Source organism: Sorex fumeus, unplaced genomic scaffold (genome assembly GCF_029834395.1).
Source record: "Sorex fumeus unplaced genomic scaffold, SorFum_2.1 ptg000081l, whole genome shotgun sequence".
NCBI lineage: Eukaryota > Metazoa > Chordata > Mammalia > Eulipotyphla > Soricidae > Sorex > Sorex fumeus.
In genome coordinates, this window is record NW_026606138.1 from 5998608 (window position 1) to 6070696 (window position 72089).

General features: G+C 40.5%; 1 protein-coding gene across 2 annotated transcripts; it reads left to right on the forward strand.

The window, feature by feature from the left end:
• The first annotated feature begins 12890 nt into the window (after positions 1-12890).
• MDM1 (Mdm1 nuclear protein) lies at positions 12891-55352 on the forward strand. Of its 2 annotated transcripts, XM_056130753.1 has the most exons (16): positions 12891-13012; positions 14027-14141; positions 18439-18812; positions 19923-20057; positions 25579-25746; positions 26698-26801; positions 27065-27164; positions 30836-30865; positions 31201-31376; positions 33146-33448; positions 34328-34440; positions 34531-34637; positions 43605-43854; positions 45935-45994; positions 47916-48017; positions 55000-55352. In XM_056130753.1, the coding sequence occupies exons 1-16, from the start codon at positions 12995-12997 to the stop codon at positions 55005-55007; spliced, it is 2163 nt and encodes a 720-aa protein (XP_055986728.1). In that variant the 5' UTR covers positions 12891-12994; the 3' UTR covers positions 55008-55352. The 2 variants fall into 2 exon arrangements, with proteins under 2 accessions (XP_055986728.1, XP_055986727.1); XM_056130752.1 differs by lacking the exon at positions 55000-55352 and having other exon boundaries at positions 47916-48080.
• Positions 55353-72089: the final 16737 nt, after the last annotated feature.

Sequence of the window (72089 nt, forward strand, 5' to 3'; positions counted from 1 at the left end):
CTCTCTGGCATGAGATTTAAAAGCATCCTCAGAATTCCAGGGCACTCACATTTAGTATCTTCCTCGATTCCTTCATTCACTGTGGTCTATCTTTGTGGAATCAGATAGATTACACATTATTCTGTTCTTCTATAATCAGATTTGAAGGCAGGGAACTGTGTCTTACACATCGTCGTATTTTCGTTTTTCAACTCTTGCTGTCTGACAATGTTTTTCTTTATTAGGACATGTTTTTGTATGTTTGTAAACAAACACATTTTGTTTATACATTTTATAACATGTTCTTGTTTAAAAATGCAGTTAGAGGCGAATTCTGCATTGTTTTAATTATAACCAAGAAAATGATTGTTAAATTTGTGAAGTGACTGAATTTCTGTTTTAAATAAAATGAATAGTATATATTTATATTTAAAATGTAAATAAAATTTCTTTACAGAATTTTATTATTATTAATAGTGAATCACCATGAGGTACAGTTACAGGCTTACAAACTTTCATGCTTGCGTTTCAGTCATACAATGATCGAGTACCCATCCCTCCACCAGCACTCATTTTCCACCATCAGTGGTCCCAGCATCCCTCCCACCACCCCCACCCCATCCACTCCACCCTACCCCGCGTCTGTGGCAGGGCATTCCCTTTCTCTCTCTCTCTCTCTCTCTCTCTCTCTCTCTCTCTCTCTCTCTCTCTCTCTCTGTTGTGGTTTGCAATAGAGATATTAAGTGGCCATCATGTTTGGTCTATAGTCTACTTTCAGCACGCATCTCCCATCCCGAGTGGGTCCTCCTAGCACCCTTTACTTGATGGTCCCTTCTCTATCTGAGCTGCCTTTCCCTCTGATATGAGGTTAGCTTCTAAGCTGTGGAGTGATCGTTCTGGTACTTATCTCTTCTATTCTTGGGTGTTAGTCTCCCATTAGAATTTTGATGCTTTATCTCTAAAAATAGAAGCCACAGACTTTTTGAAAACTAGGTAAGGTAAGGTAAAGGCCCTCCCGTTGATCGTTGATTTGCTCGAGCGGGCCCAGTAACGTCTCCATTGGAGACTTTGTTGTTACTGTGTCTGGCATATCGAATACTCTCGGTAGCTTGCCGGGCTCTCTGAGAGGGGCGGAGGAATCGAACTCGGGTCGGCCATGTTGGCCGCTTGTAAGGCGAACGCCCTACCCGCTGTGCTATTGCTGAAAACTAGACAAATTAAAATGAATCTGGAAGGGTAAATGGAAGAAGTAATTTGACTTTAGTGATAATTATTAATAGCTTAACGTTTCCATAATTCATAAATTAGTTGACTATAATGTTCTTCATTTTTAATTTTTTTATTTTATAAGTTAGTTCACAATATTTGACTACATTTAATATTCAATCACCAATCCCACCACCATTACACCTTCCCACCACCAAACTTGGGATGTTTACATCCTGAACACCAATTCCTGTCCCAAAACACAAGTGAAAGAATATATTTTGTATCGTCTGTTATGAAAAATTGCTGAACATGCTTACAAAAGGTGTTCATATAGAAAATAGTGTGAAGATTGTTCTATTTTGGAGGAGCCATTAAGACATTCTATAGGATATCACTAATATGTTGTTAAAGTTTGGGTGGTGTGAACTTTGGTATATATATCTGAAAATATGTATATATGCATACCTATATTTTCCTCTATGATTTGTTGCCTACTTCTGAACCCCATCAAATATGGTGTGGTAATTATGGAGAATGGTTAGGAAGTGTTTTATGATGTGTCCAGAAATACGTCCACTCATATGTGAGGCCCAAGCGAGTGGGGAGCGACCTGGAGTGTGGTGGCAGTTGGGTGGTGGAGGTCGGCAGCTGGGGCTGGGTCCCTTGGGGTGGGGAGGGCTTTCACCCCCCCCCCCCCAGGGCACCCGGAGTGAAAACAGCCCGGCACGGAGTCTGGTGGCATGGCTATGGGAGCCTCATTTTATGCTCCCTTCCAGGAGAAGCAGCCGTGTGATCTGGAGAGTGGCTGATGTTGAGATTGTCTGGCACCCATAAGAGGTGGCTTATAGGAGTGACTCCTGGGTCGCCAAAGACTGGGGTTAACAGGCAGAGGATCTCCGCTTCTGGGTCCCATTGTAATGCTCTTCATTTCATGGCTGCTGCAAATGGGGTTAGACTCATATTTTAAAAGAAAAGTATCAGTAAATAAAGCCATATTTTCTGCCCCCCCTTTTTCTTCTTCTTTTTTTAATTTTTATTAGTGAAACACGATGAGGTACAGTTGTAGACTTACAAATTTTTGTGCTTGGGTTTCAGTTATACAATGATCAAGTACCCATCTCTCCACCAATGCCCATTCTCTACCACCATTGATCCCAGTATCCCTCCCACCCCCCACTCCCCTCATCCCACCCTGCCTCTGTGGCAGGGCATTCCCTTTTGTTCCCTCTCTCCTTTTGGGTGCTGTGGTTTGCAAAAGATTCTGCCCACTTTTTTGTGTCCCAACTCCTGGTATACTTACACATATTTCTGTCTTTTTTTTTTAGATCTTTCCACATGATCCCATAATAGAGCTTATAATAAGATGCTTTTAAAAAGGAGGGCAAAAACACTACTTTGAAAAGATAATTCGCTCTCCTATGTTCATTGTAGCACTATTCACAATAGCCAAGGTCTGGAAACAACCCACTGTTCCAGAACAAATAATTGGATAAAGAAATCATGTTCTATATACACAATAGAATACTACTTGGTTAGAAGAAATGATGAAATCACACAATTTACCACTACAGGAACTAGAAGAGTATTACACTGAGTGAAGTCATGCTAGTCAGAAGGAAAGGGACAGATAAAGAATGATCTTTCTAGTGGAATATCCCAAAAGATAGTAAGGGACAAACAAGTGGCCCAAGGCAACAAAACTTGAGAACTAGTCTATAGAATTAACTTAGTGGGTATGGACAAATGGGGATGTTGGTGGAGGAAGCCATATATGCATGAAACTAATAGTCACACAGTATTGTGAATCATAGTACCTCAAAACAAATGAGGGAAGTTGTTTATACCAATGGGGTATGGGGACAATTATATATAATAGAAAGATAGTGCATGGGTTAAAATGCTTGCCTTGTGCCAGGCAATTCCAGTTTGACGCCATCCCAGTTCAATTCCAGACACCATACAGGGTCCCTTGAGTCCCACCAGAAGTGATACCTGAGACCCCGGAGTAGTTCCTGAGCACTGATGAGTGTGGTCCCACCCGTCCACCCCCCAACTCCAAATAATGGGTTATGTGTATGTGTGCAAATTAAGAGCTATTGTTTCTCCTGTCTAGTATTATCCTTTGTGTTCTGCAGAGCCTTTAGAAACTGCCAGCTCTCTGTTAGGTCTACTAAGATAAGACAGTGGAGTGTTTGGGTTGTTTCCCTTTGCTCCTTTTACATCTTTTTTTTTTTCTTTTTGGGTCACACCTTGGGCTGGAGCGATAGCACAGAGGCGTTTGCCTTGCAAGCGGCCAATATGGCCGACCCGAGTTCGATTCCTCCGCCCCTCTCGAAGAGCCTGGCAAGCTCCCCGTGACGTATTCGATATGCCAAACACAGTAACAAGTCTCACGATGGAGATGTTACTGGGTCCGCTCGAGCAAATCAATGAATAACGGGAGGACTGTGACTGGACCGTGGGTCACACCTGGCAATGCACATGGGTTACCTCCTGGTTTTGCACTCAGGATTTACTCGTGGTGGTGCTTGGGGACCATATGGGATGCTGGGAATCGAACACGGGTCAGCTGCATGCAAGGCAAACACTCTACCCGCTGTATTATGGCTCCAGTCCCACTCCTTATACTTCTTTTTTTTTTTTAATTTTTATTAGTGAAACACCATGAGGTACAGTTGTAGATTTACAATTTCCTTATACTTCTTAAAGCAGTCCTTTAAGAGTGACTTTTTAATCCTGGTGGCATGCAGTTGATGGTTTCCCCTCTTTTCCCTCCTCTTGCCCTCTTGCCTTTCTTTCCCCTCTTTTTTTCCTCTATCATTTGAGAGGTAGCCTCATTTTTGTCCCTTGCAGAAGTTCCCAGACTTATTTGGCCTACTGTTCCCTTTTCAGAATTACAAAATCTTGCAGTGCCCCACCTCCTGGAAATTTGCCTCTTTTAAGGCAAACAGAAAGAGCCCCCTCCCCCCCCCCCCCCCATTGCTACTGCTCCCTCCAGCTTAGTACCCACAGAGAATAGTAAGGGTGGGAAGGAGTGGGGACACCAGCATCACCTAGGCAGGGACCTGCTTGCTGGGTCTGACTGGGTTAGGCCTCTCCTGAAAACACCATATACGGCAACCTCAGCATTTTCCTTTTGTTCTCCCAGCTTGAATCGCATGGACTGATTCCTGGAAATGACATCCATTCACCCTTCAAAATGTTTTTAGCTTTTCTGTGTTTTATTATTATAAATATTTTCTGTTTTGTTTTATTGGGGGGGCCATAAGGGCACGAGTCACATGAGTCTGCCATATCCCACCCACAGGCATGTCCACAGATGGTGCAGCATGGAGGGACCATGTGACACATAGGTACACTGCTTCAGACCACACTGCTCCCCTCACCCTCCTCCATCCCTCCTTCCTTGGCCCCCTCCAAGAGAAAGCACACCCTGTGCCCCATAGGGAGCATGACAAGGAGCCTCTGTTCTGTGAGACTGGGGCTGTGCAGGAGGCCAAGAAGTGTCTGGGACCAGGCTGGGGAGCGTGAACCCCTCTGAGTGGGGTCCTGAGCAGCGCCAGAGTCTTTGGTGTCTGTGGGGCAGGCAATGGGAGCTCTAAAGATGTTTAGGGGGAGTGAGGCAGCTATGGGACATATTTAAGGGAGTAGCAAAGCTCCTCCTCTTGCCCCTTGCTAGGGTCCCCACAGAGCCCACCTTTCACTCTCCATTATCTTATGAGCCCCTCCCTTTCTTGCCAACAGGTCAGCCCTTGGCAAATCCAAAGCATGTGACCCATAGGCACACCTGCCCGAGGACACAAGTTACATGATTCTGCCATAGATCTGCCCCCAGGCAAGACCACTGATGGTGAGACATTGGGGGAGCAGGTGACACAGAGGTACACCTGCCTGAAGGCATAAATCACCTACCTGCAATGGCCTGCCCACAGATAAGCTCACAGATGCCTGAGGGGGTGCCTGAGGCAGGGCTGTGGCAGATTCATGTACCATATCTCTTTAGCACCTCTACTGTTTAATTTTCATTAAATAAATTTAATTTTCACTTACTTTAGGGAAGGGGGTTTAGGTCACAGCTGACTGTGCCTGGGAGCTATTCTTAGCTCTGTGTTTAGGAGTGACCCCTGGAGACACTCCAGGGAACCCGTATATGGTGCTGGGAATTTGAACAGGGGTTGGCTGCATGCATGGCAAGTGCCTTATTGCCTATACTGTCTCTCTGATCCACCACACTGATTTTTAACTGAAAGTGTTAAAACAGCACAACTACTCATACTTTATTATAAATTTTGTTTATACTTTGGGGCCATACCTTGCTTACTGATGACTCTATGCGTAGGGATCACTCCTGATGGGCTCTGGGCATTCTGTGGGAAACCAGGGATTGAATTTAGGTTGGCTGTGTACAAGGAAAATATCCTACCCACCATAGTATTGTTCTAACCCCTTTGTTACTAAAATTTGATATTTAAATTTATTATTATTGATCACATTTATTCATAACTTTTGTGGATCAGAAAGGAATTTTGCATACTGTTTTTCTATTCTCTATTTCAGGTGAAGATGATGATAGGTCTAAACTTTGTATAAATCAAAACCTAACTGAGTTACACATGAAAGAGAAAGAACAAAACTTACATACAGTTGTGATATAAGCATAGATGTGATTTTTAGGTCACAACTTTGGTACCAAAACAGTTTCTTTCATCTCGAATGAAGAAAAAGCAGATAAAATAGAAAAGCTGAAAACATTAGTTTATTGATTTTGGGATACCTTGACCCTTCTTCTGGCTTCTTACCTTCTGTGCTGGCATCTGAACCCTTGAGGACTGATTAATGGGCCATGAGACAGTGTCAGTAAACATGAAAATGTCAATTTGTCCATAACTAGTTATCAGGTCACATTAATGGTTCAGTCACATACCCAAAGATAAATTTGGCTATCATAGAAAGAAGAATGATCCTCTGTAATGTCTGCTCAGCTAGCTTCTGCCCTTGTGATGGAGAACATGCTCAGTTGTGCCAACACCAGAGACTGAGAAAGCAAGAAGTGGGATCAAGGATCTTGCCACCCAGAAACCAGAGGGGTAGAGCCTCCATTCAGCTCTGTAGTTTCTCCAGTTTACTGTAGCTAGTACTGAATTTTCTTTCTTTTTTTAAGGCCATACTCAGAGATGCTCAGGGGTTTCTCCTGAATCTGCCCTCAGGAATCACCCTTGGCAGACTTGGGGGTCCATATGGTATGCTGGGGATCGAGTGTGGGCTGGCTGCATGCAAGGCAAGCACTTTATCTGCTATACTGTTTCTCTGACCCAAGTTTCTAGTGTTGCGATGTCTCCAGTAGTATCTGGTTTCCTGTCTAGACCTGATGGATACAGTGCACACGCATGACTTCCCCTGCATCTGTAGGAACAGAAGGTTCCCAGGAGAGCAGTGGCCTGCACTGCTGTCTGGACCTGTTGTATAACCTGCTTTTGCTCTGCATTTTCAGGATTACTACTTTATATAGTCTTCTGTAAATGAACTTTTATGTTGTTTTCAACTTCTGTTCCAAAATACAAGTAAACAGCCTTAAATTATTTAAGCAAACACCAAAAAGACAAATTTACAGAAGTGGAATTGCTATCTCAAATCACCCTTCTAGGTGTTGCACCAATCAATTATTTTCAGGTACTAAACAGAAAACTATCTGATGGGAATCAGAAACATCAACATAGGGAAGAGGAAGTCAAATATGTCACGCTTATCTCAGTAGGAATTTGTGGAAGCCAAAAGCTATCAAAGCACAGAATGAGACCTATCTTGTGAGGAATTACTTTTTGGCTTAGACTTTTTGGACTTTACTACTTTTTATTTTAACCATTGAATTACCATAACTTGATCATCATTATCATTATTACTACTGGTCATGGGGAGCACACCTGGTGTGTGTAAGTGGCCGCAGTGCCAGGGGTTGATGGAACACTGAACGTGCAAGGCATGTTCTCTACCACGTGAGCCACATGCGTGGCCCCAACATTATTTTGATTTTATTAATCCTGAGGAAATTTTATTGTGAATGTTAAATTTGAGGAATGCTTTAACTTATTATGTCTATATTAATTGTACCCCCAGTAATACATTTTATTTTGGGGGGAGGGGCAGGAAAGAACTAAACCTGGTAGTGCTTAGGACTTACTCCTGACTCAGTGCTCAGGAATCACTCCTGGAAGTAAACTTAACAAAAGAAGTACAGTACCTATGTGATGAAAACTGACACTGTTCAAATACATAAGACACAAATAAAAAGACATCCTGCTTTCATGGATTGGGAGAATAAACACTTTTAAAAGGCCATATAATGTTAACCAATCTGCAGGTTCCATACATGCCCTATCAAAACCAACTGGTACTTTTCAAGGAAATAGAAAAAAAATTATGACACTTGTGTAGAATTACACAAATAACCAAAGCAATAGAGAAAAAAGATATATTTCCTCCCTGACTTTTATGCTATGCTATAAAATGATAATGAAAACAGAATGCTACTGGAACAAAAACAGTCACTTAAGTAAAAGGATAGAACTGAAAGTACAGAGGTAAATTCACAGTTGGTTTTAGATAAAGAATTCAAGATCAAGCAAGAATAAAGAGAAGCCTTGTCAACAAATGGTATTGGGAAACAGGGAGCCATAATGCAAAACCAAAGCCAAAAGTAAATTGGGTTTCTGAACTGCATACACAAAAATTAACTCAAAATGAAATTAGATACAAGACCTGAAAGCATAAAATACACAGAATTAAAACTTAGGTGATACATTAATGAACACAAATTGCAGATTTGTTATTTGAAGACAAAATTCCAAAGGCAAAGGAAACCAAAGCAAAAACTAAGGGGACTAAATGAAATGAAAAGGTTTTTGTACAGAAAAACAAAACCACAAAAGTAATGAAATAAAAGGAAAACTATGAATCCGAGGAAGATATTTGTACATCATCTATAGATAAGAGATAGCTATCCAAAATATATAGAGTTCTCATATGATAAAAAAAATAAACGAAAAATAACCTACAAACCAACAAAATTGAACTGAAGATTTGAGTTGACACTTCAAGAGAATATAGATGACAAACAGGCATAAACAAAAAAAATTCTCAACTTTATGTATTACTAGGGAAATGCAGAAAAAAACCACAAGGAGATAAAATCTCACACCCATGAGAATGGCCTACTTCAGAAAGACTGTAAACAACATATGTTGACCAGGATGTGGAGAAAAAAAAAATCTCTTGTACATCGTTGGTAAGAACACAAATTGGTGTAGTCTTTATGAAAATATTAAGGAAATGCTTTGAAAACTAAAAAGCGGAGACTAGGGACATGGCTCAAAGGTCTAGTGCATATACTTTGCATGTAGGAAGTTTCATCCCTTGCACTCTGTTTCTGTGAATACTGTTGGACGTGACCCACTGGGCAGAAATTAGTTGGAAAACACTACCAAATAAAACAAACAAACAGGTCCCCCTGAAAGATACAAAATAAAAATAGAAACCCCATAGGGGCCGGAGCGATAGCACAGCGGGTAGGGCGTTTGCCTTGCACGCGGCCAACCCAGGTTCGATTCCCGGCATTCCATATGGTCCCCCAAGCACCGCCAGGAATAATTCCTGAGTGCAAAGCCAGGAATGACCCCTGAGCATTGCTGGGTGTGACCCAAAAAGGCAAAAAAAAAAAACCCAAAACAAAACAAAAATAGAAACCCTATACAAACCAGTAATCCCACTATTAGTTGCAGTATCTGAAGAACGTAGAACACTAGTTCAAAACTATATAAGCACCCTTCTGTTGCTACTGTCAGCAGTAGTAGTAGCAGGGCTAGAGCAATAGCACAGTGGTAGGGCGTTTGCCTTGTGCACAGCCAGCCCGGCCAAGCTGGGTTCGATTCCTCCTCTGCCCCTTCTTGGAGAGCCTGGCAAGCTACCGAGAGTATCTCGCCCACATGGCAAAGCCTGGAAAACTACCCGTGACATATTCGATATGCCAAACACAGTAGCAATAAATCTCAAAGTGGAGATGTTACTGGGCCTGCTAGAGCAAATCGATGAACAATGGAAGGATAGTGGATATATGTATGTATGTATTCAATGGAATACTACCCAGCTATTTAGGAAGATGAACTCTTGTCTTTTGCAACAATATGTTTGAGACAATTAGTATTTTTTCTCATGTGAGGAATGTAAATAACCAAAGCAAATGTACAAACAAAACATAACAAGAATAATTTTTTTTGGGGGGGGGGCGGTGTAGGAGGATTGGACTATACCAACAAGGCAATACCGAAGACTTACTCCTGACTTGTACTCAAGGATCACTCCTGGCACTGCTCAGGGGACTGTACGTTGTGTCAGGGATTAAATTGGGGTCATCTGCATGCAAAGCATACAAATATCTGCATACTCACGGTCCAATCTCCCTGGCTCACAAAATAAATGGCATAAGATATATGATTACTAGAGAGGAAGGGAGGAGGGAAGAAAGCATGGAGAAGGCAATCTGATCTTGAGAATAGCACAACTATACCAGCAACTGTAGCACTGTCCTCCCTTTGTTCACAGATTTGCTAGAGCAGGCACCAGTAATGTTTCCATTGTGAGACTTGTTACTGATTTTGGCATGCCGAATACGCCACGGGGAGCTTGCCAGGCTCTGCCGTGCAGGCGGGATACTCTCGGTAGCTTGCCAGGCTCTCCAAGAGAGACGGAGGAATCGAACCCTGGTCGGCCCCGTGCAAGGCAAATGCCCTACCCTCTGTGCTATAGCTCCCACCCTATACCAGTAAATGTTTTATAATGTTTGAGTACCCTCATCTCTATCTAAAACTCAAGTTAACAGTAGATGGAGATAAAACATGATCAGCTGGTGTGGATCCTGAAATTGCCAGCCTAAATTAGGTTCCCATAGTAGCAAGTCTCCTGGGGGGGGGGGGGGGGGGGGGGGAAAGCACAGGTTCTGGATGTCAAGCTTGTGCTTAAGCAAGCAGCACTTTTTTTTTTGTCAAGAATAGCTACTTTGTCAGTGGAAATGCTCTCTAACACATACTGGTGTCCCCTTAATGAAAAAGTGACATAAAAAAAAGAGGTGTGATTATGCCACAGGGATGGGCAGTCTCATGCTGTGCCCAGTGGAGACTCAGTACTCTAATAAAGTTGTAGTGCCAATAGTAAGAATGACACTCTAGGGACAAAGGAAATAGAACACTGTTTAGGTTGTGGGTTTTGCATGTTCCAGACTCATTCATTTCATGGTACCACATCCCATCCCCGCCACACAACCCTCTTCGGCAGCATGACCCTGGTGGTCTCTGGTACCCAGAGCATAAGCAGGCAGCATTGTACCCTGTGACCCTCATACTAAATCACCAGTTTACTGGCAGAGAATTGTTGGGAGTCCCCTTGAGCGTTGGTTGGCGGTAAAAAAAAAATACATGACAGATGTGTGTGTATTGGAATAAGTGGCAATGTTAAAATGTTTATTATGTGTGGTAGCTGTAAACATTGCTAAGACACTTTTTAGGGATTCCCCAGAATAGTCCTGTAAATGTAGAGTCCTGAGTCTGCTCCCTGAAGTAGCAGAATTTAAGAGTTGGTAAAACACAGGCTACAAACTCCAATTTTCCAAGGTGCTCCTTTTTCTTTTCTGCATCTCTGCCTCACAAACTGAAGTGATAGGCTTTTGATTAAAGATTAAAAAATTAAAAATTAAAAATTAAAAAATGAAATATTCTTCTTTGAGTCCTTAAAACTGATCTCAGCAAAACAGATTATCTCTTGGGTTTAAACCCAGATTATATTACTAAATTTTTACCATCTGATCTTGGAATTTTTCATTATTTGTTCCTTGCTTTGCAATAATAACTGCTCTTGTTTAGTAAATAGGCTAAATCTCACAGGCTTGCTATTGCTGTTTTTACCTTACATTATTGGTAACAAAGCTGTAGGTATAAATAGAACCATGTCCTTCCTACCTTGTAAAATCCAGCTGCCTTCCAGCAGAGGACTTTTGTTTTATGTTCCACTGTGTCTTGTTTGTGCCATTCTTAATTTACACGAAAGAGATGCTGCCATCACCAATTAACATTTATCAAGGGACCCCTGGAAGCCTGGCCGCATAGGGGTTAATTTAATATTCTCTTTGTTTCAGATTATTAGGTGGCTCCTTCAAATGAATTTTTAAGTATCTCAGCCATGATAAAGAAGAAAAGAAACATCAATTAGAATTCAGGAAGACAAGCCTTCTGAGAAAATGTTTAAAGGAGAACATCAAGGACTGGCATTAGTATTTGAAAGGTTAAAAGAGGTGTCTTTTTATGCAGTCAACAAATAACTAAAGTAAAAGGCATTGCATTCATTATTCCTGAAAGAAAGCTGGCAGCATGCGGTTAGACATCTGCCCTTTGATCTTGCCATTTCCCCTTTTATTTATTTCAGTCTTTGTAATCTGCCAGAGGCTTTTTCTAGTCAGCTCTGCCCTGACTAGATAACTCCTTCCTCGAACTTCCATAGCCCTTGTCGTTTACATCTCTTATTTGGAAATTTAGCACATGATATATATTATACCATGGGATAAAAATGTGTTCATTCTCCCCAAGTATTATCAGAGAACTGACTGGACAATTCATTTATTTCTTGCCCCTCAGGGTCAGGATAGCGTTCAAGCAACTGTGGAACCTCAAGAAAAACTTATTCATGACGTTGGCAAACCTATTAAAATGAGATGAAATTTTATTTTACCTTTCTAAAAGGTGACAGCAAATGCAATGCGTTGCAAGTTGACACAAACATCATTGATGTTTTCTGACTTTCAGAGCTTTATGCGCATTTGTTTGGAGGGGTGGGGAAATTGAGATAGGAAGTCAGCTGCGGTTTGAAAGCACGGTTCTTGAAGGCAAATTTCGATAAAAGATATTTTTAGGGGCTGGAGCAATAGCACAGCGGGTAGGGCGTTTGCCTTGCACGGGGCTGACGGGGTTCGATTCCCAGCATCCCATATGGTCCCCGAGCACCGCCAGGAGTGATTGCTGAGTGCAAAGCCAGGAGTAACCCCTGAGCATCGCCGGGTGTGACTCAAAAAGAAAAAAAAATATATATATATATATGTTTTTAGCCTGCCTGAGCTATACTTATTTTGGGGTCTACTCCTTTGTCCTGGCACTACGTAATAAAACATAAATGCAGGTTAGAAGAAGTGATATTCAGGAGAACAGACATGGGCATTTTCGAGTTAGAGAAAGAAACAGTGCATTCCACCATGCATTTTGGAATTGTGAACACCTGCATGTTCTATACATTTTGGAATTGTGAACACCTATACGTTCTGTGCCTTTAAGAGCCGGTGACTCGGAACTCCCAACTGCACGCTGACCCGCAGCAGCCCAGCGAGGCGCTTGAGGCGGTTCTAGAACGAAGCTCCCGCGGGGCCCCGCCCACTCGCCGTTCCCGGACTCTCATTGGCCGGCCTTCCTCCCGCCTCTCGCCTACCGGCTTTGCATCGGCAGGCACTTATTGGTCGACTCCTACCGACGGCGAGCGAGTCTCCGCGTCTCTATTGGTTGTTCGTCTTCAGAAGAGGCGGGGGAAAGGGCGGTACGACGGGGCTCCAGGAGGGAAGCGCGCTGTGCGCCGGCGCGTCGTCGGGGACGCCGGGCCGCGTGTTTTTTTTTTTTTTTTTTGCTAGGGAACCGACTGTTGTCGCCCCGCCCCCCCGGGGCTGGGGGGGGTGTTTGTCCCGTTAACTGTCGGAGTGGCGGGGGCGCCAGCGCCAGGCGACATGCCGGTGCGTTTCAAGGTGAGAGCGAGGTGGGATGCGGGTCGCAGGGGGGCGGGGTGCGGGCCCAGGCTGGCGGGCGGGCTCCGCGGGGTGGTGGCCCCTTGGCCCGCGGGTCCAGCCGGCGCAGTTCAGGAGGAGGCTGCGCTGCTCGGACCGGGCACGCAGTCTCTGTCCACCGTCACCTAGTGGAAGGGTTCGATGCTTTCGAGACAACTTCTAGCATTGCTGCCGGAGGGGGAGTGTCGGGTGGGCTCGGAGGAGTGGAGATGGAGGAGGGCACTTGATTCGGGGCGCTAAGGTGGCGCTTCAGGGCGGTCCCATGCTGTGTGACCCTTTTAGAGTCCAGCATTTGAGCCTCTCCTTTTTAAAAGCTTGTGTCTTTTAAAGGCGTGAGCAAGGAGACCAGCGCCAAGACGGGGTTTCCTAAGGAAGGCGCTTGGCTTTTTCGGTTTGAGATTTTTGACCCAGAGTCCCACCCAGACTTTTGTGCCTTTTGGCTGTTCCTGTGTTCAGCATTTTGACCCAAATGTTGCAGATCGCTGGTAGCAGTCGCTTGTCCAGCATGCTGCAGGGTGACGATTGAACGTCAGGATCGTTCTACCAAACCCGCCTGCTCTGTCCTACCTTAAGGGCTTGTGTCCAAAAACGGGAGGGGAGTTTGTCTTTGGTTGCCCGCACAATTTTGAAAGATGCTAGGCAGGAGACATAATCCTGTGTACCTGGTGAGAACATAGCATGATAATAGTCATCTGTTACCGGAGGGGCACTCAGGTGTTGGGACTGGCAAGAGGCTAGCCAGCCTGAACCCCGGATTTCCTGCCTCAAGTGGCCCTGAAGATTAAAGGATCTAATATGTGAACTGCTTATGGCTGGGTGAATGTTATCTGTTCATAAGAAGCTTATTTGTGTTTAATTATAAGTCTTCAGGCTCTCCCCTCCTTTTAAAGGGTCACGAATTATTTCTTACGACGTCTGATTTAAAAAATTTTGATCACCAGCTGCTTTGGACTCAAGTTGTGCTTTGTATTGCAGGGGCTGAGTGAATACCAGAGAAACTTCCTTTGGAAAAAGTCCTATTTGTCAGAATGTTACAATCCCTCAGTGGCTCAAAGGCACCCATGGGCTGGACTTAGATCAGATCAGTTTGGTAAGTTGAGCAAACCAATAGTCATGATAAACTTAATAAAATCCTTGCACCGAGTTTGCAAAATAAAGGTAAAGGTAAAGGTAAAGGCCCTCCCGTTGATCGTCGATTTGCTCGAGCGGGCCCAGTAACGTCTCCATTGGAGACTTTGTTGTTACTGTGTCTGGCATATCGAATACTCTCGGTAGCTTGCCGGGCTCTCCGAGAGGGGCGGAGGAATCGAACTCGGGTCGGCCATGTTGGCCGCGTGTAAGGCGAATGCCCTACCCGCAGTGCTATCGCTCCAGCCCTGCAAAATAAAAAGAATGATTTATTAAATTATTGTAAAACATCGGTCAGTGGAGTCATTTGCTTATTCAAGAGTATTTCTCGGGGTTGGGGAGGGGGTAGGATGGGGTGGGAGATGGGGTCACTGTAGACCAGGACTCGCCCCACCTTTAAGGGAGATAGCCTTGAATGAGACAAAGACCTTTAACTGTGGGAAAAATAGTAAATTGAAAAGTCCTGTTTTAAAGTCCTTCAGGTTGTTAAAGAAAACAGATAACTGGGGGGAGGGAAGGGTGGGCTGGAGGGGCTGCACTGTAGCTTGAGAATCACCTTTATGAAGCTCTGTGAGGTGCATTTGAGCTGAGATTTGAGAACTGAGGGTAGACGAGCATGGGGAGCATTTCTCCTGATACTTTGAGGAATGGAAGCTTAGATTTAGTGCTTTGTTCCAGATTTCACAGCCAAGTGGCAGAACTGTGATTGGATAGCAAGTCAGTTTTTCTTAACACCCATGACTTCAGAGACTGGACATGTCATCATGCTTCTGTTCTTCCTTTTCTCAGACGTCTGGAGCAAGGTTTCCCAGTACAAGGTAGAAGGAGAAAAGAGAGGCTGAGCATAAAGCATCTGCTTGTATAATTCTTCCTCATTAGACACACACACACACACACACACTCTCTCTCTCTCTCTCTCTCTCTCTCATACTCTCTCTCTCTCACTCATTCACTCGCTCACTCGCTCACCCACCCCCCCACCGCCCCCAGTAGCCCTTTGATTCACCACATTATTCCCAACAAGTACCTGCATGGCTAATTCCGTTTTGTTTGGAGGCACACCTGGCAGTGCCTAGTGGCTGCTTCTGACTCAGTGCTTGGGAGTTGCACCTGGAGTGTTCCGGAGGCCATGTTCAGTGCCCGGGATCAGACTTGGGCCTCCTTCCAGTGAAGCCTGTGCTCCAGCCCCCAAACTGATTTTTGAATGGATGGGGGGAACCTACATTTATATGCCATATTAGTTTTGTCATTTTGGACAGATTTGACTTGCTGCTCTTGTTTCTCTCTGTTGGGAGGGATTAACAGACTTCCTGTGAAGGGCGCACAGAGGAGTGTGTGCGTGGGGCCCGCTTGCCCACTGTGCCATGGGTGTAGCCCCTGCGGGATGCTGTTGCAGCTCCACTGTTAAGTGATTTAAAAAGCCAGGAAATGTTTTGAGTGTTGGTTGTTCAGAGCATGAGGAGATGTTCTCAGGATTTGGTTTGAAGAGCAGAGGGAAAAGTAGGACAGCAGTAATCGCCCTGTTAGGTTCCTTTGAGTCATCAGGAACCTTTATTCAAAGGCTTGGGTGCCCCCGAGCCCCATACTGGGTGCTGCTGGTAGTCCTCTTCAAGTGACCCAAAAGAGATGAGAATAATCCAAAATAAATTTCTTAAATTCAAGCTATATCCAACTGAGGGCCAAGAAGGACTAGAAACCTGTTCCCGTAATGTTTGAGCCTAGAGATAAGCGACATTGGAGGGTAGGGGTTTTGCATTGAGACTGGGAGCAAAACCATCCTAACGTTTGGTGCATGAGAAAGGATAGTCGGGGCAGACGTGCCACAGGGGAGATGCCGTGAGGGCTTGGTGCCCAGCAGGACTCCAGGATGTTCTGGAAGGGAGGTGTCGACTAAGAAGTTTCTGCATAGCTACCTGGGACAGGTCTGCTGTTTGTTTAATGAAGTGTCTGCAGGGGCTTTGCAGCTGCTCTGAGACATGACAGGGCACTGGAGATCTTCCCCTTACATTTGCTCTTTTTTCTGAAGTTCTGTTTATTGATCAGGAGAAGTCTGGGGGCCATGTTCTTCAACTGTTTCGCTTTTGTACCCCTTAAAAGAATTTATAATGTTTTTGTATCCTTTCACATTTGTAAATCTTAATAGTTTTTGAAGGATATGATTTGTGACACACTGGATATTGTGTATCTATGTGTTTTTTTTTTATCTTGAAGCTGTCAGTGTAGTTCATTCAATTTGCAGTACATTGTATAATTGGGAATGTCAGCTTTCACTGGGAAATGAATCAGGCAAATTGGAATGATGATTAGAATGATTTTCTGTGAGGAAGAAGAGAGCCTCTTTATTTTTTTGCTCAGAGAAATGTGTTACAATGCCTGAAGGCAAGTCATATGATAACTTTAATAATTAATCAATTAGTTACTTAAAAATTTTTCTTTGGTTGTTGAGGGGTGGCTCGACCCAACTGTGCTCAGCTCTCACTCCTGGCATTGTAGTCAGGGATCGCTCCTGGTATACACCGTGTGGGGTGCTGGGGACTGAACCTGGGTTGACTGTGCCAGGTAAGCACCCTACCTGCTGTACCCTCTTTCCAGCCCACAACACAACTGAATTTTAATTCCCAGATAGGTAGAAAAGTTGTGGAGTTGAATAAAATAAAGTGCCATTTCTTTGTTACTTCTGATCTCTGCCTTCTGTGCTTTGTGGTCAAAAGCTTTCCCTCAGGAGTTGTGTTTTCTTGAATTGTCCCTTGTCTTCTCCACCTGTAAACCACTCCCCCCCCCCCCAACTCCCTTGGGGCTGGTTGTGAGGTGTGCCTTTTGTAAGTGGGAAAAGCGTGATTATGAAGGTGTGCTGGGAAGTGGAGCCACAGAGGGCAGCTGCAGCTCTTAGGCAGATCAGTGTCAGAAGCGTACACGGGGGCCCTCTGGGTGAGAAAAGAATTCTGTATACCTGCTTATTCCCTTCAGCACCCTGCAGTGCTGTTTATGGGCCCCCAAGACATGTGCCCGCCTGGTTTGAAAGACCACTGGGCAGGGAAGGGGCGGGAGACCTGGGGCTCGATGGTTGGAACCTCCATGATCACAAGGACTTAACAACCCCATGGTGAGCTATAACGATTTTCACAAATTTTCTTTTACTGAAGTATTTTTATTAATTCCACTCGTCATTTAGTTGGAACAAGAGGTATAAAATAAACTGTCAAATGCCTGCTAAGGGGTGTGGTTGGGGAAACAGGGACAGTGGTAGAGGGAAGGTCACGCTGGTGGTGGGATTGGTGTTGGAACATCAAAAGCCCCTAACAACTATATTATGAATAACTTTGTAAGTCACATGTAAGTCACATTAAATAAAGCATTTTATTTAAAAAACTCCATGATTGCTGCTGAAGAGCTGGGGATGCTCCTCCTGCTTGAATTTGTCTCTTTTCTCTCTTTTTTCCCCCTTTCCCTCGTAGTCCTCATTTTTCTTTCCCGCCTGCACAGTCTTCTGTGTATTTAAAGACTGGCCTCAATCTAGGACAGTGGTCCCGTGGTGGCCGTTCCACAGAGCTCTCTTACCTGGGAGAAGGCTGAATTTTGGACATTTGCTTGCCAGACAGAAACATTGAGAAGTGGTATCTTCGCTCCTGTTAAAAGGGTCCATTCTGTTTAATTCTCAGGAAATCAAGGCAAATGTAGAACCAAGTTCCTGCCTAACGGCATCTCATCTCATCTTGGCTCCTCTGCACAAGAGAAGCTTTGTGATGGGTTCCAGATTTTGACAGAACGAGGCTCCGTTGTTCTGTTAAGTAGCACAGGAAAGTAATTAGAAACGGAGGCAACATGTCCTGCCTGGCTGGCCAGGCCCGTCACTTGGCTGTTCTAGTGAGTGGTGTGAGGATACCTCAAACATCGTGACCCCGATTTCAGATTTTAAGAGGCCAGGGAGATAGCTCACAGTGCTCGGGCATGTGCTGGCGTATAGACCCTCCCCAGTCTGATCCCCAGCACCCTGAGCATCAGGATAGAAATAGCCAGTCCCCAAGCCCCTCGGGATGTGACCCCAAAGCCAAATAGACTGATAATAGAAGCTATTCAAAGCAAAAGTAAAGGTTTTATGTTGGAAAAACACACACTTTTTAATCTTGTAAACAAAAGTCAAGGGTGCTGTGTGAGGACCTCACTGTATTTTAAATTCTTTCTCCTACTAGATATTATTGAAAAATTGCTTTTGTAACTCTGCTTTGGTAACTGCTGTTGTTTTATATGGATTTTTGTAGGAATCACAAGAGAGCCAGGTTTTCTCTCCAAAAGAAAAGTCCCTTACCATGACCCACAGATTTCAAAATCTTTTGAGTGGCATGGACCTGTCACACAAAGCGATGTGGTTCTGTCACCCAAGCCCAGAGCACCAGAAACAGCAAAATTACAAGAAACAAACCAAGAAGATGGTGGTAATGAAGAAAAAGTTCCTGTGTTAGAAGCTTGCAGGGTTCCCAAGAGAACTAGATCTCACTCTGCAGACTCCAGAACAGAAGGGGCTTCAGATATTGTGGAAAATAATGAGGATGAACTAGTGGACCATGCACCAGTTACTGAAAATGTACAATCGGAACAGACTACGGGGCTTCTTTCAGAAAATGTAGATGATGGGGTAGGTGTGGTCACTGTTTTTTTTTCAAAAGTATAAACTTCCTTGTAGACTTTACCATAACTTCAGCCATGCTACACATCATGCCTAACAAATTTTCATTACTTTTTGGTCTACTGTCTTCTAGAATTATTGGTAAGAGGCCGTTGACTCAGTTATTGTGAACTAGTTCTAGTCTTAATAGTTACCATTTTGTACTGTTTATCCTAAGATATCCCTTCGCTGGTAGGACACTTTGCCTCTGGATTGTATTCATCATATCTCAGCACCTGAATCCTAAGGGAGAGATCAAGTGAAAATAGAAAAGCGGGGACTTGGCTATTACTTCTGGCTGGGTCCTTTTCAGTTTCTTCTTGTGTGCCAGTGAGGAAACAAACAGAATCTCAGTTGACAAAATGAAGAAAGAAGGAGAGTTCTGGCTGGATCTCAGAGATCTGGCAGTTCTGCTCTCGTATGTCTTGGCTGGCCTGCGGGACAGTCCTTGCAAGCACATAAACTGAGGCTGCAGAGGCCGGGCAGGCAGCTGACCGCCTCCCACACATTCCCTGCTTCCCTGCGTCTGCCTGTTTCATGCCACTTCTCACTGCAACCTCGGAGAGGCATTTAGAAGTGCTGGAGAAGAATCTGTGGCTTGCCTGGATCTTTAGGGTACAGGCAGGGTGTCAGAGGAAACAAGGAAGGTACTAATATAAGTGGTGGGCAGAGGTAGGGATATCTCAGCCACAGTGTGTGGAAGACAGATTGCTCTCGTTTTTCACTATTAGATTCAACAATGGTAATTGGTAGGAAAGAAATGAGAAATGTTATCTTTTTTTCTGGCATGCATGGTAAGAATTAGGAAAGGATCTGTGAGTAGATTGACAAAAGGGAGATTATCAGTTGAAATACGTTTGCTGTACAACAATACACATATAGTTAACAGTATTGCACTGTACATGTAATTTTAAGGGAATATATTTTAGTTCATATTTTTGCCCCAGTTTAAAAAAATGACTGAATAGAAATTTTAAAGGATTTTAAGAGTTTTAAGTGGAATTCTTTCTTCTCTCTCTCTCCTCTCTCTCTCTCCCCCCCACTCTCTCCTCCTCTCCTCCCCCGCCCCCCATCTCACAGGTGGATAGAGTTCTTCGGAAGAAAGCTGGATTGACTGTGGTTCCTTCAAAGAGTGCCTTGAGAAATTCTGAATATCAAAGGCAGTTTGTTTGGAAGACCCCGAAAGAAATTACTCCAGGTTTTACAGCCAATCAGGTAGTTTTAATGAATGTATATTAAATTCTTGAGTTCTATGAGTTTTTTGAGTTTTATATCTGATGTGGTGTTGCAGATTTGCATAGAGCTAAAATTTGAAAGAAACTAGATATGTAGGCCTGCAGGTAAGTTCTTGAAAAAGTTAAAAATGAAAAACTTGCTAAAGTTATACTATTATGTATTATTTATAATAATAATACACTATCTTAGGTGACTGGTGATCATTGTTGCCAGATTCATCACATATATTAAAAACAAAACAGTGTAATGAAAACTGGGACTAGTAAGTTTTTATATGCTAGTGAGGTGTTTATATTAAAAAAAGATTAACATTCTTTTTATCCTAAAATGTTATTTTTAGTTGACTTATATTGCATGTTTTCTGAGAAAAGCATAACAGCTTTGGGTGTTTATTTATTTTGTCACTGTCACTGTCCTCCCATTGTTCGTTGATTTGCTCGAGCGGGTCCAGTAACATTGTGAGACTCGTTACTTTGTTTTGGCATATCAAATACATCACAGGTAGCTTGCTAGGCTTTGCTGTGCAGGCGAGATATTCTCAGTAGGTTGCCAGGCTCTCTAAGAGGGGTAAAGGAATCGAAGGTGGAGGAATCGGACTTGAGTCAGCCGACCCGGCCTCGTGCAAGGCAAACGCCCTACCCGCTGTGCTATTGCTCCAGCTTTTATTTTATTTTAGTAAATGTAAAATATGTTGAAAGTAATAAAAAGGTGGTATTTTCCCTTGTATCAGTTAAACAGTAATAGGACATGAATTATATATACAAAATTCAAAAGGTATAATGATAAGTAATGTAAATCTAGATTTCATTATTCCTTTGTAAAATTTTAATGTTGGATTGCCATTACTAATTAGTCTTATTTACTATTATTCTCTACACTTTTTAGACTCTTAACTTTATAACGTCTTATTTACTATTATTATCTTCTCTACACTTCATAGACCCTTAACTTTATATGTATGTTCTTAACTGAACTCCCTGTGTAATTTGGAAATACTTCTGTTTTGAATATCCTCAAAGGCCCCTTAATGTTTAGTTCTTTACTTTATCCTAATGCTTGTGTTTTAAGTGTAAAATTTAATTATCATTCTACCCACACGAAAAAGCCTGGCAAGCTACCTGTGACATATTCAATATGCCAAACACAGTAACAACAAGTCTCACAATGGAGACGTTACTGGGCCCGCTCGAGCAAATCGATGAACAACGGGAGGATAGTGCTACAGTGCTACAGTGCTTTAAGACTATAAAATAAAGGGATGTGCACCTTTTTATTAATCTAGTAAAAGATATTCCTTCATTCTCAACCTAGTAAATGGGGTTTAGTACTTCTTTGTGAATTGCCTTGCAAATATTCCTGGCTGGTGAAGGTACTCCAAAATCTATGGCCTCCTTGGGTCCAGTGCCTTTTGCCTACCCCACAGTGGGGCACTTTGGGAAAAACTGGATTAGAAATGGAATATAAAATAAATCACTAGCAATACCTTTATTAGTAGCTTTACTGGTTTTATTCATGAGGGTTTTCAAATCATGATACGGGGTAACGGATGGTCTTTGTGCAAAGCATACCAGTCGGAGGCCTGTGATTGTTAGAGTGCTGTGCTTGGAGCTGAGAAAGCACTGAGGAGCTGTGGAGCTCTTCTACCAGACACCTGTTTTCTGAAAGGACGCCTCATATTTATATGCAAAGGAGTCAGCATCATTTTTAGCAGTAGTGTCCTTGAGGTTGTCCTGTCCTTAAAAAGATCCATGTTAGATTTGATTGGTATGAAAACGTACTGTTCATTGTCATATAGCAGTAGTGTATCTCATTTGCTCTCTAGCTCTTTTCCGTTTGCTTTCTCTGAAATCAGTGATAATTTATCGTAAAATGAAAACCTTATTATGGGTACAAATGAAAACCATACTACGGGTAACAGGAAACATTTAAAGAGAGAAACATCTAAACTATCTGATGCTGTTGCTTGCTTTAAGCTAAAAATCAACAGCAAAAAACCCTGAACAATTGAACGCCAGAATTCAAAATGTTAAGATTTTTCTGTTGTTTCAGAAAAAAAAGAATCATGTTAAAGGAAAAATCTGTAGAACTGAAGAGTTGCCTTGTAATACTAACATCAGTGTTCATATTATTATTAACACTTGCCTTTTTTCCCCACTTTTATAATTTTATTTATTGAATCACCGTGAGAGCAGTTACAAAGCTTTCAGGCTTAAGTCTCAGTCATACAATTAAACACCCATCCCTTTACCAGTGCCCATTTTCCACCACCAAAAACCCCAGTATAACCCCCATCCCACACCCTCCCCCTACTTGTGGAGCAGATGATTTCCGCATTATGCTCTCTCCTTTAATATTAATGTAATATTAATATTACATTTAATATTTCAACACCAGACCCACCATTATTATTTGGGATTTTTACCCCAACATTCAGATCTGCTGAAAAGGCAACAGTAGACAATTTGTTTTCCATTGCTGGTAAGGAATAACATAATGTCGCACAGCCACAGTAGTGGCTGCGTGATTTTGGAATTCTGAAATTTTAACAATTAAATCTGGAGGGATTTCTGCCAAAACCTGCTGGGTTCGGAGATTTGTTTCTGAGTCTCTTGGATCATGGCTGTTAAGCAGCTTGATCAGGAGCCAGAGGCTGTGCGTAGGCGGTGACTTGGGGTCTCGTTGGAATGGGGAGAAAAGGGCCGGCTCCACCCTCATCCTGCGAGGCCCTGCATGTCTCATCACTGTGGGCCCAATCCTAACTGTCCAATGACCTCTGGAGGATGGCAGCCACTGAGCCGCCAAGAGGGAGCCAGTGGAGGAACAGCACCCTTTTCCCCCTGGGGTGGCCTGGCGCTAGTAACCTACTGCGGGGACTGGATGCATTTCTACCCAATTTCTGCTGGGTTTCGAGATTTGTTTCTGAGTCTCTGGGATCATGGCCATTAAGTAGCTTGATCAGGAGCCAGAGAGACCATTTGTGGCCAGTGACTCTGGGTCTTGTTGAGGTGGGGAGGAAAGGGCCGGCTCCACCCCCATCCCGTGAGGCCCCGCGTGTCTCATCACTGCGGGCCCAAAGGAGGAAAGGGCCGGCTCCACCCCCATCCCGTGAAACCCCGCATGTCTCATCACTGCGGGCCCAAATCTGACCATCCAGTGGCCTCTAGAGGATGGTGACCACCAAGGCACCAGGGGGAACAGGCCAAGGCATGAAACCGATTCCCACCTGGGGCAGCCTGGCACCAGTAAACTACTGTGGGGACTGGATGCATTTCTGCCAAAAGCAGCTGGGTTCCAAGATTTGTTTCTGAGTCTCTGGGATCATGGCCATTAAGCAGCTTGATCAGGAGCCAGAGAGGCCATTCATGGGCAGTGATCGGGGGTCTTGTTGGGGTGGGGAGGAAAGGGCTGGCTCCACCCCCATCCAGTGAGGCCCAGTATGTCTTGTCATTGTTGGCCCAAACCTGACTTTCCAATGGCCTCTGGAAGATGGCAGCGAAGGGGGAGCAGGCGGAGGGACAACACCCTTTCCCCTCTGGGTGGTCTGGCACTAGTAACCGGTTCATTGCAGGGACCAGACACATCTCTGCCAAAAGCCACTGGGTTCCAAGGTTTGTCTCTGAGTGTCTGGGATCATGGCTATTAAGCAGTTCGATCAGGAACCAGAGAGGCCTTACCTCCAATTATATAGCTGAGCCAGAGGTGGTTTGTGGGTGTGTCTCCCACATACCTAACTTTTGGCCATTTACTTACTTGGTAAACTTTGCCCCAAGTTTTTGAGGTCTGGCCAAAGGCACAGCAGCAATTTTGGGGTTTCTTGAAGTCTGAAGGCGCCATTAGGCTGCTGATGCATTCCCCTCACAGGAACAGGTTGACCTGCTGGCGGCACCATACCTACCACTTGCCTTTTTTTTTTTTTTTTTACTTATCCATTACTAAGCAAGTGGGAGGGTGGCAGAGAGGATTTTGCTGTAGGAATGGAGGGGAGGGAAGGTATGGTTCCTTATTTGTTTTGATGAAGACATTATTTTGATTATGGTAGCACTATATTAAAAAATTAGGGATGAATATAGAAGGTTGATTGTTGTTTTCTAACATTCGTTGAATTTTAATTGATAAACATGATATATTTACACTATATTCTGCGTTTGACATGAATACAATGTAAAGTGATGACCTTGATCAAATTAGTTAACACCTTTCCTCAGTTAATTGCCTTTCAGCAAATCTCAAGTGTACAATACAACATTATTAATTATAGTTACTGTGCTGTGCTTTGGTTCTCCAGAACATATTTACTGAAATAATTAAAAAGCCCTTGACAAACATCTCTCCATTTCACCACTCCCTGTCCCCTGGCAGCTACCACTGTCTTTGATTTTATAAGTTTATATTGTTAGATTTTGCGTATAAGTCCTCTTGTAGTTATCTTTCTGAGCCTGGTTTATTTCTCTTAGTATATGTTCTCTAAGTTCATCCAAGTTTGTTATTGCAGATAGCAGGAGTTTGAGTTTGAGTTTTTTTCCAAGACTGGAAATATTTCATGTATATTAATATATACACCCAATAGAATGTTTATTATTAAAATGTAACATGTATTGCACATTTTGTTCATTTATTCACTTATCTATAGATGCTCATTTTGATTTCCTATCTTGGTAGTTAACAAATAATACTGTAATGAACATGAGAGTGCAAATACCTTTTGTTTTTGTTTTTTGGGCCACACCTGGTGGTGCTCAGGGGTTACTCCTGGCTCTGCACTCAGGAATCACTCTTTGCAAGGTTGAGAGATCAAATGGGATGCCAGGGATCAAATCTGGGTCAGTCTTACCTTCTGTATTATCGCTCCAGCCCTTCAGAGTGCAAATATTTTAAGATGCTGTTTTGCTGCCTTGCTTTTGGGGATAGATCCCAAGAGTGGGATTGCTGGTTCATCTTGTGGTTATTCTTAAGAAGTTTTGAGGATAGTCTATACTGGATATACATAGTGGATGTATATACATAGTGGATATACAAATTTGTATTCCCATCAACAATATACAGAGGTTTCTTTCCTTTTTTCCACATCCTTGCCAGCATTGGTTATTTCTTGTCTTTTAATAATGGCCATTGTAACAGGTCTAATGTAATTTGTACCTTGATTTAAATGTCTCTGGTTGAACACTGTTCATGTACTGTTGACCATTTGTGTGTCATCTTTTGAAAAAAAAAGTGTTTTAAGTTCTTCTGTCTAAACCTATAGATTACCCCTTTACATTGTTGATTTTATTTATAGTATAGAAGCTTTTTTATTTGAAATAGTTACATTTGTTTCTTTTTGCTTTACTTGCCCTTTGGATGTCAATTAGATATGTGAAATGAAATTATAAACAATCATATACAATTCTGCTTTCATTGTATCTATGGTTCAGCTTTTGGTATGAATTTTTTTAAGCAGTTGAAGAACTAATTTTTGTATATTTAACTAAACCCCAAAAACTAAACTAATTTTTGTTTTAAGGTGTTCCACAGTAAAAGCCAACTTCTTTCACAATTCAAAGACAATCCCGTCATCCATGAAACTGAATATAAGAGAAATTTTAAGGGTTTATCTCCAGTGAAAGAACCAAAATTAAGAAATAGTTTGAAAGAGAACGGAAATTTTGAAACAATATCTTCTGAAAAAAAGGTATTTGTCAATTCAGTTTGTCAATTGAAAAATTTGAATTTTTTAAATCAAATAAAACCTGATGATTTTAGGATTTTCTTTATCACCACCAGAGATTTTTGTTGTCAGCTATGTCATTAATTAATGTGTACATGAAATTTTCATTTCAGTTAATGTGTAGATAAACTATCCAGTGAGCACTTAGTAGGAGCAGAAAGGACAATGATAATCTTGCTAAAGCCCTAAGTACCCTTTGGGCTAGTGGGGAGATAGAAATGCCTATGACTAAATGTAATATTGTATGTTGAATGCTCAGAATACAGTAGGATAGGATTATAGCTGTTTAGGTTGATACATCAGGTTGGGAATTATTTTATGGGTAGATGTGGTATGTCTTATTTTTGAATTTCCTAGACTATCATACCTTATACTTTATGGGTTCTAAAAAGAAATTATGACTATATATATACATATACATAGAAATTATGACCATATATGCATATGTGCAAGCATATAAATGCATATATGTAAGATGTGATGTTCTTGTGGGAAAAATTTAAAAAGTACTTGTCAAGAAAGCAATGTGATAAGTTACTTATTGAGACTTTAATTGCTGTATCACAAATGTGAATTTATAATATCAAGGGTAAATGTTTCTTTTAGGTAGTTCAAATACATTGTAATACCATTTTTAAATTTAGATTCTTGCCAGTTAAGTATTTTTTCATATCCAAGAATTAAATGTATTTTTTTAGAAAGTAAAATTACATTCTGACTCATGCTTCAAATAGCTAAATGGACATAATAGTTGTTTGAAAACGTGCTAGATTTTTTTTTGTGAATTCCTGTTATTTTTTCATAGTTCAAACTTCTAAAAGCATAATTGTGACACCGAACTTATGTATTCTTAACAACATCGATGTTTTTACATTAAAATATAAAATGTTAAACATAAGTTTATTTTTATTTTAGTGTAATAAAATAGATGACCTTTTAAAATTAGAAGCAGAGATGGAATCAAAAGACCTAGATCAGCCTAAGCTGAAAGTTTCTCCTTGGAGACATCAAAGGCTTGGGTATGTATTTTATAAGGAAATATCATGGGCCACCAAGATAGCTCAGAGGGTCAGAGAGCTTGCTTTGCATGAAGGAGACCCAGGTTTGATTTCTGGTATCACATGGTCCCAGGCACCACAGGGAGTGACCCCTAGGGACTGAGCTGGGAGTAGGCCCTGACCACTGCTGATTGTGGCCCCCAAACCAACAATAACAACAACAAAAGTGTGATATTTAGACGAGTCAACATGTGGAATATTTACTTTTATTTCCTTTCTGTTAGGAAGGTGAATTCTGAATATAGAGCAAAATTTTTGAGCCCTTCCCAGTATTTCTATAAAGCTGGGGCTTGGACACACGTGAAGGAAAACATACCAGATCAGGTGCGTATTCAGGAGACCAGTGACATTTTCTTTGCACCTGTATGCTACAGCTTTATTTCCTACTTATTTTTATTTAGTCTTAGAGCCTACAGTTTAAATATGTCTGATGCTGTAATAGGACGAAAAGCATTAGGAACTTAAAATGCAGTATATTAATTTTAGGAGAATGTAAAGATAGAATTTTGTCAGTATGTTTACCTTCTTTTATACCAACTAGGACTTTAGAAAAGAATGTTTATTATAGTCTTTAAAGTGAAAATGTTTTTACAACAAATATTTGATTGCATTAATAGGAAATTATAGCATTATAGGTTTATTTTGTAGTATTCAGACCCTACTTTCTCAGCTGAAGATTAATTGTCTTTTGTCTGACAGTGGCCCCAACTCAGTGCTGCCTTGCAGCCTGTAGCCACAGAGGGTGTGGTCTGTGCTGACAGGGGCTGTCCTGCTGTATTGGTTAGGCCAGAGAAAGGGTTGAGGGAGTGGATTATCCTAGAGTTGGGAAGTTCTGGGTTGATGTTAGTTCCATAGAGGCAAAGGATAGACCGTGGAGCTTTTTGTTGGCTATCGGTAGCATCTTTTAAATCATACGTATTCAGTTGTATGCTTTTTATGTGTGAGCTAAATTAAAATATTTTTGTTAAGAGTTGACGTTAGTACGCTCCCCCTTCTACCCTTCCCCCATTGTTAAGGAGAGGGATACTTCAGGTGCGGGCTGGATCTTTTATCTAGCTCCATGCTTCAGGTCACAGGGAAGGTGTTGGCTCTGTGCTGCCCGGTTGGCCCTGTCCTGGCAGTGCCCAGACTTGCATTTTGGTGATGCCTGGATTTCAGGAGCTTTCTTGGTTCCTTCCATGCCTGCTCATCATGCTCCCTGTTTCCCCACTAGAGCCTGACTCAGAGGCACCACAGTCAGGGTAAAAGGCAAAGCTTGAAGCTATCCCGGATTACCACTGGGATTTATATTTTCACCCTGGAGAAATTAAGTTAGACATATGAGCAGCAAAAACTGCACGATGAAAGGCATGAAGTCAGCTAAGTCAGCTACACTATTGAGTATATGGCTTTGCCAGAAGTGACTTAGTGAGGAGCTCTGTCTGATGTCAAGTTGAGGAATTGCTGGGGACAAAGGCAGATGGATTGTGGCCATAGAGGACTAGTGTGGGTCAGAGATAAATAGGTGTCAGTCATTGACTTGCCTAGCTGCTTCATCGGTTTGTGAGAAACAGCCCCTTCTTTTGGAAAGACCATCTTTCTTTCAGTCTCTAAGATTGCTTTCAATTAGGTTGGGCTTTTTAGGGCATAGATCGAAACACTGAATGGACTGAGAGGATCATATCCAAGTCAAAAGGTAGGAGTTCTTATCCTGTCTCGGAGGAAGAGAACATTTTTGTTGTCATTCATTTAAGATCTGTTTTTATTTCTTCTCCGCCATTCAGTAAAATAGGTAAAATTGGTATCTTTAATTTTCTTTTTGAAATTTGTTATTGATTAAGGTACTATGATTGAGAATACTATTAATGATAGTTTTTGTGTATGTACAAATAAGATGTTTTATTCATGGTGTACTGTTATGAAATCTTGGTAATGACTTTTTTAGGTTGCTTTATGAATTTCTGTTGCTGTTTATAAATTTTTTCATTAGTGGTCTGGTTTGTCTAATCTCTATTAGAGGCAAAATAATGAAGAAAGTAAATTGAAATTAGATATGAATAACAAGTTGTTAGCAAAGAGGTCAGTAATCACTATGTGATGACAGTTTTAGCTGACTAGCACAGACATTTAATATAGGCCATATTTTGCATAAATCTTAGATTATTAGGTGTCTAACCATATGTTACTTCATTATTTCCCTGTGTCTGACATCTCATGAAGAAGTATTAGTCTTCAAATGCATTTAGGTACCATATACTTTGTTAATTAGGATATTAACACATTCCATGCACTGTCTCATTTATTCCCATAGAAGTTTCTCCCACATGGGTGGGATTTAGCCTCCAGTCTGCTCTTCCCTCTCCATCCTTCACCCAGTGTGGGAATGTTTGGCCCCACCCACATCCCCCTTCAAATCACCCCTTCTCTTCTAGTCTCCTTTGTTTGTTACAGCTCAGACAGGCCCATGTTAGGATAATTGTTTATTTTATTTTTCAAATTTTTAAAAATTATTATTTTTTTGTTTTAATTTTTAAAAATTTTTTTAAATGAATAACCATGAGGTACAGTTACAGACTTACAAACTTTCATGCTGATGAAGTACTCATCCCTCCACCAGTGCCCATTCTTCACCAATGTTTCCAGTATTCCCAATATTACGCCCCCCCCCCCCCCCCCCCGCCTCTGTGCCTCTGTGGCAAGGCATTTCCTTTTACTCTTTCTCTCCTTTTGGGTGTTGTGGTTTGTACAGGTATTAAGAAACCATCATGTTCGGTCTGTAGTCTACTTTCAGCACGCATCTCCCATGCCGAGCGGGTCCTCCTGGCATCCTTTACTTGGTAGTTCCTTCTTTGTCTGAGCTCCCCTTTTCTCCAGCATGTGAGGCCGGCTTCCAAGCCTTGGAGCAATAGGATAATTGTTGAACATAGAGAAGACCTGCTCCTTTTCCGGGCCCCATACAGGTGCCCTCCTGCTTACCTCTGCCTCCTGCCTTTCTAGCTCGGGCCTCGCACTTGGTCTAAGCTCAGGAAAGGTTTTGGAATCAATATTAACGGTGTATTCTCCCTCACCTTGAGTTCCAGGGGTTATGGGAGTGCCTCAGGCTATGTTTCTCCAGTGCCTTTTACAATGATAAGTTTAGTTATTTTTGTTTTGGATTTTGCAAATTTAGCACAGCCTCTTGATCCTCTTAATGATAACATAATAATAATTATATTATTATTATAAAAATATTAAAAAACAATATTTTTTATAGAAGAATTATATCGTTTTTTTCAAAAACAACTGAAGATTGTTTTGAACAGTTTAAAGATGTTAAATTTTTTCTGCAGCTGTAGAATTGTATTTAGGGAAGCCAGCAGGTGGCAGTGTGCTGTATAAAATGAAAGGGTTTCAAATGGGTATCACAGAAAGCTCTTTTTCATACTATTTCATATTATTTCATACTATTATTTCATACTATTTCATATTATTTCCATATTAGTGAATGTAAATCACTTGTTTATCAGAAAAGCTTTTGTGTCCTGCACTTTATTGAATATGTTATTATTTTAACCCTACAAATATTATTTTAGGGATAAAATAAGATATATTATCCTAGCCCCCACCTCTTTTTTTTTTTTTTTAGATTTTTGTTGATTCCGAAGGAATGTTGAGTTTGTGCGAGAAGCCTCTTGGTTCTTTTAGTAGGGACAGCTATAGCAGTAGTGGCTGAATTTAAACCATGAAAATAAAGATGGTCTGAGGAACTTGAGGTGTCAAGAGGTTTAGAAAGTAGTTCTAGTGAAGAGGCAGCCCGACTAAATCCCAGTCATAGAAAAACACGGCTGGTTTTCACGGCATTATTAAAATGTCTACTACGGCATTATTAAAATGTTACTGGAGTAATATTACCAAAATGCTAAGAAAATGAAATGTTTGATATGTTTATCTGAAAGGAAGAAAAAGGCATCGATACCTGCTGATACTGAGTTTTGGCATTAACCTGTCATTAAGTCTGTTTCTGTATTCCCCCCTAGGGCTCTCTAAATGCTATGTGGTATGCCGAGGTTGGTTTCTTTCAAGTTTTTAAAAATTGTGCTGATGTGCCTAGTGCTTGTGTAATTTCAGATAAAATAAGAAGTAGGTGTCAGTATTTTCCCTAATTGCTGCAAATTTCTCCCTGCTTGCTGGCCTGCAATAAAATAAATGCACCGTGCTTTAGCTTGAATGTTTTAATTTCTGCTTAAACACGCATAGTCTGATGAATGTGTGGGGCTATTTTTTGCCTTCCTTTCTGTTTGGTGTGTGACTGTATTTGTGTAATGTCTTTGGTTTGCTGTCTGAGGGTATGTGCAAAGGAGCATTTATAATAATACATGATGTCTCCAACTCTCCTTAAAAGGTAAAAGAACTCCGAGAGAAAGCCGAGTTTTATAGGAAGCGAGTTCAGGGGACGCATTTTTCACGGGACCATCTGAATCAGATTCTGTCTGATAAAAACCGTTGTTGGGATGTCTCCTCAATCACAAGCTCAGAAGGAACCATTAGTACCAACATTAGAGCACTAGATCTTGCTGGGTAAGATGTTGTCTGTGGATTGTGCAAAGTAATTTCAGATTCCCTAGGATCATGGGATTACGTTGGAAAATTTCTAACTACTCAAAATTCATCTTGTCAGACAGAGGTATGAAGCTATTTATTACATTGTGTTAATTTTTAGAGTTTTCTTGGTGAAAAATAAAGATATACAGACTTGCTTTACATAAGTCTCTTGTATATAAGCAATACACAGTTGGGGCAATACACCTTGAGGGTGTTTAGAGACTTTAACCAGGATGGCTTCAGTTTTCCCACTAGTGCATACATAGGCAATCACATTGACATACAAACCAAATATTTACTGATAATCATGAATTCATTTTGAAACAATTTTCTTTAAAAGTTGCTTGGCACCGAATGTAGTTGCAACCCACACTTTAAACAGCGAGGGCCTAAAACCCTTTTCTCTCACTTCTGGGAGTTCATAGCACCGAGGCATCAGTCCTGATAGCGTTACTGGCAGCGTTACCCTTTGAGATCTCCATCGAGAAAGAGCCTGAAAAGTGGCTCCGGGGCTTGGGAAACGTCCCACGGCAAGCATGTGAGCATGAGCTTAATCTTACCTGCACTGTGCCTGTGAACATGATTTTTCCCCCCACCTGGGTGCTCTGTGCTCCCTTGCAAGGGGATAAAACTAATGATATGTGATTTAAATCTGGAAGGCTTTGTTTTGTAATATTTCTTGTTAAACAAAAGTAGAATACGGTAAATGAGGAAAACCTTATTGTTTTTTTTTAAGGCCCAAACCAGTAAAACAAAACCCAAAGAATATAAGTTGGAGTTGGTGCGATACTTATGCCTTGACTCAGTGGGAGAATCTTTGCTGTTTAGATTTTAATTTGAAAGGGATTTGACTATTAAAGGAAATGGCACATTGATTTTTAGCAAATCAAGTGGTTTTTAATTTTTATAGAATTAGTTGTTCTTACCAAATTGAATGAAAAATTCTAATTATGTGTCATCTTATCGACCCAGTTGATTGTAAAATCTGTTCTTATACAATGGCTTGGAAAAATAATATATATAAAGTATAAAATTTGACTCCACTTACGTTTTTTTTATAAGTAGTTCACAATATTTGATTACAGTTAATACTCGAACACCAATCCCACCACCATTGCACCTTCCCACCACCATATTTTGGATGCTTCCATCCTGAACTCCAACCCCTGCTCCAAAGCAGAACTGAAATAGTTTAATTTGTATTGTTTGTTATGAAAAACCACTGAAAACGCTACAAAAATGTTTAGTTAAGAGGAGAGAGTGTGAAGATGGTTGTATTTCACCCAGGGGCCATTAAGCCCTTATATAAGAGAAAACCAACATGTTGTTAAAGGTTGTCACTCAGCTTACTTGACTGACAAGTAAACCTGAGTTGGAGGATAAAAGCTCATTGGGCAACTGAACAAGTCAAACTGTTTGGGTGGTAACTGGTATAAGTGTCAGGTTAGAGGATATAAATGAGTTGTCACAGTGGTACAGGTATGTGATAGTAGGAGTAAAAGGATATAAATACATTTCATTTTGAAATATTTTAATAAGGAACTATAAATCTGACTTAAATTCTGTCATATTGTAAAGTGAAAAGTCAAGAATCTCTTGTTCCCCTCATGCCACTGTGCATAGCCCTTCTGTGGGCAGGGTAACGTGCGTGGGAGACCGTTGTAGCAGTGAAAAGCAGGGATGGCTCATTTTATTAAAAACCTCAAATGACTTTAGTCTAACATGAAATGTAATTTGTTATGCAGAGATCCTACCAGCCATACGACTTTACAGAAAGGATCTTCTACAAGGCCAGAAGAAAAGAGACCTCCCTTGGAAGAGCAGCCCCAGACAGAAGCCATGGACAAAGAGTGTGTGTCAGAGGCACCCACTGTGCCTGTGAGAAGGCGTCTGGCTTGGGATGCAGAGGACCCTGGTGAAGACATGCAGAAACAGCCCAGAGAGGAGGAGCAGGAGGAGCAAAGGGAAAAGGACAAACAGGCTCACACAGACGAGCCAGAGAAGTGGGAAGTACTTGAAAAATACAAGGCAGACAAGATGAAAGAAGGGTGAGGAACACTATGCATGGTTCATAAATTATCACTAAGAACAGTGGTGTCTACTTTTGGTTTTATGACTAATAAAGAGCAGATTTTGTTTTAACATTAGAAAGTAGGTTTTGTGTATTTATGATTGGATTCACTCACGTGTTAAGTCACAACGAATTGATGACTATACACTTCAACAGTGAGCTACTTAGGGAGGTAATAGGGTTATTTTAATTTATGTCCTGCTTATTATAATTATGATCTAGACTTTAAAATGCTTGGAAGAAGATTGGCTTTGTTTATAATTTAAGGAAAATAGCTGATGCTATCAAATGGTTATCAAAACAAAAGATTATGCTTTATAATATTTGAATAGGTGGTTTTTGCCAAATAGCAAGTTTCTATTGATTTATATGCAGATTTGCCTTGAGGGATGGTTCTTTCTCCTTGATACTTATATAAGATGCTACTTGTTTATAGTCTAAGCCTCATATTCATTCATAAAGTTTGTAGCTAATATGAAATTTAGATCCCTATTTCTTTACAGTATTTATATCTTTAAGTGATTATTCCTCTTTTCATATTTAGGTACTTTGTTTTTGGGGGGTCCACACTTGTTAGTGCTTGGGAACTACTCCTAGCTCTCTTCTCAAGGCTTGCTCTCTGCAGTGCTTGAATACCATGTGGTACAAGCGCTCAAACCCAGACCCCTGTATATATAGCGTGCACTCATCCCACTGAGCTTTCTCCCTGGCACTGTATTTAGTCACTGTTAACTGCATATGAAATTGTTAATTTTCTCAGAGATAAAAATGGCCTTCTGAGATTTTAATGATGCCAAATACTTCTGATCATATATTTTGTAGGAAAAGCTTCCTAAGAGATTGTCTTCTTTTGTAGGTCAGAGTCTTCCTCCCTATCTTCAGAAAAAGGAGGCAGGCTTCCTACACCTATGCTGAAAGAACTTGATGGAATGCAAAGGACTCATCATGATCGCACCACACCAGCTGTTGGTAATAGGCAAATGCTGTACCATCCTGATCACCCTTGCTTTTTCTGCATGATAGTTTAGTTTGATTGAAAGGTCTTCTGCCTTTATCTAGGTGGTGCTGTTTTAGTGTCCCCATCTAAAGAGAGACATCGAGTCCCAGAACAGAGGAAAAGACTGCCCTCTCAGAGTACTATAGACATGCCAAAGAATTTTACAAAGGTAAATATCCATATTTTGCGGGAAATGCCTCCTCATGTAGTGATTATTTTAGTTATATTCAAATTTTATAAAATTCTTTGAATCATATGTAAAATTGGTGATGTTATTAACTTTTAAAAAAAATTTTATTAGTGAAACACCATGAGGTACAGTTGTAGACTTACAAATTTTTGTGCTTGGGTTTCAGTTATACGTGATTGAGTACCCATCCCTCCACCAGTGCCCATTCTTCACCACCAATGATTCCAGTGTCCTTCCCACCCCCTCATTCCCCCAATCCCACCCCGCCTCTGTGACAGGGCATTTAATTTTGTTCTCTCTCTCCTTTTGGGTGCTGTGGTTTGCAAAAGAGGCATTGAGGAGCAATAATGTTCAGTCTATAGTCTACTTTTCAGCATGCATCTTCCATCCTGGGAGGATCCTCCCAATACCCTTTACTTGGTGCTCCCTTCTCTATCTGAGCTGCCTATTCTCCCAGCATGTGCAGCTGGCCTCCAGGCCATGGAATGAACCTCCTGGTACTTATCTCGACTATTCTTGGGTGTTAATCTCCTGTTTTGTTACTTTACATTCCACAGATGAATGGAATCTTTCTATGTCTGTCCCTCTCTTTCTGGCTCATTTCACTTAGCATGATACTTTCCATGTAGAACCACTTGCATGTAAATTTCATGACTTCATCTTTTCTAACAGCTGCATATTATTCCTTGTGTAGATGTACTAAATTTTCTTTAACCAATCATCTGTTCTCAGGCACTTGGATCTTTTCCAGATTTTGGCTATTGTGAGCAGTGCAGCAATGAACATACAGGTGCAGATGTCATTTCGACTATACTTTTTTGTCTCTCTGGGATATATTCCCAGAAGTGGTATTGCTGGGTCAAGTGGGAGCTCAATTTCTAATTTTTTGAGAATCATCCATATTATTTTGCAAAAGGGCTGAACTAGTTGGTATTCCCACCAGCAGTGAAGGAGAGTCCCTTACTCCCCAAATCTGCGCTAACACCCAGTTGCTTTTGTTCTTTTGGATGTGGGCCAGTTTCTGTAGTGTGAGATGATATAGCATTGTTATTTTGATCTGCATCTCCCTAATGATTAGTGTTGTAGAGCATTTCCTCATGTGCTTTTTAGCTATTCAGATTTCTTCTTTGGAAAAGTTTCTGTTCATTTCATCACCCCATTTTTTGGTGGGGTTGGAATTTTTTTCTTGCAGAGTTCAACCAATGCTTTATATATCCTTGATATCAACTTCTTATTGCATGGTTACTGGGTGAATATCCTTTCCCATTCTGTAGATTGTCTTTGTATTCTGCTCATTGTATCTCTTGCAGTGCAGAAGCTTCTTAGTTTAAGATAGTCCCATTTGTTTATTTCTGTTTCCACTTGGTTGGTCAGTGGAGTGTCATCTTTGAAGATATCCTTAGCCTCAATATCGTAGAGGGTGTTTCCGACCTTTTCTTCAATGTACCTTATGGATTTTGATCTGATGTTGAGATCTTTAATCCATTTTGATCTGACTTTTGTGCATGGTGTTAGGTCGAGTTCTAAGCCCATTTTTTTGCATGTGGCTGGGCTGTCCAGTTATGCCAGCACCATTTGTTAAAGAGGCCTTCCTTGCTCCACTTCACATTTGTTTCTCTCTTATCAAAGATTAGATGTTCATACATTTGGGGTTGTGTGTACTGATATTCCACCCTGTTCCATTGGTCTGTGGCCCTGCCTTTGTTCCAGTACCATGCTGTTTTAGTTATTACTGCTTTGTAGTAGAGTTTGAGGTTGTGAAGGGTAATGCCTCTCCCTGTTTTTTTTTTTTCTTCCAAGAATTGCTTGAGCTATTCGTGGGTGTTTGTTGTTCCATATGAGTTTTGGAGTGCTTGATCTACTTCATGGAAGAATTTCATGGGTATCCTTATAGGGATCACATTGAATCTGTAAAATGCTTTGAAGGGGAGTATTGCCATTTTGACAATGTTAATTCTTCCTATCTATGAGCAGGGGATATGTTTCCATTTCCTCATATCCTCTTTTATTTCATGGAGTAGCATTTTGTAGTTTTCATTGTAGAGGTCCTTTACCTCTTTAGTTAGGCTGATTACGAGGTACTTGATTTTCTGGGGCATGATTGTGAAAGGGATTGTTTTTTTCATGTCACTTTCCTCTGTCTCATTATTTGTGTATAGGAAGGCTATGGATTTTTGGTATTAATCTTATAGCCTGTGACTTTATTATACAAGTCTATTGTTTCTAGGAGTTTCTTGGTAGAGGATTTAGGATTCTCAAGATTTGGTACCATATCATCTGTGAATAATGAGAGCTTGATTTTTTCCTTTCTTATCTGGATGCCTTTAATGTCTTTTTTTAGCCTAATCTCTATTGCAAGTACTTCCAGTACTATATTGAACAGAAGTGATAGTGGGCATCCTTGTCTTGTCCGTATCTTAGAGGAAAGGCCCTTAGTTTTTCCCCATTTGGATAATGCTTGCAATGGGTTTGTCAAAGATGGCTTTGACTGTCGTGAGGAAAGTTCCTTCAAAACCCATTTTGGTGAGAGTTTTCATCATAAACAGGTGCTGGATCTTTTCAAATGCTTTCTCTGCATCTATTAAAATGATCATATGGTTTTTATCTTTACTTTTGTTGATATGATGGATTATGTTGATTGATTTCTGAATGTTAAACCATCCTTGCATACCCGGGATGAATCCCACTTGGTCGTGGTGTATGATCTTTTTGATGAGTTGTTGGATTCTATTTGCTAGTATTTTATTGAGGATCTCTGCATCTGTGTTCATCAGGGATATCGGCCTTTAGTTTTCTTTGTCGGTAGAGTCTTTGTTTGATTTTGGTATGAGGCAGATATATGCCTCATAGAAGCTGTTTGGGAGAGTTTCTGTTTTTTTCAATTTCCTGGAAAAGCTTGAGGAGAACTGGCAACAGGTCTTTAAATGTTTTGAAGAATTCACTAGTGAATCCATCTGGGCCTGGGCTTTTGCTTTGGGGAAGACTTTTGATTACAGGTTCAACTTCCTTGATATGAACGGGTCTATTCAGGTATCCCAAGTCTTCTTGGTTCAATCTGGGAAATTATAGGAATGCAGGAATTTATCTATTTCTTCTAGGTTTTCTTGTTTCATGGCATAGACTCTCAAAGTAGTCTTGATGATCTTTTGAATTTCATTGGTTTCTGTTATGTTGTCCCCTTTTTCATTTCTGAATTGATTTATTAGGGTTCTCTCTCTCTCTCTCTCTTTCTCTCTCTTTCTCTTCCTTTGTGAGTCTTACTAGTGGTTTATCAATCTTGTTTATTTTTGAAAAGAATCAGCTCTTGGTTTCATTGACCTTTCGGATTGTTTTTTGGGTTTCCATGTCGTTAGTATCTGCTCTAAGTTTTATTATTTCTTTCCATCGGCCAAATTTTTGTTACTTTTGTTGGTCTTTTTCTAAGATCTTGAGCTGTGAGGTCAGGTTATCTATGTAGGCTCTTTATTCCTTCCTTAGGAATGCTTGAAAAGCTATACATTTTCCTCTTAACACAGCTTTAGCTGTGTCTCATAGGTTCTGGTAGCTCGTGTCTTCATTCTCATTTGTTTCCAGGTTTCTTTTGATTTTGTCCTTGACTTCTTTCCTGACCCACTCGTCATTGAACACTGAGTTGTTTAATTTCCAGGTGTTTGATTTGGTTCTTCGTGTCTGTGTATTATTAGCTTCTATCTTCAGCAAATTATGATCTGAAAAGATTGTTGATACTATTTCTATCTTCCTGATTCTATTGAGGTATGTTTTGTGGCCTAGTATGTGGTCTATTTGGGAAAAGCTCCGTTTACACTGGAAAAGAATGTGTTTTTTTTCTTTTTGGGGTGAAAAGCCCTGAATAGGTCTATTAGCCCTCTCTTCTATTTCTTCCTTCAAAGCCAATGTTTCCTTGCTGAGTTTTGTTCTTGTTGATCTATCCAGAAGTGATAAGGCAATGTTGAAGTCTCCGACTATTATTACGTTGCTAGCATTGTCCTCTTTAAAATCTGTTAGCAGTTGTTTTAAGTATTTAGCTGGTCCCTCATTAGGTATGTATACATTTAAGAGTGTGATTTCTTCCTGTTGTACGTATCCCTTGATAAATAGAAAATGGCCTTTGCTGTCACTTCTAATCTTTCTCAACCTGAAATTTATGTTGTCAAATACTAGTATGGCCACCCCAGCGTTTTTGAGGGAGCTGTTTGCTTGCACGATTGTTTTCCATCCTTTAACTTTGAGTCTGTGTTTGCTCTGACTGTTGAGATATGTTTCTTGTAGACTGCAGAATGTTGGTTTCAGTTTCTGGATCCATTTTGCCACTCTGTGACCCTTGATTGGTGCATTTAGACCATTGGCATTGAGAGAGATTATTGTCATGGGGCTTTGTGCCATCTTCCTGTGGGGGTTGGTTGTGCTTATAAGTGTTTTCCTTCTTATCTTACAGGAGCCCTTTTAATCCTTCTTTTAGGTTTGGTTTTTGAGTCTATGAAGTTCCTGAGCTGTTTTTTATCTATAAAATAAATATAAAATATAAAATGGTGTATCATTCCATTGAGTTTGAGTGAGAGTTTAGCTGGATAAAGTATTCTTGGTGAGGCATTCATTTCATTGAGTTTTTTTTCACTGTATCCCACCATTGTTTTCAGGCTTTGAGGGTTTCCTCTGATAGGTCTGCTGTAAATCTAAGGAGTGCTGCTTTGTATGTAATTTCCTTCTTTGACCGCGCTATTTGCAGTACTTTGTCTCTCTATCCACGGCATCTATTATTCTGACTATAATAAGCCTTGGAGTGTTTTTTATTAGGGTCTCTTTTAGCTGGCACCCTTCTGGCTCCTTGGATCTGTATGTCTGCATTCTTTAACTCTGGGAACTTAATTTATTTATTTATTTATTTTTAAATTTTTATTAGTGAGACACCATGAGGTACAGTTGTAGACTTACAAATTTTTGTGCTTGCGTTTCAATTATACAATGATCAAATACCCATCCCTCCACCAGTGCCCATTTCCCACCACCACGGATCCCAGTATCCCTCCCACCTCCCCCATCCCCCCCTGCCTCTGTGGCAGGGCATTTCCTTTTGTTCTCTCTCTCCTATTGGGTGTTGTGGTTTGCAAAGGAGGCATTGAGTGGCACTCATGTTCGGACTATAGTCTACTTTCAGCATGCTACTCCCATACTGGGAGGATCCTCCCAACACCCTTTATCTGGTGCTCCCTTCTCTATCTGAGCTCCCTTTTCCCCTAGCATGTGTGGCTGGCCTCCAAGCCATAGAGTAAAATTCCTGGTACTAATCTTGGCCATTCTTGGGTGTTGAGCAATGATTTCTTTCACTGTGGCTTTTTCATTGGGGTTGCCTCCCTGTCCTTGTTGTATTCCAATGATTCTAATGTTGTTCCTCTTGGTGTCATCCCTAGGTCTCTAATTCGCCTTAGGGCTATTTTGAGGTCTTTCCCCATTGTTTGTTGTTGCCTATAAGATTTCTGCTGCTCATCTTCAAGCTCACTGATCCTGTCTTCATCTGTAGTCATTCTATTGCTGAGGTCACCCACTGAGTTTTTAATTTCATCTACCGAATCCTTTATTTGTGACACTTCTTTTTGTAGCTTTCTTATTTCTGCTTTCATTTCTTCCTGATTTTTCTCAACTATCCGTTCCACTGTTTCTTTCATTTCTCCCTTTAATTTTCTGGATGTCTGCTCCATTGATTCTTTGAGTAGTTCCTTGAACATCCTCAGCATTTCATCTCAGAGTTCTTTATCGGAGAGATCATATTTGTGGGTAACCCCTGTTGAGGATTCAGGACTCTTTTCTTCATCCTCTCGTAGTGGCGATTTGTGATGTTTCCCCATGTTGTTGTGGTTGTATAGAGGTAAAACCTTCAAGTTCACTAGCACTGTTCTCTCTTATTGTGGGAAGTACTGTAGCACTGTCCTCTCATTGTTCATCGATTTGCTTGAGCGGGCCCAGTAACGTCTCCATTGTGAGATTTGTTGTTACTGTGTTTGGCATATTGAATATGTCATGGATAGCTTGCCAGACTTTGCTGTGTGGGTGAGATATTCTTGGTAGCTTGCCGAGTTCTCTGAGAGAGGTGGAGGAGTTGAACCTGGGCCCGCCTGGTTGGCTGTGTGCAAGGCAAACACCCTACCCACTTGGCTATTGGTCAATGGTGGTCACCCTTCTTCCCTTCTAGAATATGTCCTTCCTCTCAGATATTATTCTGTGGCTTATGCCAGGCATCTAGTGAAGCATTGGAGGAGGTGCTTTTTTATACCGGGCTTGTACAGCTCTTGTGTACTCGTCTTTTGTTGGAATTGGAGTAGGCTGGTGTATTGTTGTCGTATTGTGTTTGAGGCGGCCAGGACTTTTTCCACACAGTTAGGTTGGGATGTGAGTCGAGAGTGCTGGGGGTGGAAAATATAGCTGCGGCTGCGTAAATGGCTGCCTGCCACACAGAAGGCCATGCCCACTTTTGAGTAGGCCATACCCAGAGCCAGTCCCAGGGACCCGCTGACCAAAGAACCTGTCACAGGAAGCAAAGTCATAGAGCTGCAGCACTCTGGCACGCAGGGGTCAGCCGGGAAGTGGGGATGGGGAGGGCTCTGGCTCAAGGGTGCAGGCACTGGGGGATCCGTCTCGCTGTTTACTTTCAATAAGGCAAAGTTATTACTTTCCTTCTCATGGTAGCATTGTATTACTGATGATACACTTTAAGTTCTTTAGTTATGGCTCAACAGAGAAACAGAGAGAAAAAAATAGTGCTTTTATTTAACTGAGCATGTACTGAGTGGCAGTTGTGTTTCAGCTGTGATGTTCCAGGCACTGATTGAGCACTGAAGATAGAGCAGTGAAAGAAATAGGGAAAAAATCCTAGCCTCAGTGAACTTGTATTCTACTGGATAAGAGTGAGAATAAATAGGTTGCTAGGTAAAATTCATAGCATTAGTGGTAATTTTTTAAAATTCTGTTTTATTTTTGTAATTAAAAAATTTATTATAGCTTAAGCTAGATGGTTGCATCCTAGCTCCCCATATGGTACCTTGAACTCAGGTGTGATTCCTGAGTGCAGAGCCAGGAGTAAGTCCTGAGCACTGCTGGGTGTGGCCCAAAAACAAACAGACAAATTCCCTCCCCGCCCCCCTCAAAAACCCCAAAATAACTATACGTAATACATTCTAAAAGCTTAGATGTGAAACTAGTCATAATCAATTTTAGTATCCAAGCAAGAGATGATGATCACAGTAATCACAGTGGAAGTTATGTGATAAAATTTGATTCTTTATATACGTCAGAGGTATAGCTGCCAAGAGGAGGATTGGTTGCGCCGTTTAACTTAAAATTGGGAAGAGAGAGAATGAAGGAAAGAATTACTAGTGAAGATCAAGTGTTCTGGGTTTGGCATGTTAAATTTGAAAGACTTATTAGGGAATAATTAATAATGAATTGAGAGTTCACTCTGACTTTGGAATGTAGAGGAGGTTGGGCTGCTGGTGGAGATTTGAGGTTCTTGACCGCATAGGTGGTCTAGTTACATAAATCTTGAGATTGGGGAAGATCCTCAGGGGAATAGGTATAGGTGGAGATTAAGCTGCCGTTAAGCAGCTTGATCAGGAGCCAGAGAGGCCATTTGTGGGTGATGACTTAGGGTCTCATTGGGGTGGGGAAGGAAAAGACTGGCTCCACCCCCATCCCACGAGGCCCAACATGTCTCGTCACTGCAGGCCTAAACCTGACTGTCCAATGGCCTCTGGAGGATGGCGGTCAACCAGCCACAAAGGGGGAGCAGTCGGAGGGAGAGCACCCTTTCCCCACTGGGGTGGCCCAGCGACAGTAACCTACTTCAGGATCCGGACGCATTTCTGCCAAAAGCCACTGGGTTTTGAGATTTGTTTTTGGGTCTCTGGGGTCATGGCCATTAAGCATCTAGATCAGGAGCCAGAGAGGCCATTCGTGGGTGATGACTTAGGATCTCGTTGGGGTGGTGAGGAAAGGACCAGCTCCACCCCCATCCCATGAGGCCCAACATGTCTCGTCACTGCGGGCCCAAACCTGACTGTCCAGTGGCTTCTGGAGGATGGCAGCCACCGGGTCGCCAGGGGGAATAGGCCAAGGCACGAAACCTATTCCCACCTGGGTTGACTCAGCACCAGTAACCTACTGCAGGGACCGGACGCATTTCTGCCAAAAGCCTCTGGGCTTCGAGATTCGTTTCTGAGTCTCTGGGATCATGGCCATTAAGCAGTTTGATCAGGAACCTGAGAGGCCATGCCTCCAATTATATAGCTGAGCCGGAGGTGGTTTGTGTGTGTGTCTCCCACATACCTAATTTTTGGCCATTTACTTTCTTGGTAAACTTTGCCCCAAGTTTTTGGGGTCTGGCCAAAGGCACAGCAGCAATTTTGGGGTATCTGGAAGTCTGAAGGCGCCATCAGGCTGCTGATGCACTCGCCTCACAGGTACAGATTGACCTGCTGGCAGCACCATATCCCCTTATTCAGTTTTTTTTTTAAAGTTTATTATTGTAATTTGGTGAGTAATTAATACTTCAATACTTTCATTTTGAAGTATAACATGTTTGCTAATTGTAACTTGTGTGTTTGAGAATTACTTACATAGCCTTTTTCTAATTTCTAATTAGAAAAAATAGATCTAATTCCTAATTAGAAAAAATAGATCAAATTCCTAATTAGATCTATTTTTATTACTCTTAATTACTTTTATATAGTAATGATAGTTTGTCAGTCATGTTAATTTTATATAGTCCTCATTTGTCATTTTCTGTTATTTTTTAATGGGTGTGTATTTTTAATTTGAATAAATACAAGTTTTCAGGCTTATACATTATTACCCACTTGTAAATTGCAGATTGCCTGAATTTTCTCCTATAGTTTTTATGTTTACACGTATATTATTTGCATGTGCATGCATCTGATAATTTTTTTTCTTATTTAGAAAGAAATTCGTTCCGTAACTCTCCTAACTTCTCCAGCTGCTGGTATGAAAACAATTGATCCCCTGCCTTTGAGAGAAGATTCTGAAATCAATATCCCCAAGCTTGTAGAGCCAAGTCCTCCAGTTTCAAAAATTTCAGAATATCCAGCAGATATACCACGGAAAACTCTTTCTCCTTGTGCCACATCCTTTTGGAATCCTGCTCTTCGAATTCAGGGCTCTCTGAAAGATCCAGAATTTCAGCATAATGGTAATTTTTATTTCTCCTTTAAAAGTGAAAATATTATACTAATAGGTACAAAGGCATGTATGAGCTATATGGTAATAGTGTGGTTTAGTTTCTTTTCAGTTAATGTAATAGAGTTATTTAAATAGGAAAATCACTTTGAAACACTCAGTTGAGCTCTACCCAAGTTCACTTTTGTATTTAGTGTGAGTTGACATTTGCCAAATGTCACCTACATATAGAATCAGGGCCATAATTATTTCCCTTTTGTTTGGTTGGGCATACCTCTACTTTTTCTAACTTTCCGTTCTCTTAATTACAGTTGAATAATATGCACTTTTTAATTTGGATATTTTATGACTTTTCTTTCTCGGTTTTAGGATCTTGTTTACATTTAATGCCTTGACATTTTAAGAAAGTTCTCTTTATTTTGCTAGTCTTAAGTAAACTTTTATAACCAGGAAATCTTGTGTTCTTCACTTCTGGAATTTTTATAAATTATTTAGCGAGGTAATTTTGTTTTTCTATTTTCTGTTTTCCTTTTTGGCATGCCCGTTTTTCATATTGGACATGTTCAATATGATTTTGTTTTCTTCCATCTTCTACCTCTTCCTTTAAATTTGAAAGACTTGCTGTTTTTTTTCATAAGTCTCTTTTGAGTTTGTAAAAAGTATTTTACTTTGTATTCAGTTCCCTATGCACCTTTTAACAGGGCATCGTCCTTTTACTCTTTTCTTATTCCCTGGGTAACATGATTTATTTCACTGAGGAGATACCTATCCTCCTGTATTTTGAATATGGACCTTGGTTTTAGGTGAGCTTGGTGTCTGCATAGCTCCTCATAGCTCTGGTAACCATTCTCTGGAGATGAAATCCCCAAACATGTTTTGGAGAGAAAAAGCAATTATCTAGTTACGCAAATTTAAAGAAAGACCTGGTAAAGTATTTCATAAAAAAGACTTAAACCAAATTTCTAGTTCAGTCCTATCCATGCTGCAGCTTTTATTTGTTCCTTAGGATTCCCAAACCCTGACCCAGTAGGGGAAAGAATTGGTTGCATCTTGATTTCCATCCTCTGCTGATTTCGGATTAATCCTGCTTGAAATAATAATAACCCACTCAGTCCCCTCTCATTTGTTTCCTGCTTTCTTAAAGGTTGTTGCTATTTTCTTGTCTTCCTTCATTTCTTTTTTTTTTTTGTCTTTTGGTTATCTTTTTTTAAATAATTGTATCTATCCTATTTACTGGGCTGGAGCGATAGCACAGTGGGTAGGGCATTTGCCTTACACGCAGCCAACATGGTCGACCCAAGTTCGATGCCTCTCTCCCTCTCGGAGAGCCCGGCAAGCTACCGAGAGTATCTTGTCCGCCTGGCAAGCTACCCATGATGTATTCGATATGCCAAACACAGTAACAAGTCTCACAATGTTACTGGGCCCACTCGAGCAAATCGATGAACAATGGGAAGACCGTGACAGTGATCCTGTTTACTATTACTAAATAAAAGAGAGCTACTTTCTCTTTTGTTTGTTAGTTTTTTTGGCCACATCCAGCAGAGCTCAGGAGCTCTTCCTGGCTCTGTGCTCAAGAGTGACCCCTTGAAGGTGCTTGGAGGAGAGGACCATATGTAGTGACAGGGGACCTGAATGGGGTCAGTGGTACGCAAAACCAGCAATTGGACCTCTGTGCTACCTCTCCAATCCTGAATTTCTTTGAAGTTAAAGTATTGTATCACTGAAAAAATTATTGAAGTTATTCGTTGTTCACTTAAAAGTATTTGCTAAGGGGCTGGAGCATTAGCACAGCAGGTAGGGCATTTGCCTTGCATGCAGCTGACCTAGGTTCGATTCCCAGCATCCCATATGGTCCCCCGAGCACCGCCAGGAGTAATTCCTGAGTGCATGTACCAGGAGTAACTCCTGTGCATCGCTGGGTGTGTCCAAAAAGCAAAAAAAAAAAAAAAAGTATTTGCTAAGCACATTATACATTACCTTTGATGTAAATTTTTATTAAACATAAAATTTTTGGCAGCCTGCTTTTTATTATAGATGATATATACGGTTGGATTTTAAGAATAATTTCTTTTATCCTTTTTTTTTTAAAGTGGGAAAAGCAAGGAGGAAGAGTTTCCAATTACCTCAGCAAGAAACCTTTAATGATGAAGGTATTTCAGTAGTCAAATAACACATGATTAAAATATGAGATTTTGTTATAGTAGATGGTAGTTTATGATAGTCTAATGACCTTATATTTGATTAGCACTAAAAATTTAGAAAGTGCTTTCCACAGATATTATTTCATTGACTCTTTGAAACCCCGGATTGGGAGGGGGTGAGGTGGGGTAGGGTGTGTGTGTGTGTATTGTGTAATTATCTCCATTTTACAAATTAGTAAACTAGAAGCTAAATCTTTAATATTTTTTAGGGTGAACATGATGATATTGTACTTAATATTGTACTTTAAGTTATCTGTAGTCTATTTTTTCATCCTGGCTAGATGTGGGACCAGGAATTTACATTGATAGCATTATGTCTGTTTTCACTTTTTTCACATGCTTATTCAGACCAGTGAATACTCTTTTTTTTAATTAATTTTTTTAAATTTTATTTATTTATTTATTTATTTATTGAATCGCTGTGGGAAAAGTTTCAAAGCTTTCAGGTTTAGGTCTCGGTCATGCAAATATCAATCACATTTCCCTTTACCAATACTTATTTTTTACCATGCAGAACCCCAATAACCCCCCCTACCCCTCCCAATGCCTGTGGGGCAGATGAATTCTAATTAACACTCTGTCTACTTTGACTAGCTTCATTGTTTTGATAAAAGTCGCACCATTATTATTTAGACTTTACCCCCCCCCCCCAATCAGCCATGTTGGAAAAGCATTGTTAAATGATTTGCTTTCTACAGCTGGCTTCAAGAATTAAATGATGTCGCCTGGCCGCGAATTTCTGCTATTTTACTTATTAACCCTGGAAGTATTTCTACTGAAAGTCAGATAATTAAGAGATTGGTTTCTGTGCTCTGGAGTCATGGCCGTGCTGGAGAGCCGCTCATGGGGGGCAACTGGTGACCTCGGTAGGGCGTGAAGAACGGGGACCAGTGAATACTCTTAAAAAATAATACAGTTAAGGAAAATAAATACAATTAGGAAAAATTTATTTTCTTTTGTGTAGTTTTTATAAGGTCACAGACTGTGACGTTTTCCTTAGCAGATTTTGAACTTTTCTTGGAATTTGTCAGTGAGCTAGAAATGATATTTTTTTGAAATGCAAATATCTGCACACTGAATTGAGTTCCATTTTGTCTGTAATGGAAGGAACATATTTAAATATATAATGGTATAATAGATTTATTTAATCAAAATGAAGGATAGCATATTAAGTTTAATTTCTTTGTATTGTTTTAGGACTAAGATATAAGTGTATCATGATAAAGAATAAGAGTTTCCTTCAAAAATGTTTTAAAAAGCTTTTTGCTTGAACAGCTGTGCTTTTAAAAGTAGGACGAGACAGTCTGATAACAAATTATTTCCAAGTAATTGTGAAATCACATCGATCTGCTCGAGCGGTCCTAGTAATGTCTCCATTTTGAGACTTGTTGATACTGTGTTTGGCATATCGAATACATCACGGGTAGCTTGCCAGGCTTTGCCATGTGGGCTAGATACTCTTGGTAGCTTGCTGGGCTCTTCGAGAGGGGTGGAGGAACCGAACCCGGCTTAGCCGGGCTGGCTGCGCGCAAGGCAAATGCCCTACCACTGTGCTATCGCTCCAGCAAATCGATGAACAACGGGAGGACAGTGCTACAGTGAAATGACAGGCCGTGTGTTTAGGTAATTACATTGTGGGATTTTATAACAAAGCAGGATGATCATTTAAGATGTTTCATTTCTAAATGAGATAAACTTAAAAAATTGTGGTGAACTTTCTGAAAATATTAGTATCCTCTTTTTCAATAAACATTACTTTTATGGTGGTCTATATTGATAAAGCACATACTTTAAATTTTCTGCTGATGTTTAAACATGGTATTTTTTAACGGATTTTTTTTTCACTTAATATAATTTTTTTCATTTGTAGATGAGGACAGATTATCTGTGATTTCTGCTCGTTCTGCAGCTTCTAGTCTCCAGGCTTTTCAAACTCTGGCACGAGCTCAGAAAAGGAAGGAGAATTTCTGGGGTAAAACATAAGTGAACATACATTTTGTTGAGTTACTTTTATCTGGAAGAACAATTGATGTAATTTTTTTCGTTGTTTACTGTGTTAATCTTCAAGTTTTCTGATTTTTTAAAGATAATTCCTACGTAAAATTATTTGATTTTAAAATCAGTTTGAATTTTGATAGCTTATTCCATTTATGGAAAATTTAAGTGCACATGCATACAAATTTAACTGTTAAAGAATTATTTTCATATCTACCCCAAATTACAAGGGTATAGATAGTACAGTTCTTCATGTGTCCTAACTTTTGTATTGTGTCAGCAATTACTGGTAGAGTTTTGAATTTCATCTATCCAGAGAGTGTTCTAAAAAATGGACAAAGTGAAATAAACATTAAGATCCAAGTGATGTATATATAACCCTCAAGTTGGTTATTTATATCTTTATAACTGTAAATGTCATAAAATGAATTTTTAGTTTCTTTAACTTTTGTTATAGTCTTTATTTTAGTGTCATATATGTGGAGTGTTGGTAATTGAAAATACCAGCTATTTATGTACATACACACATATATTTTTATGTAACTTTTGCTGAGAAAATATGTATATTTTTGATTTTTGTGTGCATTCTCTTTGTAAAAGGATTTTGGCTTACATTTGAATAATGTATGAATTTTGACAAATTATTTGTATAATGGTGATTTGAAACTTTGTAGGAAGCATTTTGAAATAAAACATGGTCGAGGGTTTCAAGTATTTTATGTGTTTGATTTCTCCAGAAGGTTATTAAATGGAACAAATATTTTATCTTTTAAAAACATTCTACTTATAACAGGTTAATGAAATGCTACATTTCCTTTGCAGCTGTACAAATATCACTTAAACGGTCTACCATATTTTTGTATGACTAGGAAAAACAGAATTTCTATCCTGGACTCTTTAAAAATTATGAGTCAGGCTTTTGGGTATACTTACTTATTCATCATACATATTTCGCTTTCTTACTCCTCATCTTGAAAATCAAAAATTTTCTAAAACACATGCATATCATATATATAATACATAAAATCTTTATAATAATGCATAGAAGGTAATAAAGATAAATGTTCAGAATATTTGTACCTATTGATTTTTAAAATGGAACAGTTTGTTTTAAAGTACTTTCAAAAGTTCTTTTGCCAATCATCCATTCACAATAAGCCACAGGCTGTAAAATCCACATAGCCCGATATAACACACTACATTAATTTGATCTATCAAATGCCAGATAGTTCAGGCTGAGGTTTCCTAAGGCCAAGATTATAAGGCCGGTTTCTGTGTGGCAGTTTAGCTTTGTGGAATCCTACTAACTACCTTTTAAAAGCTGTATGCTCAGTGGTGCAGGGGAGTGTTGAGGGACATTTTGTTCTATCACTCACACTAGTTTAAATAGCCGTGCATTTGAGTTAGTGGGTAATTTTAGCTATTTGACAAATATCCCATATGATTTTTGACATTTGGGATCTGGGATTGCTAATTTAAAACTCAGTTTTACAAAGGAATATTTTTACATGCAGTATACTGTTAAAATTACTCCACAGAGAGTTTGGAAACATGTATATACCTATCAAAACAATAACACAATGAAACTGTGTTGCATTTCTATTATCCTAAAGGTTCCCTCATTTCCCTTTTAGTTTTGAGTTATCCTTCCACCTCTGTCCCCAAGGCATTCATTCATCTCCATACTTTCTGCTAGTATAAATTGCATTTTGGGACTATGGTGAGTCAAGTTGCTATTAATGCTTGCAAGTCTTTGGGTAGATTCTTATTTCCTCTGTAAAATATCTGGTAATCGTAATTTATCATTATAATCTTTAGCACAACTTCTGCTTTGAGCAGTATATACATTTAATACTGTAAATTATTGGTTTGTCCTTTTTGTCAATATTAGTATCACTCAAATTAGACTAGAGAATGAGCACTAGAATCACAGTAGAAGAAGTGTTTTCCAAAAGATGCAATTCATTGTTCTTTCTCCCCCACATCTTTAAGAGAGAGCTTAAATTCTTATGTGTTCCTTTCCGAGAACACAAATTAAAATGTACACATATTGCATTTGTGGAAGGCTTTGCACCTTATTTTAGTTTCATTTCTGGATCTTTCACGGTATCACGGTCCTCCCGTTGTTTATCGATTTGCTCGAGTGGGCCCAGTGACATCTCCATCATGAGACTTCTTGTTACTGTGTTTGGCATATCAAGTACGCCACGGGTAGCTTGCCAGGCTCTGCCATGCGGGCGAGATACTCTCAGTAGCTTGCCGGGCTCTCGGAGAGGGACGGAGGAATCGAACTCGGGTCGGCCATGTTGGCTGCGTGCAAGGCAGACGCCCTACCGTGTGCTATTCTGGATCTTTATTTTTTATTATTGAATAACCGTGGGATACAGTTACAAAGCTTTGTAGCTTCATGATTGACTTTTAGTCATACAATGATTTGGATGCCCATCCCTCCACTAGTATACATTTTTCACCACCAATGTCCCCAGTGTCCCTCCAACCACCCCCCTCCCCTGACTACCACCTCCTCTGCCTCTATGGCAGACAATTTCCTTCTTACTTTCTCTCCCTCTCTACTTTTGGGCAACATGGTTTGTAATACAAATACTGAGGGGACATCATGTTTCGTCCTCTTATCTACTTTCAGCATACATCTCCCATCCCCAGAAATACCCCCAAAGATCAATGACTTAGTGATTCCTTCTCTATCTCAGCTGCCTTCTCCCCCAGCTCATGAGGCAGGCTTCAACCATGGAGCAATCTTCCTGGCCCTTGACTCTACTGTCCTTGGGTGTTAGTCTCATATTATGTTACTTTCTATTCCACAAATGTGTGCAGTCATTTTATGTCTGTCCCTCTCTTTCTGACTCATTTCACTTAGCATGGTACTCTCCATGACATCTCCACTTATAAGCACATTTCATGACTTCATCTTTCCTAACAGCTACATAGTATTCCATTGTTGTAGATGTACCAAAGTTTCTTTAACCAATCATCTGTTCACGGGCACTCAGGTTGTATTCAGATTCTGGCTATTGTGAACAGTGCTGCAGTGAACATACAGATGCAGATATCCTTTCTATTGTGCTATTTTGTACCCCTGGGATATATTCCCAGAAGTTTTAGTGCTGGGTCCTATGGAAGGTCAATATCTTATTTTTTGAGGAATACCTATATTGTTTTCCAGAAAGGCTGGACCAGTCAGCATTCCCACCAACAATGAAAGAGTCCCTTGTCTCCCTACATTTGCTCCAGCACTGTTTGTTCTTGTTCTTTTTGATCTTTGCCAGTCTCTGTGGTATAATATATCTCATTGTTGTTTTGATTTGCATCTCCCTGATGATTAGTGATGTAGAGCATTTTTTCATGTGCTTTTGGCCATTTTTATTTCTTTTTTTGAGGAAGTTTCTGTTCATATCTTCTCATTTTTTGATGGGGTTGGAGGTTCTTTTTTTGTAAAGTTCTACCAGTGTCTTGTATATCCTGAACATTAACCCCTTATCTGACAGGTATTGGGTAAAAAATTTTTCCCATTCAGTGGGCTTTTTCTGTATTTTTGTCACTGTTTCTTTTGAGGTACAGAAACGTCTTAATTTTTGTTTATGTTTTTTTCCACTTGCTTGGGCAGTGGTGTTTAATACTTAAAGATGCTTTTAGCTTCAGTATCATGGAGGGTTCTGCTCACATTTTCCTCCATGTACCTTATGGATTCAGGTCTGAGATTGAGGTCATTAATCCATTTTGATCTGACTTCTGTGCCTCGCATTAGACAGGTCTGGATTAATTTTGCAAGTAGCTGTCTAGTTTTCCTAGAACCATTTGTTGAAGAGACTTTCCTTGCTCCAATTGACATCTCTTGCTTCTTTATCAAAGATTAAGTAATCATATATTTAAGAATCTGTGACAGTATTCAACTCTGTTTCTTTGGTCTGTGGGTCTATTTTTATTTCTATTCCCATGCTGTTTTAATTACTACTGTGTTGTAGTACAGTTTGAAGTTGGGGAGGGTGATACCACCCGTCTTCTTTTTCCCAAGGTTTTCTTTAGTTATCCATGGGGGTTATTGCCCTGGATCTTTATGGAAGGAAATCTGAACTCCAAGTTAAAAACTGTTAAGGCTGATTTTGAAGATTAGGGGTAAATACATAATAAATATACATACCATATGGTGGAAAAAGTTACATGATATCTAATCGTGAATATCTGAATTTTGCAGAGGACACATCTTGAATGACTGAGATCACAGAGTAATTGAATCTAGGTTTCCTTACTCAAAATCTACCCATGATACCTATTCTGGAGTGTTTATGCTGAAACCTCCTTATTGTGATCTTATTCTCTCATTGATTCATTTGGGACCTTAATTTTTTAACTTGACTTTTTAGAAGACTATTATATGAGATGCTTCCCTTTCTAGTTAGGAAAAAAAAAGTATTTAGGCATTATTTTATTGTGTAAATAGATTCAGCCAGAATACAGTGAGCAAACACGCCAGCCAAGTTTGTCCTTACAGAAGAGTAATGTTGCTATTGGGTATTCAAGAAGCTTAGGGATGGATTATATGACTTTGCTGTAATTGTAAACACCCCTAAATTATGTGATTATGTTGACTTTTGGAAGCCCACGAAAGGAACAGATTTTTTTTTTCTTTTTGGGTCACACCCAGCGATGCTGCACAGGGGTTACTCCTGGCTCATGCACTCAGGTATTACTCCTGGCGGTGCTCGGGAGAGACCATATGGTATGCTGGGAATCGAACCTGGGTCGGCCGTGTGCAAGGCAAACACCCTACCCACTGTACTATTGCTCCAGCCCCAGGAACAGATATTCTTAAATATGGTAAGTCATCCTAGAATTATTTGTATCTGGTTTTGATAGTTTTCTATGTGGCAGCCTTATCAGCATGCTCAGGGCCCAGTCTGACCAGCTACCATCATCTGTGCCTAATTGAGCTGGCTACTCCGAGGCTGTTGCTCCCAGCTGAAGAACAATCTCTGTCACTGAACAGCGAGGGCTGTATCCTGCTGGGCTGCAGTGTTGGAAGTTGGGGAGTCAGCATGGCCCTCAATCTTAATTTATAGACTAAAGCATGTCAGTGTTACTACCCTTGTCCCTGTGCCCATAAACTTCACATTAGTATTTATTCTGCACTTTTATTTGTTCATGTGTCTCATGGTGAATAGAAATACAGAAGAAAAAGGTCTGACCTCTCAGCCTTCCTTTTTTTCTCTTTCAACTTCAGAACAAAACCTATTAAGCATAATGTTTTTCTCAAGAAGGGGGCCAGTCCCTATGGTAGGTGACTGTTTCCCTTTTACCTGTCTTTTCATTATGGAAGTGGCACCTACTTTTCTCCACTACTGCCCATACATGAATCCCATCCATGACTTCATGATTCCCTGGACCCATATCATCATGTCCTTGGAGCGTGAAAGATGCAAACTTGGGTGCTGTGGTACCTTTGGAAGTCAGTGTGAGGTTAGTAGTAATATTTAAGGAGTTCACAGTTTAAGCCACAGGACGGATAATTGGTAATGTTGGGAAATTGTTCCCCCCTTCCCCAACTGCTCTGTAACCTGTAGCATGCTGGAGCTCAACTTTTTTTTCCTGTCAATTTTACTAGTTGATTAAATATTCATAAAATTTGTGAGTAATTTATGTACTATTTACCACAGATAGTAGTAAATACTACCTGTACAGATAGCTATTTGTAGTTTGAGATTGGCCTTGATGTATTTAGCACGATGGATATAAGTAAATGCTTGGTGTATTTAACACAGTGGAGATAAATAAATACTATAAATCAAGGCTTCCTTTTTCCGTCAAGGCAGTTACTAGCTGATCACAGCAGCCACTACACCTGTGTCTGCTCTTCTTTGCCGTTGCGTCAGAGAAAGCAGTTCACATCAGAAAGGAGAGAGGCAGTTGAAAATAAGCTGTATACGATTTATTCCGTTTACATCTCTTTTTTTGTATTGAATCACCATGAGATATAGTTACAAAGCTTTCATGTTTGAGTTTTAGTCATACAATGATTGAACACCCATCCCTCCACTAGTATACATTTTCCACCACCAATGTCCCCAGTACCCCCCACCCGCACCCCCAACCCCACTCCTCCCCCTGTCTCTATGGCAGACAATTTACCTCTTACTTTATACTTTTGGGCATTATGGTTTGCAATACAGATACTGAGAGGTTATCATGTTTGGTCCTTTATCTACTTTCAGCACACATCCCCCATCCCGAATCATTCCTCCAACCATCATTGACTTAGTGATCCCTTCTCTATTCCAGCTGCCTTCTCCCACAGCTCATGAGGCAGACCTCCAACTGTGGAGCAATCTCCCTCGCCCTTGTCTCTACTGTCCTTGGGTCACTGTTCAATACATCATGGCTAGCTTGCCTGGCTTTTCTGTGCGGGCGAGTTACTCTTGGTAGCTTGTCAGACTCTGTGAGAGGGGCGGAGGAATCGAAATTGGGTCAGCCGTGTTGGCCGTGTGCAAGGCAAATGCCCTACCCACTGTCCTATGTCCTTGGGTGTTAAGTCTCAAAATATGTTATTTTATATTCCACAAATGTGTGCTGTCATTCTGTGTCCCTCTCTTTCTGACTGCCTACATCTTTGACTTGCAAAATAAAGTACTTTCGTTTTGTTTCCATCTTGGCTAAAATTTTTAAAAGGCAAAAATAGCAGATCATAGACGGAGATTACCCACGAACTGTAGAACTAAACAGAAGTTGGGGCTTGGAATATATAATTTTCCAGCTGATTCTGATAGGTAGTTTGGGAATCGCTGGCTTTGAGTTTATGATAAACTGTGGCTTAATTCTACTCAATCTTGAATAATCTTTGAATCTGTGTTTCTTAAATTTGCAAGATTTAAGATAGCATGACTTATGGTCTGTAAAGATATTTCATATATGCTCTCAAAATGTTTAACTCAAAATTTTTGTTCTAGTGTGCTGAAGGCAGAGGTTTAGTGGAAGAAAAAAGGGTACTTTGGAGGAACTAGATTTAAGTCTAGAAAGCAGGAGGCAATGGATCCTGAAGTTGAAGCGTTTCTCGTCACTGCCTCTCCATGATGACCTACATTCAGCTCACACACTCAGTTTGGGACAGGAGTGCTGAAATGATTGGACTGTTTCCATTATGTGGTGAAGCAAGAAAGACTGATTACAATGTTGTGGTTCGGTATCTTGGGAAAGTGGTGGAATACATTTCCTGATACGTACTAACTGTATTAGTGTAACAATGCATTGGAGATGCTATCACATATGAGTCAGGAAATGTGAAGATATAGAATCTATGATAATTACAGATGAAAGGAAAGATAGTCCTGGTTAGCCCCTTAACTGAATGTACTATGTGTATCTGTGTGTGTGTGTGTGTGTACACATACGTACATATGATTTTCTATGTTTACTGATGAAGTAAAATATATTTGGAATATAAATATAAAAATATATTTAAGATGAAGTGCATAGAACTTAGGAGTTTTGTAATTTTAAGAAGCTAAACACATTTGCTGTATATGGGAAAATTTAGAACTTTTTACTCAATTAAATGTCACTTTCAGAGTTGAGGGTGTAGGTATGTCACACGGGAAAATTTTGCCCACAATGAGTACCTTAGCATTCAGTGTTCATGTGAAAATGTTATTCAGGTCAAAACAGTTAAGACTCTAGAAAACCCAAAGAAAGTGGAAAATATGACAGCTCTAAATGAGTTCAATAAATAATGTTATAACATTAAACTTGTAATTTTGAGAAGATATAATGCCCATTGTGCTTTGTTAATTAAAAAGCGTAACTTGTCATTAATACCCTAGCATGGTAGATTAAATTTATTACTCTGAATTATAACTGCCAAGTCTTTTAAAATCACATATCATTGCTCTAAGAACATTTCAGTGTTTTGTTATTCAGAATTAAAATGAGTGAACTGAGACGAAAAAATCAGATTTGACTCAATGTGAACCAAAAATATATAGAATAATAGACATTAATATAATAGCATATACTTTTTTCTTTATTTTGGGGGATGCGGTGGGAGGCACGCCTGACTGTGCTCGGGGTTTGCTATTGGCTATGTGCTGAGGGGTTCCTGGTGGGCTGGGGGACCATATGGTGCTGAGAATCAAAGTACATGCAAAGTAAGTGATTTAATTTTTGTCTTATAACTCCAGCCCCTCTCGTTGATTTTTAAGAAAAAATTATATCTTTAAAGATAACTTTAAGTTATATGCTTTAAAAAACCTAAATTTTTGGTATGCATATATAATATATATTTTTATATACTGATATATCTATCTGATTTGTGTTGATTTTTTAAACGAGATTCAGTGGCGGTGGAGGAGGCAAGTCTTGCCTCTCTGCTTGGGGATCACTCTTAAAGATTCCCGGGACCACATGCCAGGGATTAAATTGGGGTCATCGATATTCAAGGCAAGTGCCTAAACCCTCTGCTTTAAAGAAGACTTTCTTTGTTTCTGTCTTCTGGCGTTTCACGGATCCATCCAAGATAATATTTGCTTAGAATTTACCTTTGTTTTGGCCTCATAGTGTCCAAATCTCAATACAGGCATGGTGATGATATGAGGCCAAAATTGTGTTTGAGTATAAAACTGTATTTTCCCCTGGGAGAGTTACTCAGACTTCCGTTTTATAGATTTAAAAAAAAATTTATTAGGGAAAAACCATGAGGTACAGTTGTAGACTTACAAATTTTTGTGCTTGGGTTTCAATTATACAATGATCGAGTACCCATCCCTCCACCAGTGCCCATTCTACACCACCAGTGACCTCAGTATCCCTCCCATCCCCCCATCGCCCCCATCCCACCCTGCCTCTGTGGCAGGGCATTCCCTTTTATTCTCTCTCTCCTTTTGGGTACTGTGGTTTGCAAAAGAGGCATTGAGTGGCAATCATGTTCAGTCTATAGTCTACTTTCGGCATGCATCTCCCATCCTGGGAGGATCCTCCCAACACCCTTTACTTGGTGCTCCCTTCTCTATCTGAGCTGCCTTTTCCCCTAGCATCATTTTATAGATTTTTTAAAATAATCTTAATGCCTCAAGGAAGCAGGGAAAAACAAAGGCCTACAAGTGTTATTTATTTTGTTTTTATTTTTCATGATCTTATCATTGCTCGGCAATATTCACTGTATCACTGTACGGTGCCACCTTGGAGCTCTTTTAGGGTCAGGGGAATGAGATTCATCATTGTTACTATGTTTGACATATCAAACATGCCCTGGGGGGCTTGCCAGGCTCTGCTGTGCAGGCAGGATACTCTCAGTAGCCAGCAGGTTCTCCAAGAACGAGAACTAGACAATAAGAGGTCTTTTGGGAACTTGGTTTTATAGTCTCTGGATCTTGGCCATCTTGGCCACCAGGATTACCCGGTGCTGGGTACAGTTGGTGGGTGTAACTGCCTAGCTACTGGAAGATGGGGGATATGGGTGGAGGAGGCCCAGTCCCAATCCAAGCGGGATCTCAGCCCTGGGTCCCGCATGCCTGGGTTCCTCTACCGGTTCCTTCATGCATGAGGCTCGTCCGAGCATGTGGAGAGTGGTCTTGAGCCAGGCTGTGACTGGGTCCCGGAAGTCTTCAGCTGCTGGGGCTCTGCTTGGGGCAGGGAGGGAAACTCAACCTGCCCTCCTTTGAGGGGTCCTGGTGAAGTCTGTTAAAACAACAAATATCTGGCAATATTAATATTATGGAATTTGGGGGAAGGGATTAGCCTCACCCCTTTGTGTGTAATTGTGTGCCTCTGTGTGCCTCCTCTCCCACCTGCAAAGCTACAAAGCCCTCCACCACTGTAAACACCTACCCCCTGCACATTCCATCTATGGTAATCAGGATAATCATCCAGTTTTCTTTCTTTTTTTTATGTAGAAGTACTTGAGCGGGCCCAGTAACGTCTCCATTGTGACAACTGTTACTGTGTTTGTCATATCGAATATATCACGGGGAGCTTGCCAGGCTTTGCCGTGTGGGTGAGATACTCTTGGTAGCTTGCTGGGCTCTGCGAGAGGGGCGGAGGAATTGAACTCGGGTCAGCCATATTGGCTACTTGCAAGGCAAACACCCTACCCACTGTGCTATTGCTCCAGCCCCAGCGATCGAGCAAGCTACTGAAAGTATCTCGCCCGCATGGCAAAGCCTGGCAAGCTCCCCATGAGATATTCGATATGCCAAACACAGTAACTGTTGTCACAATGGAGATATTACTGGGCCCACTCGAGCAAATTGATGAACAATGGGAGGACAGTGACAGTGACAGAGCTTATATTGTCCTAAGAAAAGCAGAAAAAAAAAGCAGTTGAAAATAAGAAAAGCAGGAAAGAAGCATTTGACAATATCCTTGATACATGTACAACTAATCTTGTCCAAATAGATTGTGCAAATCTAAATTGGAATATGAGACAAATTGAACACATTGAACAACAAATTCAACAAATTGAACAACATTGAAGCTAAAAGCATCTTTAAGGATGAAACAGAACTGACCATGCAAGTGGAAGCAAACATAAGCAAATGGGACTACATCAAACTAAGAAGCTTCTGCACTTCAAAAGAAACAGTGACCAAAATACAGAGAGTGCCCACAGAATGGGAAAGAATATTTACCCAATACCCATCTGATAAGGGATTGATATCCAGGATATACAAGACACTAGTAGAATTGTACAAGAAAAAAACCCTCCAACTCCATTAAAAAATGGGGAGAAGAAATGAACAGAAGTTTCCTCAAAAAACAAATACAAATGGCCAAAAGGCATATGAAAAAATGCTCCACATCGCTAGCCATCTGGGAGATGCAAATTAAAACAACAATGAGATATCATCTCACACCACAGAGACTGGCACACATTCAAAAGAACAAAAGCAACCAGTGCTCGTGTGGTGTGGGGGAAAAGGGATGCTCTTTCACTGTTGGTGGGAATGCCCACTAGTGCAGCCTTTCTGGAAACAGTATGGACAGTCCTTCAAAAACTAGAAATTGAGCTTCCATATGACCCTGCAATACCACTTCTGGGAATATATCCCGAGGACGCAAAAAAGCACAGTAGAAATGACATCTGTACCTATATGTTCGTTGCAGAACTGTTCACAATAGCCCAAATCTGGAAACGACCCAAGTGCCCTAGAACAAATGACTGGTTAAGGAAACTTTGGTACATCTACACAATGGAATACTGTGCAGCTGTTGGGAGAGATGAAGTCATGAAATTTGCTTATAAATGAATAGACATGGAGAGTATCATGCTAAGTGAAATGATTCAGAAAGAGAGGGACAGAGAAGGACTGCACTCATTTGTGGCGTATAAAACAACATAACATGAGGCTGACACCTAAGGATAGTAGATTAATGGGCCATGAAGATTGCTCCATAGCTGGAAGCCTGTCTCAGGAGGAAAGAGGAGAAGGCAAGCTGGAATAGAGAAGAGATCGCTAAGAAAATGATGGCTTGAGGAACCGGTAGGGATGGGAGATGTGTGTTGAAAGTAGATAAAGGACCAAACATGATAACCTCTCAGTGTCTGAATTGCAAACCATAATGCCCAAAAGTAGAGAGGGAGTAAGGGAATATTGTCTGCCATGGAGGCAGGGGGGAGGGGCAGAAAGGGGGAGGGTATACCGGGGATATTGGTGGTGGGGAATGTGCTCTGGTAGAGGGATGGGTGTTTGATCATTGTGTGACTGTAACCCAAACATGAAAGCTTGTAACTATCCCATGGTGATTCAATAAAATTTTAAAAAAAAGAATATGAGAGAATTTCAGAAATGTAATAGCATTAATAGTTTTTTATTTATTTTTTATTGAATCACAGTGAGATAGACCATACAAAGCTGTTCATGATTAGGTTTCAGTCATACAGTGTTCCAACCCATCCCTCACCAGTGTACATTTCCTAGCACCAGCGTTCCCAGTGGCCCTCTCATCACCTCCACCCGTGCCTGCCCCCCCCCCCCACCAGCCTGCCTCTATGGCAAGTGGAGGTGCTTTTCTGCTTCTCTCTCTCTCTTTCTCTCTCTCTCTCTCTCTCTCTCTCTCTCTCCCCCCCCCCCCTTTTGGGCATTGTGGTTTGTCCTACAGATACTGAAAGGTTATCAGGAATATCCCTTTACCTACAGTCCTTTATCACTAATCATCAGGGAGATGCAAATCAAAATAACAATGAGATATTATCTCACACCACAGAGATTGACACATATCCAAAAGAACAAGAGCAACCAGTGCTAGCACAGTTGTGGGAAGAAAGGGACTCTCCTTCTTTGTTGGTGTAAAAATCAACTGGTCCAGCCTTTTTGAAAAACAATATGGACATTCCTCAAAAAACTAGAAATTGAGCTCCCATTTGAGGGTATACTGGGGATATTGGTGGTGGGGAATGTGCATTGGTAGAGGGATGGGTGTTTGATCATTGTGTGATTGTAACCCAAAAATGAAAGCTTGTAACTATCCCATGGTGATACCTAGCAATACAATTTATGGGAATATACCCTGGTGTAAAATCTTAGCACACTGAAGGTTGTGTGTTCATGGGCTCACTGGACGGCACTATCTCACCACCTGCGTTTGGTGCTCTTGAGCCACTTGTGTGGCCTGGATCAGGACAGCTGTTGGCCAACGGCAGACGAAGGAAGAAAGGAGGGTCAGGGTGGTCGATACAAATTGTAGTTTATTCCAATCCTCTTCACTCCTGTCTCACCTCTGCCTCCTTCTCTCCTGGGCCCCAATCTGGAACCCTTTCTCCTTCTGGCTCTGACTCTGGATCTCTGGAGCCCATGCTCTCTCACTTCTGACTCTGTTCTCTGAGCTTACAGTCTTAGTTTATATAGCAATCACGTAAGGCAGTGACACAAAGGTGGGTTGAATATTGACAAATCAACAATGAGAGGTAAGACCATTCCTCTAGGAGATTAAGTCAAGGATAAAATCTCATCTAAAGAGATTACTCTAGATTACTAGGAAATTCACTCAAGGGTGGGATCCTAACAAGGGTGTGTTCTTTCCTCAGCTAGTAATCTACTTAAATAGTTGTAGTAAATCTACTTCTAATATTTCTAGCAATGTCATTCTGTATGAGCACAGTAAGAGATATAAACATCTCACTCTACATTCTGCAGTCCTCAGGACAGGTTAGTCTTCCTAGCCCCAGCATGGACCTAGTCTTGTCGTTACTTACTTTTGGATCATGATAGTATTTGCCATGACCATGCCCTCAACTTATAGTTGAATATCGTGGCACTTTGGCCTGGCCCATTTTGGTGCCAGGGTAGCTCACAGCTTGCCTTGGGCCCATTCAGTCCCTCGTCGGGACCCTGCTTTTCGAGTGCAAGAAACTAAGGGCGACTGAGTCAAGAAGGCAGATGCCCAGGAGTAAATATTATTCGGAGTCAATCAACTCCCATGTTACAAAGCATAATATTAACTGTCTTCCTGTGTCCATACAGAAAGGACATTGCTTACAATACAAGTTCAGTGTCCTTAGATGGGTGTGACCTGATAAACCTAAGCTACCTGAGGAAGGACAAAACAGTGTTATCCTACACCCTGGGGACCTAAAAACACAGTAGAAATATCATCTGCACTCCTATGATCATTGAAGCACTACTTAAAGTCCCTCCCGTTGATCGTCGATTTGCTCGAGCGGGCCCAGTAACGTCTACATTGGAGACTTTGTTGTTACTGTGTCTGGCATATCGAATAATCTCGGTAGCTTGCCGGGCTCTCCGAGAGGGATGGAGGAATTGAACTCGGGCTGGCCATGTTGGCCGCTTGTAAGGCAAACGCCCTACCCGCTGTGCTATCGCTCCAGCTTACCATAGCCATATTCTGGAAACAACTTGAGTCCCTGAGAACAGAGGAATGGATAAAGAAACTATGGCACATACACAATGGAATACTATGCAGCTGTTAGGAAAAATGAAATCATAAAATTTGCTTATAAATGGATGGAAATGGAGAGAATCATGCCAAGTGAAATGAGTTGGAAGGAGAGGGACAGATAAAGAATGACTGCATTCATTTGTGGTATATAATATATACAATAATAATAATATTAGAAGACTAATATTCATGACTAGAGAAAACAACACATCAACGGTTGGAATCAGCCACAAGTGTTTGGGGGGAAGATGGTAGGTAAGATAGAGAAGAGGGAACAGTATGACAATAATAGTTGGAAATCTTTGAATTTTGATGGATACAAATCAAATTCTTGGCTATGAAAAGCTGGACAAGGTACTTCTCAAATCTTTAGTGAGTATGTCAGAGAGCAATAATAATCCTAGATTGCTTCAAATGATTTTAGTACAATAAAGTAATTCCATTTTTATGAAGTACTTAATAATAGTTACAACTCAGTAATTACAACTTGATAAAGTTTTTGTTTTCAAAAATTTCTCTAACTTACAGGACATCAGAGATACTGAGAAGAATAAGAAATGGTGGGAAAATCATATTTAACAATTTTAAGTTACAAAGTGACAGAGGACATGAGGTCATTGACCTGAGGCTCACCTCTAATAGGGTCACTGTGAAGACAGGCGTCATTTGTCTGCTCCACTGACTCATTCTGACCTCCTACCTAAATGGGACTTGAAAAAAGAACTTAGAAAGGGAGGAAGAGACTATTGTTAAAAGCTGAAACTACAGAGGTACATGTACACTAGAGATTAATCAGAGAAGCATCCAGTATAGGAATGTCCTCTTTTGGAGGGCAGGGAGGTTGTGCTCCAAGACTTACTCCTGGCTATGCTTAGGGATCACTTCTGGAGTTGCTTGAGGGATCATCTGTGATGTCAGGGATCAAACCAGACTTGTCATGTGCAAGGCAAGTCCCTTAAATCCCTGTTCTATCAATCCAGTCCTACGGTGTATTCGTTAACTCATTACTGTATTGGATAACTAGAGTTTTGTACAATTGAGAAAACTCTAGGTGCACAGTTTTCAGTGCTGAGTTTTGAGGGAGCACCACGTATCTCTGGGTGAAGGATGCTGGGAAGGAAAGGGAAGAGATAAACAGTGAAAGCATCTCCTTTGCTATCCCCTTCTGCCATGGAAGTGGTAAGGCCTAGGTGAACTGTTCCTCAGTAGAAAGTCAGCAGGGATGTGAAGGGTAGAGGGAACTCAGTGTCTCCTGTTGTATTGTTTGTGGGTTTTATCCTCTGTTGTCTGATTTTGTGAAGTCAAGTTAAAAAAATTCTAGTACTGTTCCACAAATAACAACTTTCTAACAACACACAACTTTTTCAAGGGAATGGTAATTGGCTAAGGGATCCATATCTACATACTACAGACTAAATGGGATAAACACCAGAAATTTATTTTCTCTCAGTCCTGGAGGCTAAATGTCTGAGTTTAAGGTGTTGGTAGGTGTTTTTTTTTTGTTGTTTTTTTCTTTTTTTTTTTTAGGATACCTTCCTGCCTCCGTCCATGTCTCAATGTCCTCCCATTATTAATGCTTCAGTCAGATTGAATGGGAGTCCATCCAAATAGCCTCATTTAAAATAGATTACCTCATTAAGAACAATATTCTCAAGAACATTCTGGAATATTGGGAATTAGGACTTCAACATAAGAATTTCAGGGGTGGAGGACCTTATTAAGCCTATAGAAAGTATATATAAAATTTGAAATTTAAGAGTCAAAAACATACATTTAAATTGTAATTCTATCAAATTATCATTCTGGAACAAAAATCCCACAAATAACCCTCCTCATCCCAGTCAAATAAAACCCACTTGGAACTAATGGAAAGAAAGAAAACATCTTCTAGATAGAGAGGTAGCAAACCACTGGAAATTTGTGTGCCAGAATAAAACTATGTACCAGTGCTAAAACACAACATATCAGCTCCATGTCAGGCAAAAAGTATAAATGACTGTGTCACTTCTTAGCAGAAGGGCTTTAAAACAGCAACCCCAAAGTTCCTCTGACCACGATAGGCATGAGAAAAAGTTCAGATTTGTCCCATATGGAGAAGGTCTCAGAAGTCTTTAAAATTTAAAATAGGATCTTACTTAAAGGACTTTAATGATGAACAATCAACCAAGAAAATGTACATCTCAGCAGTAAGAGTGGAAAGGGTACAAGAAAGGATGAAGTTCCTACAATCCCCCCCTCCCACACTGATGGTCAGAAGCTTGGAGACACCCCCTCAATATGATTGATAAATAAATGGATGGATCTTTAATTAATTGTAATTATCCAGTGATCACTTCATTCTACCATTCACTGGAATGGGAAAGATAGTTGTATTTCTTGTGGAGAAAAAAATTAAATACTAGTTGTTTGTCTTTTTGCACCTGAGCTTGTAGCCTGAACATTATACTCATCATTTGAACTTATAAGAAAGTTGAAGCAGTGCCATTTGGGATATCTACATGAATAGTTGAGAACCACATCTCTAAACCTTTTTAATTATAAAAGTTATTAACATTCCATAAGTAAAAGCAAGGAAGAATTACTGTTTTATTCTTAATAAAGCATCTCCATGGGATTGTAATAGTTAAGTACAGTCAGTAGAGTTTAGACTGAGTTCAGATTTACCACAAGGATTATACACATAGAATCAAAGAAATGGCATACAGAAAGCACTCAGCAAATATTAGCTATCATTTAAAGAGAGGTTAATAGTAATCAATGCATTTTATGTGATACCTTTTGTCTAAATTTTTTAAACCATTTTTGTTGATTTATTGTTATTTACAATACTGCTAATTATATTTTCATGCATATATCCACCATCCAACACCATACTCACCACCGGTGTCCCATGGACCCCTCCTACCTACTCCTGTTGTCTACATTCTTAATCTAATTTTCTAAATGATATTATGAGTTGTCTCCTATCAGTAAGCAAGTTAAGACCAAGATAAGTTGGAATACAAAACTAGATCTTTGAACTCGAGAGCCCTGTACATTTCTCTCCACTGTTTCAGAGAAAGGGGACAAAGGACACCTATATCTTTCTTTGAAATTAGTTTCAAAAGAGAGTTAAATGCTAGAGTTAGACTGCTGGTAAGAGATTCTGGCTCTAAATTGCAAGGACAGTCGCACTAATCTTTATTATTTGAAGAATTAGTCAAAATCTAAAAGGTTTTAATTAGAGAATAAAGAAAAATCAAGTTTATTCTGTCGGTAAAGAGGTCATTAATATAATAATAATAACGAAGAAAGCAATTACAATGAATCTATGCATTTTTATTTAAAAGAAATATCTTACTCTTTTACTCCAAATTGTATTTTCCAGGTGTTTATTACATCAAAGCTAGCAATAGTAGGGTATCAGTAAAGTTTCATTTTAGTTATGCTTGGGGAAAACCCAGCGGGCTGTTTCATGAAGCCAAAGCTGAGGCACCTCTCACCTAATAGCAGCTCTGCAAATGCCAAAGTGGTGACTTAGACGGAAGCATTCCACCTAATAATCTTGTTCTTTAAAGCACAAGCTGAGTTGTATTCCTTTGAGTTTGCAATCATCACCTTTAATCAGTCATCAGTTGATGGACATTGAGGTGTTGGAGTGGGTTATCATATCTTGCTGCTGTAAATGAAACTGTAAGGCATGTCAGACTCCAAATTTATGTTTTTATATTATTCAGATAAATACTCAAAAGTGGAATAGCTATTATATCAGATGACACTCTAGCCTTAAATTGTTGAGGATTTTTCATACTGCTTTCCATCATGCATTCCCCATTTAAACTCCCACCAAGTGTGTTTTTTTTCCTAAACAGCTTCAACAACACTTGTTAATTCTCATCTTTTAATAATAATAGCAATTTTATCAGCTTTGAAGTGTTGTATCCCATCTTATTATTGACTTTAATTTTATTTGTGACAAAATAAATGGAACATAAGAGAATTAAATGAAATAAGTCAGAAGAAGAACCCTATCTTATGACTCATGTGGAGACAAAGAAACTAAACAGAGACAAGGGAGAAAGCTAAATGTTTGCTTGCCTGCAAGATAAATGCCTGAATATATTTTTTGCATACTTATTGCCCACAAGTACTGCTAAGTATAGCCCTGGATGCCACTCAAAACCAGTTGGGTGACTGCTGTGCCTTTGGTTGGACCCCAACAACTTGGGGCCAAATTTACCAAGAAAATAAATGGCTAAAAGTTAGGTATATGGGAGACACACCCACAAACCACTTTGAGCTCAGCTATATAATTGGAAGCAAGGCCTCTCTGGTAACTGATCAAACTGCTTAATGGCTATGATCCCAGAGACTCAGAAATAAATCTCGGAACCCAGAGGCTTTTGGCAGAAATGCGTCTGGTCCCCACAGTAGGTTACCATCACCAGGCCACCCCAGGTGGGAATAGTTTTTGAGCCTTGGCCTGTTCCCCCCGGAGGCTCGGTAGCTGCCATACTTCAGAGGCCATTGGACAGTCAGGTTAGGGCCCGCAGTGATGAAACACTCAGGATCTCATGGGATGGGGGTGGAGCTGGTCCTTTCCTCCCCATCCCAATGAGACCCCTAGTCGCCGCTCATGAATGGCCTCTCTGGCTCCTGATCAGGCTGCTTAATGGCTATGATCCCGGAGACTCAGAAACACATCTTGGAACCCAACAACTTTTGGCAGAAATATGTCGAGTCCCCATAATAGGTTAGCTGTGCTGGGCCACCCCAGGGGGCAAAGTGTGCTGTCTCTCCGCCTGCTCCCCCTTGGCGGCTTGGTGGCCGCCATCCTCCAGAGGCCATTGAACAGTCAGGTTTGGGCCCACAGTGACAAGACACACAGGGCCTCATGGGATGGGGGTGGAACTGACCCTTTCCTCCCTGTCTCAACGAGATCCTGAGTGGCTGCCCATGAACGAACGGCCTCTCTGGCTCCTGATCAAGCTGCTTAATGGCCATAATCCCGGATACTCAGAAACAAGTCTCAGAATCAAGCAGGTTTTGGCAGAAATTCCTCCAGATTTAATTGTTAAAATTTCAGAATACCAAAATCGCGTGGCCACTACTGCAGCCACGGGACATCATATGTTATTCATAACCAGCAATAGAAAACAAATTGTCTACGGCTGCCTTTTTGGCAGATGTGAGTGTTGGGGTAAAATCCCAAATAATAATGGTGATTCTGGTGTAGAAATATTAAATAAATGTAATCAAAGTAGAAAGAGAGTAATGTGGAAATCATCTGCCCCACAGGTAGGTGGAGGGTGTGGGATAGGGGTATACTGGGATTTTTGGGGGTGGAGAATGGGCACTGGTGAAGGGATAGGTATTTCATTGTATGACCGAGACCTAAACCCGAAAGCTTTGTGACTGCTGTCACAGTGATTCAATAAATAAATTTATAAAAAACAAAACAAAACAGTTGGGTGATCCTTGTAGCCCTCAGAGTCACTGAGGAGTATTGCATCACTAGACCTGAGTATGGAACCATCTCACCTAATTAGAGTAAATCCAGGTGTGACCCTTGGAGCTCCTGAGCATTTTATAGAATCCCTTCTATTCTACTCTATTCTATTCTATTCTTCTATTCTATTCTATTCTATTCTATTCTATTCTATTCTATTCTATTCTATTCTCCTCCCGCAAAAAAATGTAAATTAATAAAATCCCCAAATTACAGTCAGATACAGAGAACAGATTGAAAATTACCAGAGGAGAAGAATTGAGTGCTGGGTGAAATGGATAAAGGGGGCTAACTGTCAGGTGATGGATATGGACACACTTTCCCCCTTAACTCTCCTCTTCCTAGAAGTGTGGAGGATACAACTTAGCATGTGAACTCTCAGGTCCTCCCGGGCTGTTTTTTTTTTGGCAATCAGACTCTTGGCATTTTTTGAGGGTTCACCCAGAGTCACTTCACTAGCATAAGAAGAAACATCACTCTAGAGATTCCAATCTAAAGAATTTAAAAACAATTCTAGGGGCTGGAGCAATAGTACAGCGGGTAGGACATTTGCCTTGCATGAGGCCAACCAGGGTTCAATCCTTATGGTCCCCTAAGCACTGCCAGGAGTAATTCCTGAGTGCAAAGCCAGGAGTAACTCCTGTGCATTGCTGGGTGTGATCCAAAAAAGCAAAAAACAAATAAATTAATTAAAAAATAAAATAAAAACAATTCTATAATTACCTTTGTGATTCAAGAAATCCTAAGGGCTGTTGGTTCCTATGTTGGGAATTAGGGATCACTTGCATAATTTTTATTTTACAACAACATTGCACTGGTGCTTTTTCCATGTTCCCATGTAGAAAGTATCCATGTTTTGCTCTCGATCTGGACAGTTTTGCTCCCTATCTGGACAGTGTTCTATTGTATGACTTGAATAAAGTTTAACTTCATTCTCAAGGTGTGGAAATCATCTTAATGGACACCAAGATTGTTTGGAATATTGCCATTACAAATAACATTATAATGAATAAGCTTGTAGATTTAAAAATTGTTTATGCTTTTACTTCTATAGACTAAATTCCCTGAAGTGAGATTGGTAGCTGAAGGGTAAATGCATTCTTGATAGTTATTAAGGTGTCTTTCATCGAAATCTCCTACTAGCGTTAAATGAGTTTCTTTGTCCATTGCCCTGCCAATAGAGCATACTGTCACACTGGAAGTTTTGTTAGTCAATGTAGGGGTGAAATGGTTTTCTAACGCAGTTATGACTTATATTTGTCCTTTTGAGACTAAAGTTGTGAATCATTTCCTATGTATAAGGATATTTGTATTTGATTTTTGTGAACAGTGCAAAGAGTATGATATATGAATTACAAAAACCCTATCTATATATTTACTTTGCTCTTGGTGTATTATTATTATTAATATCACTATTAATAGGTGTGGCTGGCCGGTGTTGGAGGACATGGCTGGGTGTGGAGCGTTCTGTGAACATAGAAAACGTAATGGGACAGGAGAAGGGTGAGGGAGTGCAGCACACAGATCTTATCCAGAGTGATTATTTCTATCTATCATTGTCACTCATCTCCCAGGAGAGAACAAGGCAGAGTCTCCTACCCTATGTCTGACTGTCTCGACCAGGGCCCAACAGCTGAAGACCTCCGGGCCCCAGCCAAGGCCATGCTGGGACCACTCTCCACACACTTGGATGAGCCTCACGCATAAAAGAACTGGCAGAGGAACCCAGGTGTGTGGGACCCGGGGCTGAAATCTCCAAGCCTGCACGGTTTGGGACTGGACCTGCCAGTAGCTAGACAGTTACACCCACCAACTGCCGTGTAACCCCAACAACGGCCAGGATCCAGAGATTATCGCACTCAGTTCCCAGAAGCACGCGACCACATTCACTGCCGTGCGACATCTTATCATCTCATTCCTACTTTGGACAAACTGTCAGGCTACCGAATATAACCTGCCCACACGGCAGAGTCTGGCAAACTCTTGTCATATACCCAATATGCCAAATACCAGTAACAATGATGGGTCTCATTCTCCTAACCCTGAAAGAGCCTTGAATATGGCACTTTTTAAAAAAATCTCAGGGCTAGGACGAAGGAGACGTTACTGGGGCCTGCTCAAGGCAATTGATGAACAACAGGATGGTCGTGATCGTGAATATCACTATTACTATTGTTACTCTTACACTACTAGTACAACTCTACTACTATATTATGATTGATCCTACTTTGCATTCAGAGGATGGTTGTTACTTAGATGATTGCTCCTTAGATGATTGCTTTCTTTTTCATAACCCCTAGATTTTTGAGTCTTAGTTAGAAAAGGATTCATTTGTGTTTTATCATCTTATTTGCGTGCCCCCAGATTATCCTATATTTAAATCTTTTATTTATTTGGAGTTTATTATGATGACTATTCTCTTAATTATGTCTTTGTGTACAGTTTTTGTATGTGACTATTCAGTTGTCCCAGAAACATTTTATTAAAAAATTCATCCTTCCCACTGATTTCAAGTGCCTCCTTTATCATATACCAGATTCCTGTATGCGTTTGTTCGGATGCTGGCTTTCTACTTGTTTCAATGGTATATTTCTCTATTCCTCTACTGTACTGCACTGCTTTAGCTACTGAGAATTTATAGTATATATATTTACTTAATTTATTTTTATTCTTAAATTTTATTTTAATAGAAATGATCACTCTGGACAAATAATGAGTGTTAAATAAGTGTTAACAAGAGCTGAGTGTTAAAAGTCAGTAAAGGTATATGCATGATAATTTTTCAATATAGTATATATTTTTAATGTATATTCTATCAAGGAGAGGAGACCCTTCTCTGTTCTTAAATGAAAATACTACTTCTGTCAATTTTATTGTGTGTGAAATCTCTCCTTCACATCCAACAATACATCCATCAATATTAGTGCCAGATGCCTGCCATTTTGGTGCTGTGATGAATGATTATACCTCCTGTGTTGCCCAGGGATGGGAGTAATGGAGGTGGGTGTGTTTGGAGATTGTCTCCTATTCTATCAGGATGTTTGGAGTCATCCACGGAAATTGATATCCTCTTCATTGGAGGAAATCAATACAGGAACATATAATTACTATCAAGTCTCTTGGAATTCTGTTTTGCTCACTGACTTGAAAAAAGACTCTGGGAAGTCAGTGATGAGAAAGAAAAAGAGTGTCCCTAGAAGCTCAGCCAATGAGCATCATAAACCATCTTTTTCCCACCCTGTTCAAAAAAAATATGAAGTGGTGGTGGAAACATAGCATCATCTCTGGACTGGGTTTGTATTTATCCAGTGTTTCCCTCTCGGAAACAGTGTGACAGGGTGGCATTTAATTTAGAAAATGTGCATGTGGCATTAAATAAGTCTGAGTTTCTCCAGAGTGTTTGTAATATGAGGATTACCTTTTCATCCAGTCAATATGATAATAGTTCATGGGTCCACTATAGGGCTTTGCTTTTCACACATCTCTTCATTGGATCCTCAAAAGGTTTGGATGAATTTAGCTCCCAGGGTGTTAGGAGCAGAGAAATTGCAGGAAGCAGGTTCGTGACAGAGCGGTTGGTGCATATTGGGTGAATACAGACAAAGGAAGTGAAAGTGGGAGTGGGCAGGAAACTTGTGCTCTTGATACTACAAACTGGTGAGTCAGTGCCCATGTTACTAATCCCTAGATTATCTGTGGTTTGTTTTCAGCACAATTTTACTCCCCTGCCCCATGATGGGAATGTTTTTCTATTTCTTCCCACCCCTTCTCTTTCTCCCAATTTGCAGTTATAATTCCTTCTTGTCTTTTTCTCCTTCTAGGTCTTAGGTTTGAAGAAAATTACCATTTCAATGATGCTGACTATGAGAAGCACCCTGCCAAAATTTGCTCCACATGTTGATTGATGATCCACCAACATAGTTCTTTGACAACATTGTATAGTTTTCAAGGTGGTGGACTTTATTAGCACTTACAAGTATTTATTTTATTTCCTGTTAACAAAAGTAATACACACACACACACAAACACACATATATTCTTAGATGAAATAAAAATTCTGCAGAAAGTTTTACTCTTAAAAGGGAAGGGACTGGGGAGGTAGTTCTGGGGCCAGTTCAACAGGCTGAAGTGATTTTTTGTATGCAGGTGCACCACATGATCTGCCAAACCCAGCCAGCAGTGACCCCTGAGCACATTCATCAGCCCCCAAATTCTGTCAACCCCAGTTCTATCCTATTGATATGTTTTTGCTTTCACATTTTCTCTCCAATCACAGCAGCTATTCAGATTATTTTCCCGTTACTACACCTATCTCTTATCTCTTAACTTGATTTTCTATCTTCAATCTTGCCAAAATTAGTCTTCTTACTCTTGACAGAATATTATTTCTAAGGGATTTTTCTCATTTTCTGCACTTTAAACCTGTTTTTGCCTTCCAATGCCCAGAAGACAAATGACAAACTCACAAGGATCACAGAGGACCTCCGGTCCCTCTTTCATCTCCCAGACTCATCTCTCTCTACTTCTCACTTGCTCAGAAGTCTTTTAACCTCACCTTATGTCTCAGTCATTCCAAAGGTGACTTTGTGCATGCTGAGTTCTCTGAGACTAAAGGAAACTTCATGACTCAACTCTGAGGATCACTGGCTCAAATTGTCTCTT

What these genes read in the sequence shown, in the direction of transcription:
- MDM1 (XM_056130752.1), top strand. An exon ending in ACTTAGATCAGATCAGTTTG is followed by an intron (nt 14,142 to 18,438) that starts GTAAGTTGAGCA and finishes GGATTTTTGTAG; the next exon opens with GAATCACAAGAGAGCCAGGT. An exon ending in TCGCACCACACCAGCTGTTG is followed by an intron (nt 34,441 to 34,530) that starts GTAATAGGCAAA and finishes GCCTTTATCTAG; the next exon opens with GTGGTGCTGTTTTAGTGTCC.